This window comes from Phragmites australis, chromosome 19, assembly GCF_958298935.1.
Source record: "Phragmites australis chromosome 19, lpPhrAust1.1, whole genome shotgun sequence".
In the NCBI taxonomy this organism is placed as follows: domain Eukaryota; kingdom Viridiplantae; phylum Streptophyta; class Magnoliopsida; order Poales; family Poaceae; genus Phragmites; species Phragmites australis.
In genome coordinates, this window is record NC_084939.1 from 24,119,217 (window position 1) to 24,190,581 (window position 71,365).

The 71,365-nt window shown below is 43.4% G+C and overlaps 4 protein-coding genes and 1 pseudogene across 10 annotated transcripts; 4 read left to right on the forward strand and 1 right to left on the reverse strand.

Moving 5' to 3' along the window:
• Positions 1-9,027: 9,027 nt before the first annotated feature.
• Positions 9,028-9,759, forward strand: LOC133900492 (uncharacterized). Its single transcript, XM_062341650.1, has one exon. The coding sequence runs from the start codon at positions 9,117-9,119 to the stop codon at positions 9,444-9,446; it is 330 nt and encodes a 109-aa protein (XP_062197634.1). The 5' UTR covers positions 9,028-9,116; the 3' UTR covers positions 9,447-9,759.
• An 8,648-nt stretch (positions 9,760-18,407) lies between these two features.
• On the forward strand, positions 18,408-24,743 carry LOC133900923 (transcription factor TGAL4-like). Of its 4 annotated transcripts, none has more exons than XM_062342215.1 (13): positions 18,408-18,722; positions 18,798-18,989; positions 19,301-19,422; positions 19,939-20,051; positions 20,154-20,297; positions 21,655-21,705; positions 21,837-21,896; positions 21,988-22,065; positions 22,188-22,236; positions 22,370-22,641; positions 22,933-23,169; positions 23,701-23,843; positions 24,321-24,743. In XM_062342215.1, exons 2-13 carry the CDS (start codon positions 18,880-18,882, stop codon positions 24,400-24,402), a joined length of 1,461 nt encoding a protein of 486 aa, XP_062198199.1. In that variant the 5' UTR covers positions 18,408-18,722; positions 18,798-18,879; the 3' UTR covers positions 24,403-24,743. The 4 variants fall into 4 exon arrangements, with proteins under 4 accessions (XP_062198199.1, XP_062198201.1, XP_062198200.1 ...); XM_062342217.1 differs by having other exon boundaries at positions 19,972-20,051; XM_062342216.1 differs by having other exon boundaries at positions 18,410-18,722; positions 19,972-20,051; positions 20,151-20,297.
• A 4,120-nt stretch (positions 24,744-28,863) lies between these two features.
• LOC133900721 (ACT domain-containing protein ACR12-like) lies at positions 28,864-33,413 on the forward strand. Its single transcript, XM_062341945.1, has 10 exons — positions 28,864-29,084; positions 30,048-30,099; positions 30,470-30,583; positions 30,711-30,805; positions 31,339-31,417; positions 31,502-31,561; positions 31,780-31,835; positions 32,584-32,689; positions 32,767-32,835; positions 32,965-33,413. Exons 1-10 carry the CDS (start codon positions 28,969-28,971, stop codon positions 33,025-33,027), a joined length of 810 nt encoding a protein of 269 aa, XP_062197929.1. The 5' UTR covers positions 28,864-28,968; the 3' UTR covers positions 33,028-33,413.
• An 885-nt stretch (positions 33,414-34,298) lies between these two features.
• On the forward strand, positions 34,299-38,888 carry LOC133900456 (pentatricopeptide repeat-containing protein At1g22960, mitochondrial-like; annotated as a pseudogene).
• Positions 38,889-41,378: 2,490 nt separating this feature from the next.
• On the reverse strand, positions 41,379-50,162 carry LOC133899875 (uncharacterized). Of its 4 annotated transcripts, none has more exons than XR_009906460.1 (3): positions 49,671-50,162; positions 42,226-42,330; positions 41,385-42,007 (listed from the first exon to the last, which is right to left on the reverse strand). XR_009906460.1 is itself a non-coding variant. In XM_062340905.1 (3 exons), the coding sequence occupies exons 1-3, from the start codon at positions 50,144-50,146 to the stop codon at positions 41,834-41,836; spliced, it is 759 nt and encodes a 252-aa protein (XP_062196889.1). In that variant the 5' UTR covers positions 50,147-50,162; the 3' UTR covers positions 41,385-41,833. The 4 variants fall into 4 exon arrangements, 3 of the variants coding, with proteins under 3 accessions (XP_062196890.1, XP_062196889.1, XP_062196888.1); XM_062340905.1 differs by having other exon boundaries at positions 42,226-42,334; XM_062340906.1 differs by having other exon boundaries at positions 41,379-42,330.
• Between the last annotated feature and the right edge of the window lie 21,203 nt (positions 50,163-71,365).

Genomic DNA, 71,365 nt, shown 5'->3' on the forward strand with positions numbered 1-71,365 from the left:
CATCATTATGATGACCCAGATCATCACCTCCGTCTTTGATAACGAAGACTTCTCTGGGGTAATCTTCGCTAGAGATGGTGTCTATATTCATCATAGATGCTTCATCAGATGGCTCCGGGTTGGTATCTTGATAATCTATACTGTGAATCGTACATTCATAGTTGTCTTGGCAGCCGGGTGGTTCAAACTTGATACCGTAATCTTTGGCGCATTGATCTATAAACTGACTTACCTCGTCGCTAAAATCCACCTGATCGATCACCGGTTCGTCAGGAAAAGAGGTAAAGTTGTTATAGAACCCCTCGTCAAAAAATAGCTTTGGGCGATGTCGATAGCATATCGTGTGTAGACTCTTCAACTCCTTTTGTCATGATCCCCATGGACGGCACCAGCTGTCGACGATTGGTAAACCATTGATCTAACTAATTTGTTGAAGAATATGATGATGCTTTGAGTAGACGAATCACAAGGGGAACACACATGGGTTTTTAGATAGGTTTAGGTCTCCTTAGGATAATAATCCTATATTTTATTTATCTTGTATTGATCTGAGCCTATTATAAAGGGGTGTAGCTAGCCTAGATTGATCTAAACCTAGTCAGCAATTTCTTCCTTGGCTTCTGTTGGCTTGTAATGGCCTCCTCCTCAGCCTCCGTGGGGCTCCTTGGCTCCATATATATATGGGGGTGGTGTTCGTCCTCTGGACTCCTCTTTCATATCTTTCAAGATAAAGCTTTCTAGTTATGGGACACCTTAGACACTAATAGGTAGTTTTCTTTCTTTCAGAGATCCTCTTCTCAAAGATAAATATATACCCTGAGAATTACGTGAAACCCAGAGGTACCCGGATATGGTAACTATCCATTATTCATCGTCAGGTAAGGTGAGTCTCATATCGGTAACAAGACGGGGATGTTGGAGGATGAAGGTGGATGGCAAAAGGGGTAAATTATTCCAATTTTAGGGATTTTTATTAGATGGGAGGAGAGTATGAGAAGAGGTCGTAGAGATGTGCATAAGCTAACAGGGAACAAGTTGGTTTGCTCATTCAAACTTTGATGAACAAAAAAGCACTGGCAGCTCACGCAACTGAAGCCCCCGAACCCTACGCGTGGATCACTCGGTTAGTTCAACGAAGTGGAGGCACCCTCCTCTGCAACAGACCCAAGAGCGTGCCCTAGCTGTTGTCTAAAAGAAGCACCTCATCTCCCTCACCTTAGAGCAATCTACCAAGTAAATATATCTAAAATAACGTATAGATCATCTCACTAACCTTAGAGTACGTTAACTCCTCCAAATTTTTAATCCTCCAACTACAAGGACGACAAAAAAATAGCGGTCGACACTATTTGCTTGGACTCGCAGTGGCTCTGTTCTGGTCAGGCTGGGGGAGAATGTGGCTTTTATACTTTAGCAAACATCAGTGTTGGTTGGTATATTAAACCGACACTGATAGTCATTATCAATGCTGGTTCTTAGCGTCTCAATCATTGTTTGCGTGTGTAAGTTTAAGAACCGACACTGATGCATCTTCAGACGTGTTTACTGTTGAATCGGCATTGATGGACGCTACTTTTGGCCATTTCTGTAGTGGTGTTTCCACGTTACTTCTTTCTCTACTCTCTTCCCATCTAATAAAAACCCCTTAAATTCGAATAATTTATTCACTTTTGCCATCCACCCTCATCCTCCAGCCTCCCCTCTTCGTTACCGGCTACGGATATGGGACTTATTTTACTAATAAAAATAAATAAAGAAAATAGGACAGAAATTAATGGATATTCTCCTTCTTTTTTAGATCTCATCTAAAATCAAACTATGGCATCGTTCCCGACATATTTGTTCAGCAGCGCTCTTATGGCGCATCCATATTTCTATACCTTGAGTTTATGATTCATATTACCGCATCTAATATTTGTGTTTTCATGCAATGTATAAGCACTTAGCTAGTATATTTTAATGGCCTCTCTTATTCTCTGTGTAAGTGCAACACAAGAGGTTCATGGAGACACCCTTCTCTCTCACCACTTCTCTAGCCATCTTCAAGCGTGGCACCCCCGTTGATGAATGATCATGTCCTTAAGCTTCTCGCGAGGTACGTGGCGACCTCAACTGCAAGTGCAGTTCCTCCAGCCCGTAGTGTTGATGCCATGGCCGCCCATAGACGACTGGTCGACAAGATCAGTACTACGTACGACCCTTAGCAAAAGCTCCTAAAGGGACTGTTTCTCTCCACGAAACAGGTCAATATATATGCCAAGTTAGGTAGTAATTTACGTATAAATCTCGATGGATGGAAGAGATCCATTTGGATTTTGATATAATTCTTGATAGACATTAGATGAGAAAATTTCCATCTCATTGGGATGCATTTTTGTTAATTGTACACCATATTTACCTCAAAATTAATTAAATTAATAATTGGCATGTCTTTTTTACTTAAATTTATAGATGGACAGAAGATGGATATATGATGTGTCACGAGTTGATGACGAGTGCCGCCGAGGAGGACATGCTAAAGAAGGAGAAGTAGCATATACTTTATCCATGCATTTATTGCGATAATAAGAAGATGTGAACCCAAGACTATCAAATCACACTTGATTCGAAGGGGTTTCATGGATAAGTACACATGTTGGAGTGAGCATAGTGAACATCAACAAGGCGGTGACATCTTCGCCAATGTTGAAAATGAATATCCCATTGAAGATGAGATTATGGTGGATGATGACATGCTTTATAATGAGGATCAGATGCTGCGCGATGCGAAAGCTCCGTGCAAAGAGAAAGGGTTCAAAAAATTTGAGGCATTGATCGAGGACTCAAAGACATCTTTGTATCTGGGTTGTGATGAGAAGTATACATTGTTGCATTCGGTGCTTAAACTTATAAGAGAGAAGTCAAGCAATTGTGTATTTGATAAAGGTTCCTCTGATTTGCTACGTCTCTTTCAAGACATGCTTCTGAAAGGAAGCGTGTTACTCAATAGCATATACAAAGCAAAGAAGATTATTTGTCCATTAGAATTCCTCTATTATTTTAAAAAATAGTAATATATAGACACATCACACATGGGCGTAATTTGGGAGTCTGAAATTTGGGAATAACTTGAAGGTAAAACAAATCATCTACAGAAATTTTAGTTATGATTGGTGATAACGGTTTGACCTCATTTATATACATTGCCTCAAGAATTACATCACTAGAGGTGGGAAGCATGGCCCGAGCAAGAAAAAAAAATGACCATTCATGTTGATTTCTCAGTATTTCTACCACTTATATAATTTACTCGTAATTTGTAATGACAAAACTTCACAAATGATAATACTATTACTACATTGTGTGTAGTGCAACAAGCACCCATCAGGCTCCGTGCACTACAGTACTATGTGTGCCACTTTACAGGTAAAGCGAAAGACTTTCATGATCTTAAGGAGGTTTGTCACTGCACTAATACTTATACCAGTTTCAACTTACTATGTGTTTACTTAATGTAGCAAGTATTTTTGTCATTTCTGCAGCATCGGCTCACATCTCAAAGCATGCTTCACGGTTCAGAACTCAACAGAATCCGCAAAGACATGTGTTATGTCATCTTGAGAAACATCGTAAACTCAAATGGCTTGTTTTTATAACAAGGACAAATAATGAATGTGAGTTTCAATCAATTGTATATTGTATCTTGCATTTTAGAATGTGACTTGTAATTTAACTTTACTGTTGTTATTTTTTTGCTTTCTAGGTGTAGCAAAGATAAGGAAATGAGAGAAAATAAGAGGTGAGGTGAACTTCAAAGTGTTGTTCATGCAATCTTTATTTTGAATGCAAACTTTGGATGTGAATGTCAACGTGAATTATATGAACTGTGAATGGAACATTGTCTGTTCATGAACAGTAGTTACCCCCAACCAGTTCATAAATAGAACCAACTAATACTATTATCACAGTCAATATGTTTTAGTCAGTTGAAAAACCGACTGCAATGGCCTTTATGAACTGGCTGCAAAAACAACATTTTTGTGCTAGCGTTTGTATCAGCTTCTCTACAGAAAAATGCAAAAGTTGTGCAAACAAGTCGTATATAAGTATTAAGGATACCAGTTCCATTAGAATATCCTCCAAAACATTATAATATATTATTCCCATTTGATTTTAGAAGTTGACACCTTTTGTAAGATGGAATAATTAAGTGCAAGACGGAACTACTCTAGTGCCCCTAAATCAATTTTCAACAAATAGGACCAATTCTCAATTCGTAGCTCAGAGTAGAGTCCTATATGTTTTATTTGGGTGCAACGGAAGGCTCACACTCACCGGAAGAGATATTCTCAAAAACAAGTTCTTACATAATGTTAATAAAATTTGGTTGGATATATCTCAGAATGTCACTTCTTTTTTAACTTAGTAGAGCAATATATCATAATTCACAACAGGCTACCATGTGTTTTTATAGAAAAAAAAACTTATTCCGACCTCTACATTATAAAATGCACATAATCTGATTCATTATTACATCATAACACCGCAAGCTGAACTCCCCCTCTGTTTAAAATGCTTCAATGTGTCTTCTAGGTTATTTGACTGGCCAATTCGGTGCGTCTCACTTTATTGTCTGTCATGATAACAAAGTAAATTCCTATGTTGCAGCAAAAGAAAAATAACGTTTTTCCATAGTGCGCACTAGTGGACGTGTAAACAAAGAAAAGTGAAGAAATGACAAGGATCATAGTGGGCCTTATAGAATGTGCGAAATGACACTTCTCTGACGGAGATCGACCATAACGCGCTTTTGTTCTCTTGCGCTTCAACCTTTGCTTACGTCATGCCAACGGCAGAAAAGCTCACATTCTCAACATCCTAAATTACACACACACACAAAAAGATTAAAGGTGATAGTCTATTTGAAACAAGATTATCAGTAAATATGTAAATGTCTCATGGGTTTATAATTTTCGTCGTCATCTTAGATATTCTGAACTATTTTGCTAATTGAAGGATAAAGAGATAAAGTTCTCATGTTGGAACTAGGAATAACATGACAGAAACATACAGCCGAAAAGTGATAGTGATGTCGAAAGAAAACGAAGCAATAGCTAGAATAGTTCAACGAATATGCATGGTATAGTGATCTTTTGAACTTTGACACGATCAACAAACTTTATTTTTTATCATCAATTTATGTCATGATATACTCATAAAGTATGGTCGGATAATAACATTATAGTAGTACTCCAGCCAGCTCTGATGAGTTTTTTAAGGTTAGGGTTAGTGTCTTAGGGTTCAGGCTCCAACAAAACTTCATCTAATTCCCGAGCTTAGAGGGATGACCAGGGAGGAAGGTTGGCTCGTGGAGATGACGGTTGGTGGATAGGGCGGCGAGGCAAAAGGGCAACGCCGGTCGGGGTGGCAGAGGACGGCTAGTGGGCAATGTCAAGGCGAGAGTGACTTATCGACTGTCCGTCAGAGATGGGTTAGCTAGCGGAGGAAGTTGATATTGGATCCAACAACGGAAGCCACCGAAGACGTGGAAGAAGAGCGGAGTGGGGGCGATGGCACCATGGAGCTCGTCGGAGTCGAGGAAGGAGGTAGTGGGGAAGGGGTGGGGCTCGGGTTAGCTAAGGTGACATGTTGGCGTCAGGGACTGGCGGGACAGTGGCGTGTGAGGTGGCGGTGAGGGTGAGCTAGAGATGTGTTTGGTTGTGGGTGGGAGGGGGCTAATTACTAATGACGATTTTGATTTGGGGTTCCACAAACCGATATATGACGAAACTATCTAAAACAAAATAATTTAAGTAAAACCCGAGACTAAGTTATGACGGCTACTATATATATAAGAGAGAAATGAGGAGGTCGACCTAGAGTTGTGCGGTCGTGGAATGGGACGCACACAATCTGGACTTGGACCCTGGCACGTTTACAAGGCCTGACATGGTCCAAAACTGTGACACATTAAATTATTTTATCAACTATGATTAATTTCTAAGGAATCTAAGTGTGAGATTAGATCCATTGAAAAGGGCTTATCGTAAGCTTTCTAGCAAGTGCAAGAACATCTCAATTGGACTCTATATGTGAAAGTTATATCCGTTTTATTGACGTGTTGTCCACAGACTCCGAACGAAATTTGGAGTCTGACGTGAGAACGACTTAAAATCCAATTAAACTTGGCCTTCGAGAGGTGACGTCCAGATGATGCTGTGATGCATCTTCCATATTTCTAAGCAATAAAATATAATAAAAAATTAGTAGCATCCTATCATTTACAAAGAAAGTACGAACAACGAGAAACGAGTTCAATTTATGATTTATTATTACACACGTACTCTTGTAATTGATCATTATATATCTTAAGAAGTATTAGTGTTGTACGTATAATGATATCCTCATTATACAGAGAGAATCATGTGCTGATTGTCCCCAAACTACTCGGTTGACGGGGCCCAAGCAATATGGTGCAATGTAGGTTTCATGGTGGAGTTGTTCTTACTCGGTGAGTAACGGAGGGCGATCGTTTTCAGCATTTCCCGATCCACCATGTATATCACATTACAACGCATTGTTGGATTCATTTCATTTTCAGTTGCGAGTTCGACAACATGCACATGATTCTTCCTCCACAAAATTCCAAAAGCTAGCGAGCAGAACAGCGATTAGGCATGCCCACAATGCTGCTGGACCCCACATGCATCCTAATTTCTTTATTTTAGACTATCTCCAGCGGATACTTTAAAAATTCATCCTCTATAATATTATTACAGTATCTCTTAACACTATTATAATATTCTCTATTTTTTTCATCTCCAGTAGCTATCCTATTTCCTACCTTCTATTACTCTCCTCATCCACTCGGACCCACACACATACTCTATGCACAGTGATACAGATCCTCTAAAACGGCGATAAATTTACCGATTCACAGCTGCTACAGTATTGCGACCGCAACACTATAGCACTAAAACCAGTTCTGTTGGAGAAGAAAACGGACGGACAGATGGGCAAAATCAATGCAAACAGGGATACGGCCTCTCTTAGAGATAGCCTTAGCATGTTTTTGTTGTCGACTTTGACCTCACATCAAACCCTTCAAGTACTCCCTGAGTTCAACGATGTAAGATGTATTTTATTTTGAAAAAATTATCTAAAGTAAGTTTTGAACGTTATTTCTCTTAAAATATATTATCAAGCGATAAAATCAAAATCATATTAACAGTATTTTAAAATATAAATCTATTATAATAAATTTATATACTAAGCATATATATATATAATTTAACTAATTATCAGTTAAATTTATAAAGTTTGATTTTTTTAAAACAAAATACGTCTTATATTATTGAACGGAAGGAGTACTTACATAACTCTACCTTAGCATGGCATTTGCGAGTTCGAAAACCAGGAACTTGGTTTGTAGAAATTTTACAAGATATAGGGAAAGTTTGACAGAAATCCAGGACATGTACAAATCCAAGAGGCACCAAATCTAGCACATGTACAAACCTCTCCCATATTATGGCTAGGCTAGATAACGACACGATTGTTCCTGCCCTTATAAGATATTATCGTTTTCTACAGCTTTGCAAATTAGCTATTTTCTAATTTCAAAAGCAAACTGTCAATCACATTATACTCATTTCTAGTGTACTAATCATTATAGCATGCAAGTGCTCCACATGAATTTAGGGTGTGTTTGGTTCTCCAGATCCCCTGTCCTGCTCTAGCAGATGCATAGAATCCTGAAAATAAGCATATTTGGCTATATGTATTCATCGTTGCAGTTTGGTTCAATGGGTATAAATATACAATCTCATCCTGATCCGAGAGTGAAGCTCGACTCGAACATCACTCCGCAGCCTGGCAAGCAAACCCATTTATCAGTGTTATAAAATTATCTTTATACGAGTAAATAATCACAATCTTAATTCTTACATCCACTCATACGGTCTCAGATTCAGTCAACTAAACAGAAACTCAGTCCAGCCTGTTTAGACAGATACAACCAATCAAACACTCTTCTTTTCAACAAATATAATCTTACTCAGCCTATTTTTTCTCAATCTACTTATACGATACAGCTCTACAAAACATTATTAGAGAACCAAACACAACGTTAGCTTTCGCGTACAAGAGGCAACTAGTTGTCGTTCTCACTACTATAGAAATAAGCTTATATGTCGGCCGATCACTGCTGGTTTCTTACGAGCCAGCAGTGATGAAATATCACTGTTAGTTCATATCATGGGCTGACATTAAAAGGCCATTCAAAAAGAACTGACAGTGAAAATCCACTATCACTACCGGCTCTAGCCACGAGCCAACAGTGATAGTGGATGATAGTTTATTTAAAAAAAATTATAATTTTTTCATACAAAGTTGGATGGTGACAAACTTTATATCAAAATTGTAGCTCTTGATGAGATCTACAACTTTGCAGTTGAAAACTTTTTTATTTGATATCATTTAGATATACAAACAATCATTTGAAGTTTCAGACAGAAGATGTCAAAAGGATTACATATGTAATGGTATTACTCCTACTTCTGTAGTAGGATGTTAAGGTCGTATCGCGCGAGCTGAGAGATACCGAGTTCGAATGCCACAAACCGCATGCGCACGAAAAATCGCGTGACTTGTGACTTGCGCAGACATGGGGGTTCCTAAGGTGAAAAAAAAATCAATTTTCTAGCCCAAAAAGATCTATTGGACACCCGACTATCACTGCCAGCTGAAGCATTCAATCGATAGTGATAGTCGTTTATCACTGTTGGTTGAAAACTTCAGCTAGTAGTGATAACCTCTTCACTGTCAGTCCACGGACCGGTAGTGATAGTTAATGAATATTACTGCTTGTTGCCTACTATCAGCTCCAAAATTGACAGTGAAACTATTTTATAGAACAGTAGTGATACAGTATTTTTTAAGTGTCGGTTAGCTAATGGCATTAGTGAAATATGCTCCTAATTATGTGGCCGTTTTCTCAAAGCACTCCTTTAAATACAACACTAGCACAGATACACCACTACTACACGAAGTCACAAATTCTGGTGGATTGTGATATTTCGTTTGCGCCTCAAAAGCTACAACTCATCACATACACTGTAGCTCATCGTAATCCCGTCATGGGAAATTGCCTCGTGATTCAAGACAGGAAGGAGATCAAGCAGCTCCAGGGAGCCCTCGCCGAGCCCCCGCCGGGCCACGGCATCTCTGGCGTGCTTCCGGCGGCGATGGCGCCAACGGCTGTCGACGACCCGGGCGCCGTCAGGGTGAAGCTGGTCGTCAGCAAGCAGGAGCTCAAGAAGATGCTCGACAAGGAGGGCATGTCGCTGGACGACGTGGTGACTCTCATGCGCAAAGAAGCAAATGCTAGAGACAGTGATCAAGGGTGCTGTGGAGGATGGCGGCCTGCACTGGAGAGCATACCGGAAGGCAGCAGCTTTTCTTCTTAACAGCCGGGATCGTTCAGAAATCAATCCTCGAGCTTGCAAGGTTGTCTTTGGAATAAGGTTAGCTTGCTAGCATATACATGTGAATATAGAGATAGAATACGGTAGGAGTTTTGAGACAAGGATTATCTTTATCTTTTCTTGCTGCTGACATGCTTGTAAAGAAGAGGTAAAGATGATCCTGGATATCAAGCGGGTCATTATATAGTTCCATGCTGTGTCCTCATCTCTTTCATCAGTAAACCAGTTTTGGTTGTCAACAATGGAAATCAAAAAGGGTATCTCATACATCCGTCATGTGTTTGATCTTTGTTAATCCTCACCTTTTTCTATTTTCTATGCTCTGGTGATGTCTGTCCCTGAACAACAGACTTAATTGGGCAGTAAAAATAGTGGACATGATCCTGTCATAGTTTAGCCTGTTGCTTGCTGAAGACCAGCACCTCGTATTCTGTAACAGAGGCCCTGTACACCAGAACCTGAAACAACAGAAAGTAGAACTCTAAGCACACTGCAACATTCTTCAGGGTACATAGTACACAGCAATACTTACAATCAAGAGAACTACTAATGACACTAATTTCCAAGGAATTACACACAAAGCAGTTATGATCATCAGATGATGAGACCAAACAAGGATAACTTTGTATTGTTCAGTTAGCTGAACTGCAGGTGAAGCAACAAAAGTTGCAACCAATAATTTGCATTTGCATGACTACATCGACAAGATGATAGTGTTCTAGCAGAACTGAGAACTGAATCGACAAAACAATGATAAACTAGCACTCGAGTAACTTCCAGGGAGGATTGAATGGAGATAATTTTTTCAAGATTGTGATTACATATCCTCTGACCAGTGTTATCTGGTCAAGGACACGGGTGTCAGAATTCGACTCAGATTCAAGTGTCCAATTTGGTAAAGAAAATTTAAACACGTAAAATACAACTCAGGATCTGACTTACATTCAGGATGTCCGATTCGGTAACAAAATTTAGATATTGATATCCACATAACACTACCTCCGACAAAATCTGGGCGTGATCATGTGGATCTAGCCCAGAACATGTCCACTTAGATCAGTGAAAGCGACATCAATTCAGTCATTTTTGTGGTTGGTCCCTACTGCACATCTGAACGAAATATCTGCCTGTATTGGTTCTTTAAAAAAAAATGCCTGTATTTTAAATTTTTTTACGGAAAATATATGTCAGTAAATTAACAAGAAAAGCATAGCTGGTTCCCTTGATATGGGCCCAGAAGAGCACAGGATGGAGGCCCATCTTTCAAACCGACAGATCAAGCCCATTAACTGGGTCCACGAGTCTACGACCATTCGTGGGCCGTACCCTACCGTGGCCCGCAAAGAAACGTGGGCCTGCGGACCATGCTTGGGCTGGGCCGTAGTGGGCAGTTGAGCCCACTGAAGTTCTGTAGCTAGCCCATCTTCCCAACCACGTCCGATTTTCTTATTTTTATATTTCAAAATTTAAAAATTGCAAAATAGATGTTTATTTGAAAAAAATTATAAAATTAAGCTATTGTCGCTCGTTGTAAGGATGTTTTTCAACGGTTGACAGATTTAAAAATAAAAAATATTACGTTCCCTTACTCTAAAAATTCAAAACACTATTAAAATAGCTATAAAAAATTCTAAAAAAATTAATAGGGTAGAGGATGTTATAATCTAACTCTTAAAAAGAATTCAACTCAAAAAATTACATGTACAATAAGAAATAAGGATAAATTTTTAACAGTAGTCTAGTTTTGCAATTTTTTCAAATCAATGTCTATTTTAACATTTTTTATTTTGAAATATTAAATTAAAATTCATCAAGTCTAACGATCACTTCGAAGCCATCTCCATACCCATCGGCCGTGGAAGCGAGGGAGGCATAGCAACAGGCGACGGAGCAGCCAAGTAGGGTCCAAGGAGGCACGAGCAAAGTTGGCGGATGGAGCTAAGGGAGTCAGAGAAGCGCGGCGACGGTGAAGATGGAGAGGATATCCGGAAGGCACAGCGACTAGTGGCGGCGTTGGGGACCGGTGCTGCCACCTCCATGCTTCCGCCACCAAGTGTGAAGCCGGTTTGATGATTAATTGCGCTGGTTCAATTTCCACTTTGCAATTTAGATGATTAATTGCGTGGTTATTGTTTTAACGATGATTATTTTGCGATTGCGATTACACAGTTCTGTGTGCAGATCATTAGAAAAGCCACTTATTATATTTTAGACTAGATCATGTACGGAAGATAACAGAATCATGAAATCAGATCAGAATTTGGTTGCACCAAAATTACATTAGACAGTGCATCCGCGTGGGATGCCGATAGAACAGAGAAGACAAGCTCTCTTAGAGACCGACGTCAATTTCACTCGTGCGTCATCATCTACAAAAAGCTATGTGAAACTTGTAAACGCTGAACAATTTTGAACTTTTAAACTGTGACTGAATTGTTAATTAGATCATGTACATACATATTTTTGAAATGAACAGTCATCAATTTGGGCTGTCTGCATTGATGTGGTCAGTGGTCACTGCATATCTCAGTCATAGTCTATGCATGTGCCCAGGCTTGATTCCTATCCCGCATCTGAAGCATCATCAACAATCTTGTCGCAGTAAAAATAGAAAGTTAACTAAATCACTGTGTAATATGCAACTATATTGGTGTAGAGGAGCACTTAATAATTCCTATTACATCAGCTACTATCTCAATCGAATGCACGCACTTCTCTAATGCGGACGGAAGGAACTGAGTCATAGTCATGGGTGCGGAGGTATGCCTACACCATCCAGGTTCGAATTTTTTCTGACACGAATTTAGGTGCCAACTTCTGCTTTATATATAGCGCATGTAGTTCCTCCTATTTGTGGTTCATTTTTCTTGAATACGGATGGGAGGTACCTGCTTAAGGTGGTCATCTCTGAAGCACGGATACTGCCCGGCTATGGTCCGGATACGTATTTGCGGAGTATCCTTAAAAAATAAATCACAAATTGTTGAATAGGGCATGAATATTTTGTAGACACTTCTTGGATATGGTCCGGCTCAAAGCAATATTCCCGGCCCATTAGCAACCCTATTAGCCACCCGCACAACTTCGATGCAGCCACTACTCCCTCACGCCGCCCGTGCCCCATGTCTCGTCACGCGCGCCCGTGCCCCACACTCCACATCCGCCGCCCCAGCGCCCCACGCCCCGCTGGTCGCTGCTCCCTCGTGCCTGCAGCCGAAGCCACCGTCAACGCCGTGCACGCCACGCTCGCATATCACCTCACATCACCCTCCACCTGTGACACCTAGAGCCGGAGGCACCGATGATGCCTGGAGCTGGAGCCACCATTGACGCCATGCTCGCGCAGCACCTCCACCTCCAGATCTGCATCCGCCTGCTCCTCGACCGTAGCGAGGGCCCCGTCGGCCTCCACTCCGTCAACGCCAATTGTGAGTGCATTCGACACGAGCCGCACCTCTATCTTCTGGCGGTGCTCCTCAGGGGTCTTTGTGGCCTTCTTGATCTTGTTAGTTCGGCACGGAGGGGCCACCGTGGTCGAGCTTCATGTCTATGATCATGTGTGGCGAATAAGACGTCTTCTTGATGTCCTGCTTTGTTGTGCTTTTGAGATTTCTCTATAATCTAAGAATCCTTGTAGGTTTGTGATTGAATTGTAGGACACGTGCATGGTTCACACTTCACATAATCCGGCTGGCTGGATCTGAAATTGCTTTCTTGACAAGTGAATTAAGACAACATGCAACCATATATAGGCTTTCTCTACTGTGTCCTGGTTGAGATCAGGGTACAATCCTTCGAGCTGGTTATGTGGGAATGAACTATACTTGCTACTTGCTACTTTGGTACTACAGTTCTGCTTGTCAAACAATGTTTACATATGTACTTCATTCAAATTAAGTGATTATGTCCAATGTTTACAAAATGCTATTGCAATGTTTCATTGTATGCTAGTCAATTAGTTTATCATCATAGAATCATGCCAAAATAGATATTGCAATTGAGACAAGTCAGCTAGCAACCAAACTTATTAATCCATCATTTACTATATTCAGCCACCTCCTTGTAGCTCTTGATGGCCTCAACAACTTCAAGCAGTGCTGCTGATGCAACATTCACTGACATCAAGGCTCTATTGTGGGATCATGTCACAATCATAGAGAAACATAAACCAGGTGGAGGCAATACTAGATGGAAATGCAATTATTATTCATTTGTTGGATTTAGTATTTACACTAGAGTGGAAAGTCACTTGCTAAAGAAGAAGGGATATAGAGTCAGAATGTGTTCGAAGGTGACCATTGATGATCTTAGCTAGATGACGACAGAGGTTACAAGAGCTAAAGAAGAGGTGGAAAGATCAAAACCAAAAATTGTGCCCTTGTCTATTGCTAGTGGTGTTGTTTCATGCAGTAGCAATAAGAAGAAGAGGAGGGGGCCTCCATTTGCATTAGAGAAAGCTTGGACAATAGAGGAGCGCAATCATTTGGATGCTCTAATTGCAAGATCATTTTATTTCGGAGGTATTCAAGCAATGCAACAAATATTCCATCAATTATAGTTGCAATTTAATTATTCTTTGCTTGTAATATGCAGAAATCTCTTTCAATTTTGCAAGAAATCCATATATTCAAGAAGCATTCACCTATGCTTGCAACCATGACTTTCATGGTTACAAAATGCATGTGTACAACAAGCTTAGGACCAAGTTGCTCAAGCAAGAAAAGTCGCATATTGATAAGTTGTTGGAGAGTACAAAGAGCACATGGCATGAGAAGAGAGTGACAATTTGTGCTGATGGGTGGTCAGATCCGCAGAGACGACCACTCATTAACTTTGTTGCCATATCGGATAAAGCACCAATGTTCTTGAGGGCTGATAATTGTGAAGGTGAGGTGAAGACAAAAGAATACATTGCTGAGAAGCTAAGGTCTGTTATTGAAGAAGTGGGTCAACAAAATGTGGTACAAATTATCACTGACAATGCTGCAAATCGCAAAGGTGCAGGTATGCTTTTGCAAGCTTAGTATAGTAATATATTTTGGACATCGTGTGTTGTGCATACTCTCAATCTTGCTTTGAAGAGTATTTGTGATCCTAAACCACTAAAGAATGATGAAGATGATTTTGTTTGGAGAAAACTTGAATTTATAAGTCATATTAAATCTGATGCACAAATGATTAAGAATTTCATAATGAACCATTGCGTGCGACTTTCAATGTTTAATGAGTTTAGCCATTTGAAGTTACTTGCAATTGTTGAAACCAGGTTTACCTCAGTTGTGTGTATGTTACAATGGTTTGTCGAGGTAAAGAGGCCTCTTCAAACCATGGTAATAAGTGAGCAATGGGATTACTACAAAGATGATGTTCAAGTATCCACTAATATGAAAGGAAAAAAAATACTAAGTGAGGTGTGGTGGAAGAATGTGGAGTATATTCTTAAGATTACTCAATCTATCCATGAGATGATACGTCTAGCGGACACTGATACACCATGTCTTGATATGATTTATGAGACGTGGGATTCAATGATTGAGAAAGTGAAGAAAGAGATATATCTATGAGAAGGGAAGGAACAAAATGAGGAGAGCGAGTTGTTCTCGGTTATTCATGAGATATTGGTTGCTAGGTGGATAAAAGGTAATAATCCACTCTATTGTTTGGCTCATTCACTCAATCCAAGGTTCTCTACTTATCTTTACAGTATTGCTTATGTTCATTTGTTCACTACTCACTGTACAAGTTTTAACCTTTTTCTAAATGTTAATATTGTAGATATTATAGCAAAAAGTGGCTTGAAGGAGGTATTGGCCATGTACCACCACACAAGGATAATGAGGTATCAAAAATAAGGATGACATGCTTCAAGAAGTTGTTTCTCATATAAGTAGAATTGGCAAGAGTGAAAGAAGAGTACTCAAGATTCTTAAGTTGTTCTAAAGAATTCAATGATTATGATTCAACCAATGATAGATGGGTTTATTCTCTAGTGACTTGGTGGAAAAATCATAGACAATCTATTCCTCTTTTGCAGAGTTTGGCTATCAAATTAGTTAGCCAACCATCATCATCTTCTTCTTGTGAGAGGAATTGGAGTACTTATAGCTTCATCCATAACATCAAAAGAAATGCCTTAACTCTAGAGCGTGCTGAAGATTTGGTCCATGTGCACTCAAATCTAAGATATCTCTCAAGAAGAACAGATACATACAAGAAAGGGGAATTAAGGATGTGAGATGTTAGAGGAGATTCTTTTGATGAACCTGAGTTACAAGCTATGTTATTTGGAGATATAGAGGCTGGTATTGTGGAGGATGAAGGAAATGAGGATGATGATGAAGAGCCTACTACAACTAGCTAGTTGTTATATCCTTTAATATATGCTAAATTTGAGACTTTCGTATGTTATGTAATAGAACATGCTACCTCGTAGTTATGTCTTTTAATATGTGACTTTTAAGTATGTTATGTATTTATGTAATAGACCTTAATTAGAACATGTGTGCTTGCACTTATTACTTTTTTATAAAAAAAAATTAAACATATCAGTATATTGAATTTTCTAAAAAATATCATATCCCCTTATCCGTATCAACCTGATATCGATACTCGTATCCGTATCGGTACTACATAGGTGGTCATAGACATGCACCTACGTGAATTACCCGTATTCGGAAGTTTCCAGTAGAAGGAATGACATAATCCTCATGTCATGCATGCATACAGCATAACGCAGCCTAGCTAGGCTACCTAGTAGTGTTTCAGCTCCAACCATAGTACTAATCATTGAAGGTACTAATTAAATCCAATCTAATCCGACCAACACCACTTAGCTCTACAGTTGATAGAGGCTAAACGAGCTACTTCAAATCATTCGTGAGGTTTCAACTACTGTACCAAATGTTAAGCATCCACCAAAAATTGCCAATATTTTATACGATTATGAAATGTGACAGCCGTATAAACAATTTCTTCTGCTAGCAGCCAGGTTTGTGCATCACCTAATCCAATCATATAAATTCTTTGTCGTAATGCCTTGTTCACATTTTTGAGCCAATCATTGGCAGGAAATGGAAAAGGGGTCGACAGGAACAGCATATATTAGTAGAGTAAAATGAAAGGGACATCTGTTCTAATTCGAGCTAGCCCTCTTCAGCATTTAAAAAGTTCTACTCTTTGTTGGTGAAATGGTGATAACTGACAAGGAATCATGGTTGGATAACACTTACGTACAAATTTATATGCTTCTTTGTAAACAGCTGATGTGGAACCACACAATAGTGGATTTCTCTTTCAGCTGATTCAATTACAACTTCATATATTTTTTTCACCACTGTACATAGTGGAAAGTAATAAGTACATCAGTCGAGTCATGTAATCACTAGTTCAGGTGTAACTTTAGGATGCAAGGGTGAAGTTCCGATTTGCACTTTTCAGTATATGTGCAAGACATGCAGTGTTGCTTTCAATTGCTCTCTAGTAGTTCAAGTTTGTGTGCACGGAGACGTTAAAACATATCCAAATTAATAAGAAGTCTCAGTCCAACACATCATTGAGAAGTGAACATATCAGCAAGCAAACCAAGCTCATTGCTTGATTGGACTTGAGAATGGACTAAGCAATTTAATAAGTTAGCTCTCACATTTTGGAAATGGGGTATTATTGGAGAGGTGTTGGTTTAGGTATGGTTTAACAAGGCATGGATGTTGACTCATTAATAGGGGACAGCTACAAGCAAATTTAAATCGGAGATCAAAGACTACTTTGTTGTTACCTTGTCCAGTTGGTTCCTGCATAATTGGGCATTGACATGAACATTGAGCAATGCATCGATGTAAGATTTCCTTAAAAGTAGACTTATTTAATATAGGTTTTCCTTAATATAATACTTTTAGTTAGTTCGGCTATTTTATTTTTGATAGAGTTAGATAAGACGGTACACATTACGGGGCTACGAGTAGACATGAGCATAAAAAGCCCAGCCCGAAAAATGCCGAGCCCGGCCCGAAAAATGCCGAGCCTGGCCCGATTCTAGCCCACCTAGACAGTCCCATTAACTGTAATGGGCAGGCTTGGGAGCAAGTTTTCAGCTCAAAAAAAACGGGCCCCACCTAAGCCCGGCTAGAAACATTAAAATGAATTATTTTCCACCATAAAAATTGTGGTCCGAGCTTGTTCCAGCCACGGCTTGACTTTGCTGTCCAGATGGATTTTCGAGCTAGACCTTTTTTTTTAAAGCCACCATATGGACGATTATATTAGAAGAAGAGAATAGATGCATCAAGAATGCCTACAGTTTACACGCACAAGGCCTTATGCCCGGGCACAAGGCCAAGAAGGAAAAGTTACTCAAGAATTTTCTTGGCTAGACCTAGGCAACCATTTTAGGTACGAAACAAACCGGGCTTTTCTTCGGCCCAGCCCAGCCCATGCTCAGATCGAGCTACGAGATGTGTATAATTCAAGGTAGGACGGAGAGTGAGGAATTGTTGACATATGATTCACAATTTTCTTTTACTACTAAACTGTCTATATTATCCGATAGATAGGTTTAGATGTTAGTTTTTTTCCCTTAATAATAAGGTAGATGATCTTGAGTCGAAATCATCAAAGATCACGGACATGGTCAAAGTCTAAATTAGATAGATAGTTTGGAACTATTGAGTAGAAAACCAGTTTGCTCCCATTAATTATTTTAATTTCAAAATGACCAAGTATATTTCAATGGCCAAAAAGATAATGCCTTCAATAGTGTGGGATGGTAATCCTTTCTACAACTCTTAACAATTGAAAAATAAGTACTTCAGCCATGTCCATGCATCTACAGGTCACCTTTCAATCTTTGGAACAAAAGAAGGGTAAGCATGAAATAAAGAAAGAGAAATTAGAGGCTTGCTGGGGCCAACCAGAGAGAGCAAAGTCAGTTCCAATGTGATAAGAGTGCACCCTGGTATTCCTGTGCCTTCATGACAAAAGCTTTCAAGTGAAGACAAGACCCTAGACCTTCCTTCTCTCTCTCTCTCTCTCTCTCGGCCATGGAAGAATATTAGAACAAAGCTACAAAATCAGCCTATAGAAAGGACACGATTTTCCTCTAAACAGTGGGATTAGCGCCCCTATAGAAGCTGTGAAACTATTGCACTGTCAGATATATCAAGAAGCTGCGGGTGAGCAAGAACAACTAAGAACAGAAACGGTCAAAACTCAAGAACTTCGGTCCCTTTTGGGCTGTTGCTTGTTGCAGAAACCTCAATCCTGGTATGTTCTTTGCCTCAATCTTCTTTATGTAGCAGTGATCATAGCTGATCGATGCTCTTTGCGTTCTGAATGCAGAATTAATCTACAAGAAGTAGAAGGATTTGAGGTTCTGTAAGACACCGGGATCTCTTGTTGGAGTTGAGCTGTGCTTCATAGGATGGGAGAGACTAGTAGTAGCTCAAGTCATTCAAGGCAGGATCCTTGTGTTCTTGGAAGCTATGGCTTCCATGGCGCCATGGCCAACTCCACGCCTCCTGCAAACTTCTTGTAAGAACACCTCTCTCTCTCTCATTATTTTGTATGCGGTCTCTTTTTTAGCGATTATGTTTTATGCAAATGAACAAGACACAAGAACTGCACCTTGCACTTCTTTTCAAGTCCAGGAAAATATGATATGAGATGCTCTTGATTTATCTCTCCGTTTCATTTCATTTGTCATATTGGTCGTCTTCTTTCCCAACGTACGTTCTTCATGCTTCCTGCATGACGTAAAGACGAATCTTTGCGTAGATCATTTTTACAAAATGTTTGTGCTCGACCTCTAATGGTTATTAATTGCCGTTTCGCATGCGTGGCAGCGATCAGGAAGGAGCTACCTATTTTGGAGAGCTAGAAGAGGCTTTCATGCATCAGGTTGCCGCACTCCGGAGGACTCAACAAGCAGCAAACACCTCCACAGCTCATCATGGAGACACCACGCGTACGCAGTTCTCTCTCTCCCTCTCTCTTTTTGGCTCTCTCTCTATTTGGCTCTGACCAAGACCAAAAGACACACAACCTTCTCTCTCTGGCTGGCCAAGCCAAAAACACACAACCTTTGTGAGGCACTTTTACAAGAAGTTAGGGATTGTAGTCCAAAGCAAACATGCAAGAGCAGGCTAGCGGCAGGAGTGGCAGCTGTGCAGCTGTGCTAGTACTTGTGTGTGGTACTGTGGTGTGACTGTGAGTCGTGCGACTACCTTGTGACTCATCTTTCTCCCTCCCTTTCTCCCTCTAGGGTGCAACAAGTCTGCATATATTTTCCGTAGTACAAGTACCACCCTACCAACTCTCTGGCTCCCTGCAAGTGCAAGCACAGCTCAAAGGGAATAAATTCCACTGCAACAATGGCCCCATTCCCCTCCCTTGTGATCTCAATGCAGCCTTTTTCAGTTTCACCTCTGGTACTTTGGATACATGTCGTGATCTCCTCCTCCCCTATGATATCTTCTTGCAGCCGTTCTCATTGCTGCTACTGCTACTGCTACAGCTGCAACGGCTACAGCTAGGCCGCCTCCTACACTGGACATCTTCCCCTCATGGCCTATGAGGTCTCTTCACACACCCAAGGTATGGACTAGCTACAACTCTACAGTTATTTGTACATCTTGCTAGATGAAGTTGCAAGAGCTGAGTTCTGAGAGCTCTTGCTTTTGCTTTGGACGCTAGGAGGGTTCAAATGTGACAGCAGATAGCACGGACTCGGGTAGCAGCAGCAAGAACAACAGCGACCACAAGGCCTCTTCGGATCAGCTCGGAGTAGCGGCAAACATGGCAAGCCAGTTTGATCAAGTTTCAAAGCAGCAGCAACACAAGGTAGGTATTTCTGTGACAGCAATCGCCACATTTTGCAGTTTCTTCATGTGTCTTTTTTGCTTCTGCATCATATGGATCTCTTCTGGCTCTGGTCATCCTTAATTATGGTGCATTTATCATGCAAATGCAGTGTATATATGTTCCCTATCCGGGTGTCATGTTGCTAGCTACTAGCTAGCCCACAAGGTCACAACTTCCAAGATGCTTATGTAGATACATGCTCCGATAGGTTGAAGAATCCATTGGTCCAGGGCATTTAACGATCTTGCTGCTCCCAAGATCGCCAATCCCAACATGTTAGGTGAATCCTTTGGCCCCTATAGAAATAAGAACAGTTTCTACCTGCTCCCTGACGCTTCTTCCATCCAATCCATGAGAGTAGGGACCCGGGTCCTCTGCATTGAAGAGCCAATGCAGAGAACTGTAGCACCGCGCAGTAATCTGTGCCTTGAGCTACAGGTCTCTGCCATAATAGTGTAGTAAGGGTACTGTTGATACAGTAAACTGCGGTACTGTACTGCGTTTTATACTGCATCCATTCATCTTGACTGTCGCTGCACAATCGGACAGTGCAGATTTGGCATTACTGCAGAGAGCTGTTCACTCTCTGCAGTTGCCACTCTACTGTAAACGATCCAAGTCAATGAGAGTAGTGTTTTGCGTACTGATAGTATTAGATGGAGAATATGATCACTTTGAAAACCTTTATTTGAGTGAGCTTACTTGAAGGAGGATGGACGATATCTTCAAAAAGAACTACTCATCCCAGTTGGATGATCTTTTATTGTAGGTATGGATAGGTCTAGTAGAGGATATGTTAGCCTAGTGCATGATAGATCATGTACTGCCATTGGCGATGCAATAAGAGACAAGTTCGCATTCTTACAAAATTATTGTCTCTAGCTTGAAAAAAATGTGCCTTTTGATAGAAATGCACCAACTGATGCTTAAATAATGGCACCTTGGGTCAGTGGTGCTTTAGGTGCTTTCTTGTCAATTGATGAACTGCCAAGATATATTGGATGAAAACAATATATATATCCACTGATTCATTCACACTTAACCGAAAAAGAACTTTGCAAGTTAGGGCGTGACAGCAACATAAACAAAAAGCAAAACCAAGTTTTGTCTGTTGTTATAATGGGTGGCTTCCACCAAATGTACACAAGTGTTTTTTTATCTTTGCTTGATGTAACGTGCATGTAGAGATGCTACTATATATATAATGTCTACGCCATAGAAACACATAGATGACTAGCAATATTGTTATTTCATTTATCTCCTATTGTCTGATTGTACTGATCAGGTGTACTAATTTACATGTTGTGACTTGTTCGTGTGTCCACTTGGCGTGCAGAATATGGCAACAAGTTCTACTCAAAGGACTGGCAAGACACTTGATCCAAAGGTCTCTATTTGGCTCTTCCAATAACCCTTTTACAGTAGTGCAGGGCGATGCAATGCAAGCTAATGACTATGTGTGTACAATATTTAAGAATCCTACATAATGTGTTTTATCTTCTCTCTTGGTGTCAACAGACAATCAGAAGGCTTGCTCAGAACCGAGAAGCTGCACGCAAAAGCCGGCTGCGAAAGAAGGTGAATGTTTTGAGCCTATGTACTTGGAAACTGAAGTTTTCACCCGCGATTTTGCCAAGTTTTTGACACTTAATTTTGTCAATGTGCATAGGCTTACATTCAGCAGCTTGAAAGCAGTAAGCTGAAGCTTTCTCAGATGGAACAGGACATCCAGCGAGCCCGTTCCCAGGTACACATTTTACTCGTATGGTTTTGCCTGCTGACTACTAATTGACCATCTGAATCCAATGCAATCATTCGTTTCAAAAAAAAAAGAATCCAATGCAATCTGAACTCTTGTATTTTGTTTAGGGCATCTTACTTGGAGGAGCTCCAGGTCCAGGTGCAAACAGCAGCTCAGGTACCCAACTTCATCTTCATTCTCAATGTTCTTGTCAGTGCATGCATGCAGTGTAGTTGCAGTTAGGATCTGCATGTAGTATTGGTCACTGGAGGTTCTGGTCCGTTTGTCTGACTCCGACGTTCATGCCCAGGCGCCGCGATGTTCGACATGGAGCACGCTCGGTGGCTGGATGACCAAGGCCGGCGCATGGCCGAGCTGCACGGAGCGCTGCACGCGCACTTGCCGGACGGTGACCTCAGAGCCATCGTCGATGACACCCTGACCCACTACGACCAGATGTTCCGTCTAAAGGCCGTCGTGGCGAAGTCCGACGTGTTCCATCTCATCACCGGGAAGTGGGCGTCCCCTGCCGAACGTTGCTTCCTCTGGATGGGCGGATTCAAGCCCTCTGATCTGCTCAAGGTATGAACTCATGTCTGACATACTAATAAAACATCTGATATCAAACTTTCTGCGGTATGTATACATAGTTACATTCTCCTAGATTGATAATCTGAATCAAGATTGATTTTATTAGAAAATGCACCACACACAGATCAACTACAAAGCTCACTTGACAGTTAGATATGTGAAGAAAACAGTTCACCATGAATTCAGTAGAGTAAAATGAAACTCAAGCTAAATATGATATCATCCTCTAACTACATGTATGGTTTTCTCAATTCCCTTGTATACTTTTTCGTATTTCTGCAGACACTACTGCCCCAGCTTGATCCCCTGACCGAACATCAAGTCCTTGCCATCTGCAACCTTCAACAGTCATCGCAGCAGGCAGAAGAAGCTCTCTCCCAGGGACTGGAGCAGCTGCATCAGTCATTAGCTGACACCATGGCTGGTGGATCTTTGATTGACGACGCCAACATGAGCTTCATGGGTCAAATGGCTCTGGCCCTCGGCAAGCTGTCCAACCTTGAAGGCTTTGTCATACAGGTAAGGTTCCTCATCAAATCTTGAATCTTTGCCATGATGTCAGTGTTATAGAAGCTATTATAGATAGATACTACACAAAGGACAGATATAAAACTCCTCATTTCACTCAACTTTGTCGATGAGCAATAAACCACTTGATAAAACATGGAGTTAAATAATGTAACAGCGATACTGCATCCAGGGCAACTTTATTTGTCTGGTCAGATCTGTATCGTATTAAACTTCATCAGTTCTATCACTAGATGTTCCAAAAATACACAACTGTCCTTTTTAGACAATGTCAAATTTTAATTACTCCAGAGTCTGCAATTCACTCATATCTAATATGTTATGCCATCAACAACTCTGCATTGTAGAAAGAAGTGACTTATCAACTAAGCCTGTGACAACATTCTTTTGGAATGCATCTGAATAATCATAACAGGGGTAGCCAAAACAAGTATATTGTTTAGTAGCAATTGCTTAAATTAATAGAGATGCTAATAATAATGTTCCTGTAATATGTGCTAAAACTACATGAGTGATTTCCAGGCTGATAACTTGAGGCAGCAGACTCTTCATCAGATGCACAGGATTCTGACAGTTAGGCAGGCAGCTCGATGTTTCTTGGCCATTGGCGAGTACCACAACCGCCTTCGTGCCCTAAGCTCCCTCTGGGCTTCTCGACCTCGAGAGTAAGCACCATGCAGCTCCTACCTCAGCCCCTACCTTCAGTTGATTTTAGAAAGATGTACCCAACCTCTAGTTGTTGAAGGTAGTATTCATTTCAATGATTGGACAAATTCAAGTACACATGATTATATGATTAATTGAGGATTCTCTACAAACATGAGGCATCTAAATTAATATACCAAGATGTTCCCTACTAAATCAGCATGGAATGGACCACCCTCCTACCAGCAATCAAAAGTCAGCAAGCATCCATGCCAACAAATAAAGTCCATGCTCCCAAAAAAATGGGGCCATGATATGGCGCCAAAATGAGGACTAAACATGGTTTCTGTCATTCTCTCTAGATATTTCAGTTACTTTGGCCAACTAAATGAAACTCTACAAGGTTCTAAAAGATTAGATGAATAGCGGTAGTATAGTATATTTTTTTCTGAATTCTTTCCTGATCTATTTATTGCTGGTGCATGTATTGCCTGCAGGATACTGGTAGCAGGTGAAGTCAATTGTGGAGAGCTAAGCATCGCTGCACAACCATCCCAAAACCAGTTTACAGCCTTCTGATTCACAAATATGGTGGTACTAACCTTCAGCGTATGAGCAAGAGAAAATGACTGAGAAGTTTTTGAGATGTAATTAGCAGATATCTGAGAGCCACAGAAGAGAGCTGGAAAATCAGGGAAGCTTTAGAACAGGGAGTGTTTCTGTTTTCTGAGCTTGTCTGAGAATTTTCCGGGGATGTCAAATTGTTTAATTCACTGGAGTGAGAATGGTAAGAAAAGAACAGCTAAAATTTGTTGTCCAGTGCTATGTTCTTTTGCTTCTGTCAGGTCTAAATTCTCAAAACAGCTGTTCCTACATAATGAGATAATGCTCTACGAAATTCTACAGATGTTTACTGGTTAGAGTATTACGACAGAACCAACAAAACAGACTATGTTGGATTGAATGCTTGAACTGTCTAGTAAATAGTAATATGTATGACTGTATATCTTTATCCAGTTTCTAGTAACTCGTGCGACTGTAAGTCATTACCTGAACTACATTTGGTTATTACGATGTAATATTTATCACTCTCCACCTACTTTGTTGCTTAAAAGCAAAACGGTAAAAATAACATCCACTCATACTCAATGAACGAGGAATCGACTTCACCGTGGAGTGAAGTCAGGAGTCTTCACTCCACTGTGAGCTGTTGGATCTGAAGTGGATGGCTAGGATTCAATGCTACAGTGATACTACAATAGTTTTATGAACAGTAAGGGTTATTTGTTTGCCTAGTCGCGCCTGCAGTCCACGTGTTTGGTTGCCTGGGTGCGCGAGCGAGCCTATCCCTGCGTGTGCAAAATCGACGAGCGAGCCTAGCCCTGCGGAAACGGATTTTAATTTCGTTTTCCTAGAGCCAGGCCAGTGAGAGCTAGGCAACCAAACACGTCCTAAATCAGCTACAGCATATTGCTATAGTACCCAACTGCAAAATACTGTTCATTCTCTCACAAATTACTGTTCCTATTAACTTCACCGGGGTGAAGTCAAAGGATCTGCATCCATGAATGAGGGGAAGAGTTCCCATCCAAACCCAACTATAAAATTCAAATGAAGTTTGAAGGTAGAAACACCAAGATCTTAGAAAGTTGCTTGCAAAACAATAACAGTGGGTACTGGGTGCCATCCTAAAAACCAGATATGCTGTGAGAAATCACAGCGTTCTAACAGAACCTTCGTGAGAAATCAGGCCTGAACTACTCAAACACTAGAAAGCACTAGTATCACCAAACCAAACTGCACCACAGACAACTAGCGAGTGCACCCAAGAGTGAAGAGCATTCATTTTTATCTGTCTTCTCTCACGGATGATATTCTCGGCATCTTTCCAGTTTTCAGCGATGCATTTGCAGTTAATACATTGTTTAAAGATTAGAAAATATGATTATGTCCATGACAAGATCATCAGAATACAATCATTCTATCAATTATCTGCATAAGTGAAGTGTATAATAAGAGGTACATCGCTACTAACCAAATGTGCACAATGGACATAAACCGGTTTCCCCTAGGATTTCTTTCCGCATGCCCAACGTGCTGCAAGCTCAATTTGGCATGGTGCCGGCGCTCTTGTATCCCGAGCAGCAAGACAAAGATAGTCATCCTCAGGAACAAAGGAACTCCAGGGGGCAAATGCTTCAGCAGAAGCGGCCATCCTCCCAGATATAGGCCTTCCGTGATCTCATCGTACACAGACTCCTTCCTCGTGATTCGTGAATCTCTTCACGATTGCGTATGCCCGAGCAAGCATCAGAAAGAACCAAATAGTGTAATTGATCAAATAGGAAATCGTGAAGAGTTCTTCCCCAAATAGGGAACTCCTTCTTCGGCGGGTCCCCACCGCTCCTTCTCCCTCAACTCTGGCAAGCTTTTCACCTCTGCCTTGCCCTCCTCCTTCGTCTCGGCCGCCGGATCTGCGCCCACCAACTGCCGCCGCACTATCTATTAGCACTGTCAAACGGCTATCCTCCGTCACCCGCCGTCCCGCCCACCACCCACTACCACCACCACTGGTCAGCCATTGCTCAAGGGCCTCCCTCAAAGCCTAAAGGTCATCCAATCCTCAAACCCTAACCTCGGCAACCCCAAAACCTTAGATCTCCTTTGGAACTAATTCCTATTCATATACATTTTCTATGAAATTCCTACGTTCCAAATGAGCCCTTAATCTTAGTTGGTCAACAAGCTCAAGGACAATGGAGATGCGATGGCAGAGAGGGTGTGGGAATAGGGGCTAACGAGCCCCTTAGGAAGTCTCCAATGTGCAGGAAAACCTGATCCTAAGTATTTAATGCAGTCTTAGGACCAAGTCTCATGCACTGTTAGAAGTTGGTTCCATGTAGAACCCACTCCCATACATAAGACCTGGTTTCAAGGAATAAAAAAAATGGCACACTCTCTCTTCCCCTCTCACACTACGGCAGCAATAGGGATATTTTTTATCTTTTAATCGAAATATGAGGTACAGTGTAGAACCAAAGTAAGTTCTCTATATTGTAGCATTTTTGGCAAGTAAAATTGAATCATTATGGATCACATATTAGCACCAGGTTGGGTTTCATACATTGGAGATGCCCTTTTACGACGTATATGGTGTGTTTAGTTGCCTGGATAAGGTTTTGTAGTGTTGCATCGTATAAGCAGGCTAAACGGAGTTATATTTGTTTAAAATAAATGTTTGGTTGGTTGTATATGTCTGGACAGGCTGTGTTAAGTTTATATTTGGTTGACTGAATCTGAGGCTGCATAAGCGGATGCAAGAGTTAAGATTGTAATTAGTTACTCACATAAAAATGATTTTGTAATACCGATAAGTGAGCGTATCTGTATGAGTGGATGCGGAGCCTGCATCTGTTATGCTAGGCTTCGATTCCGAACTAGAATGAGATTATATATCAGAACTCATCAGATCAGATTATATCAGTAGATATAGAAAATCAAACGAATTTCTTTTTGAATTCTAATCATCCACTAGATTAAAATAGGAGGTCTCAAGAACCAAAATCGGGCACGCAGACACGAGACATGCTACTTCCTTTTTTCTTTTTGAGAGAGAGAGGAGGAGACGTGGTACGTATTGACTGCCGATTGGGCTCGGCCCAATTTTATAGGAACCTGGATAAGCACGGCCCATTCCGGCATTAGACCAGCATCAACTCTTGAGGTAATATAAAAACTGCATTTCGGTATCTCCAGCGTCATCATCCATCCCCATGGCATCATCCAGGGAAAACGGGTCATGATCTCACGGTCTCTCTAAAAAATTGTTCATCTCGAAGAAGAAAATAATAGATAATTCAATAGAAAACCATAGGGGGATAAATAGTCGTGATGGGGGCGAACCAAAGTCCAAAAGGCCTCGATGAACGTTTGCAAATTGCATTGCTAATAAAAACCAGATGTAGAGGAGTTCAAGTTGTGTTTTGCCGTAGGAATTTTAATTCTGTGTCCTCTCGTTGTTCGAAAAAAAAAAGCATGTTCCTCCAAATTTTAAAAAGAAATAGCCCGTCCCCGTCCAGACCCAATAATGCAATTCAAGTGGTACGTACAAAATGCATACTTCGCGCTCAGGCAGAGCCTCCTTCTAGACTAGACCGATAGGCGACAACGAGCCCACCAGCGAACAGTAATCTATGAGCGGTGACGTCGAACACTCTAGTATCTAATTATTCCTATCTAGGATCAAATGGTTTATAGTGAAGTCTTCACCGTAAAATTAGAGGATCTAATCCATCTGCCACGGAGTCTGAGGAGATTAGGATCTATTTGTTTGGGCTTTTGTTTTTGAACTTTTTAAAAAACTATGTTTTTAGTTTGTCTGAAGAGTTACTTTTAAAAATAGGCTGCTGACTTCTACAATAAATTTTTAGTTTCTTAGCATATAGCTTCTCAGAAAAATATCTTTCAGCGAGCTTTTTAGCTTTAGTTTATTCTCCAAAAGCTAATTCTCTAGAACCCCGTTTGTTCTAACTTCTGACTTCTGGTAGCAGCAGAAGCAGAAAACAAACAGCGCATAAGACTCTCACTGATAAGTGATTTTACGTGGAAAACAATTTTATGGTTGAAAGTGATTTTTTGATAAATTTTATGGAAGAATTGATTATGTAAGGGAAGTAAATCAAAAAAAGTTGATTTTTCAGCTCGCAGTATCTATTTTTTTTTAAGATAATCACTACCACAAAATTACTTTAAAAATTAAAAACTGCAAACCGCTGTTTAACATAGCTCTAACTGTACCATTCTAAGAGCTCATCTGTAAGCTCTAACAAACAAGTCTCAACTCCAACTCCACTCGATTGAGGTATATACAATGGATTAGACATCTATTGTCTATAAGATTCATCCATACTATTTCTAAACATTAATGAAAATAACTTATAAAATATATTATCTATAAACATTGTAAAACTTATTAAACACCAATAACTATCAATACAATAGACCGGCTCTTAAATCTAGATGAAGGTATTTCTCCCTCACTCTCTCATCCTCGTGATCCAAAATCCCACTTGACATCTTTTATAGACAGCTAGGCGACGGTGGCAGAACGACACGATTCCACTCGGCTCCATTCCACTTCCACCCATGGCTCTCGCCACCTCACACCACCGCCTCCTCATCGCCCCCTCCGCCGCCTCTAGCCATCCGCGATGGTTCCTCCGCTTCCGCGCCTCCGCTTCCCCGCTCGCGACCGCCCGGAGGTGAGCGATCTGGTCCGCGCGGAACCCGGTTTTGTTTGCGCTTTGCCTCTCTGTTTGGACTCGATTGGGGGGGGGGGGGGGTTCGTGATCGGATGGCGCCTGCGAATTCGCGAGTTGAGATCATCGGGTCCCGCGCCCACTTGCGTGGTTCGTAACAGGGATGATCTCTACCTCTTTCGGTGGCTGGTAGAGTTTCCTTCTATTACAGAGGAATTGTCGCTTACAGTAAGGATCGTTTGACTCGGCTGGTTCAGATTGGGTTTTGTAGTTGTAGCCGAACAATATCGTGAGTTGGTTGATGATTTGTTAGAAGATTGGTATAGACGATTGTACCTGCGCCTATGCTAAGTTGGGATTCGGTAGTGGAGTGGTCATTTGGATCGTTGATTGGTATGCGCTGATACCATTTTGTTTAGTCGACTTTTTATGGGATGAATAAGGAATTTTGGAGAGGGGACTAATCTTCTCTTGTTTGGTAAGATGCTGGTGAAAATGGATAATAAAGGCAAATTGAACAGAAAGGGGGAAAAATATTAGTGTATTACACACAGCTTATGGACGGTAGCCTTCTCAAATTACATTTTTCTAGTTAGCTCATTGACATGTGAATATTACACAACCTCACGTTTAGATTTAATATTTTAAATTGAGGAAATATGTGTATTTAGTAATCGGGAAACATGCCAAAATGGGGTTTGTGCATTCTTAATTACGAAAAGACCATCCAACTGCACACACTCTTGTCGTTTAATTTTATTTCTATTTTATGCATGTATTTGTTCAACTCTCAACTTAGTGCGCATTTTCAGATCAGATACAGGCATACAGCATCTTTCCTTCTGTGTTATAACTTCTTAGCTCCTCAATTATATCGATTGCGCTTAGTAGATCTTTAATTTGCAGTAGCAACCTGTCCTATACTTTATATACCCTAATCATTTTTTACTGCTATCATCTTTCTAGAATTTGCTGCCAATCTATCAACTCAGCTAATGCGGTGGGAGCTTCTTCAATGGTATGTTCATGTGACTTTTGTTGATACATCAATAACTTTATGGAATATATAGATCTCTACATGGAGCTTCTAGTAAACCCTCATAGTTTCAATTATAGCTATTTACTTGCCTATTAGACTACCATTAGGTCTCAAAGTGCTTACATTCGACGCATAAAGTGCTGCTTCACGTCTAAATGTTTTATACAAACTGTGGGTCTGCTACTATTATGTTATGCTCAAATGATCAAATTTTGGCTTTAGGAAGTTTTTTTTCAGTTCTTATGTTCTATTTCTTTTACATACTGCTGTTTTAATACTACTTTTTGTTATTCAATGTTCTGTTGATTGATGCTTTTTATATGTATTCTTGTGAAATTTCGCATCCCAGACATCTGATGAGGCAGTTCCAGTGCCAGTTGTCCTGATAGATCAAGATTCAGACCGTGATGCAACCATTGTGCAGCTGAGTTTTGGAGACCGTTTAGGATCACTACTTGATACAGTATAAATTTTATATACGCCCCTGATGTTGTCTTTAGATTGGTGCTGCTTAAAAAGCATTTTTTTGCGATTCCTAAACATTTTGTTGTATCTGTCAATTATTTTGCCCTGGTATTCACTGTTTGCAGATGAAGGCACTCAAGGACCTGGGCCTTGATGTAATGAAAGGAAGTGTGGCAACTGATTCAGCTGTCACACAAACAAAGTTCCACATCATGCGATTGTGTGTGCTTGTCACTTTCTAATTACTGTTTTTTCTTATACACTATCTAGTTGTGTCGCTATGTAAGAAACTAAAAGGGGTATTCATGTACGTGTGTGATTGTGGTCACATTTTGATTGCTTCACTTTGCTTAAGTGCATAATTTCAACACATTATTACTCATACCTATATCTAGCTTTCGTGTGATCAGTTTTCCCCACTGTACCCTGCCCCTATGCACACATGCATTTACCCAAATACTGCTCCACTACCTTTCAGCTAGCGTAATGTTATCCAAAATATCAGATTGTTAATCACACAATCCTGATAGAAATGCTATAGTGAATCTCATCGATTATAAGTAGTATTGACATTCCTTTCTTGGAATCCCTTCTTCAATCTTAGATGGCAAAAAGTGGATTGCCTCTTAGGGACCGTTGGACCAAGATTTCATTTAAATGCTATACTGCATTATATTAAGCATAAGCGAATGTTGATTTTCAAATATTTCATACTGTAATATGTTTTCCTTTTCCTCTTTTCTTTGTATCTAGGGGACGCAAGATTGAGGATCCTGACATGTTAGAAAAGATTCGGCTCACCATCATTAACAACCTTCTGCAGTACCATCCTGTATGTGATACTTGCATATGGGTTTACTTTGTCTGTTTTTGCTATTTCATTGAATGCAGCTAACACAGTAGTCATGGTCGATAGGAATCAAGCGAGAAGTTAGCAATGGGTGAATTTTTTGGAATAAAACCTCCTGAGAAGAAGGCAAGTATATTGATGCTTTCATTCAAGTTCAGCTGCTGTGCTGATCAGCACCTTTTTTGGGGGTTCTAGACATTTTAATTACAGTCTGTAATTTTTTTCAGTTTTATGGCATGGCACATTTTAAACAGTCAGACATCAATTTTATATTGTTATGCTGTTGATTTTGTGCTTCAATACCTTCAGCCTGAATTTGCTTTCTTTGATCTTTGAACTGGCAGGTTGATATCGATATTGCCACACATGTACATGTTGAAGACGATGGACCAAAAAGAAGGTTTGGTTCTGCTAGCTTCTAATGATATTATACTGTTTGTTTGGCATGATTCAAGTTCAAGCATGTATGATAACTTCGCGAATAATAGTTATGTTGCATGTTTGATGATATGGTGGCAAGTCTGGTATGCTAGTCCTATTGTTTGCATGCTATGTGTTGAATGTATCCTATCAATTGTCCCACACGCCGGAAAAATTGAAATATGACACTATTGATGCCAAAATGGTGTCTCCAGAATCATTAGGAACATAATATGCATTGTCAATTGGTGTATGGCAAGGCATAAGCAAGAGCTTCTTAGGTTTGGGCCTTGTGCAGTACAGCCTGTGAAGTGTCTTATGGACTTGTGGCCAGACTCAGGAAGAGCTATGCGTCAATTCTCGTTTTTTTTTGCAAAAGTTAAAAAATATTGGACAGGTTAGAGAACAGAAAATCTAGGTATCACGTGCCATGGACATGATGGGCACAGGCAACACTGGGCTGGGCCTTCAGAAGCAGCTTGTTTCCTGCTCCAGCCTATTTATACTCTGTAGTCTGTATCACTCTTGGAGTCAGGACTCTATTTGCCTACGTATTAGTTTTTCTCTGTTTGAATTTTGATTCATCTTAAAATATTTGAAATGCATATTTGCCTTCTCCAAGAATCACTTTCCCCAGAATTAGGATCTGAATTCTCTTTGTATCTCCTTTTGTTCATATAATGCTACACCATTTGTTTTCCTCATTGGCGTTTGCTGAATATGCGCAGCTTGCTTTACATAGAGACAGCTGACCGCCCTGGCCTTCTTCTAGAAATAATCAAAATCATCGCCGACACAAACATTGATGTAGAATCAGCTGAGATTGATACTGAGGTATGCTATATTTCCATCTCCTTGTCCTTCTAGCCGGCCATTAAAGCCCCTTGGCTCGTAACTGATATCTTATATAGGGTTTGGTTGCCAAGGACAAGTTCCATGTGAGTTACGGTGGCGCAAAACTAAACAGCTCCTTATCTCAGGTGTTGTCACGTCTTAATTAGAAGAAGATACTTGTTTTGCCATCTGAGCAACATCATCCTCATATCTCTTCACATGATTTTCTTTTTTGCGCCTGTTCACTTGGGACTCTTTAATGCGCTTTTGTATAGGTGTTGATCAATTGTCTGCGTTATTACCTCCGAAGGCCTGAGACGGATGAAGACAGCTATTGATTGTTCTGTTGTCCAGCCTTCCGAGTGCTTTAAAAGATAAAATCAGAAACAACAAACTCAGGCTTGAGTTCCTTTTCTATGAGCCCCATGCGCTGTTGCATGTGAAATTTCAATTGTAGTGGACAAAATGCGGCTTGTGGATGGTATTGAAATTGTGCTCATTGAAGCAGTTTGGTATTTTGTAGTCGGACAGCTGGGAGATTCAGGCTCAGGTTTCAATAGCCTATATCCCATTTGATTCCGATTGTCAGGGATCACATTGGAAGGTCCTCGCATGTTGCCAGTTGTCTGTAAGTTGGTATAATCCATTTGCATGTAAAACTCAGCTATGATGTAAAACTCCTGCTTCCATTCCCTAGAATTTGAAAGGATCCAAAAGTATTTTATTTCTTTGGAGTTAGTCATGCTTATATTTCCTCGCCAAGAAAATCATGCTTCGATTTGTGGTTTTGGAAACCTGGATATCTTTCGTTAAAACTTTTGTGATTTTTTTCTATGTCCTAAATCATTTTTCAAATTCAACACTTTTCAAAAATACTTGATCTAAGATTTGAATCAATTGAATATCACCGCCTCTGAAGTCTGAACCCGGGTTCATATCCGAGATGAACCGTCAGGATTAAAAATCCGTCTGATGTGTGTACCAGAGGCAGATGTTTACTTGGAAGTTGTCGCTTATGTGCTGGTAGAGTGATGAACCGCTGAGATCAGGTTAACTGAAAATTTGTAATTTTCAGTTTTCAGGTAACTTTTTGAAATGAACTAGTCGATAAGAGTTGAAAAAAATCTAAAATAAATTCTATGTAGTGGTACTACATAAGTCTTGTCCTGCAGTACTATATGAATGGTCATCATCTCAATGTAAATTTCACCTAAATAGAAAATTATCATACATATATTATTAGTATTGAGTAGATCTCATCATCGTTGCGTAGAATTTATTTTTAAAAAAACTAGCTTCTCTTTATTGACTTTCTCCATAAAATTTTTATAAAATTTACTCTTAAAATTCACTTTTAATCGTAAAATCACTTATCCGGATAATTTAGATAATTTGGATGAGTAGCTCTACCAAGCAGCATGGAAGTAGCTAACACATCATCTTAATGCACAGTCGAAGGTACAGATTGCGAATCTTAATGCACAGTCGAAGGTACAGATTGCGACTGCCATGGCTTTTCTGGTTAACGTGGCATATGTTTCGTCTGATCTCTCCCTCCCACTGAACCGCCTTCTCTCTTACCAGCAGCCGCCGCCTCCTCCCGCCGTCCATCTCAGTCCAGCCCTATCCGTACGCCCTCCACGCCAGGTCGGGGGCCGCCGCCTGCGCGCGCCCTCGACCCCATACGGCAGCCGGAATCTGGTGGGGGCGCTCCCATTGCCGCAGCTTCCTCCTCGCCGCCGCCGCGCCGTCATTCATGGCGAGGCGTCGCTGGGTATCACTAGAAACTTAATCCATGCTATTCAACATCCCATACTGCAAATCACAAGCTCATGTAGCCGCCGCAGCTATCTCTAGCCTCCGCTTCTCCTCCTCCTCGCCTGCGCTGATCCCGCCGCCGCCGCCGCTGCCCGAAGAGAACCCATTCGCACTATTACGCACCTCTGATCCCCCACCACCGGAGCCTCTCCGCCAGGTGCTTACCACGGGCGACGTCCACGCCGCGCTCCGCCGCTTCCCGGGCCTCGCACGCCAGCTGTTCCGGTGGGCGGAGACCACCCTGCGCGGCTTCCCCCGTTCAGCCTCCGCGTTCGCCAACGTCCTCGTCCCGCTCGCCCAAGCCAACCACATCCGCGCCGCCTACCCCGTCTCCCTCCGCGCCCTCCACCTCGGCCTCCTCCTCCCACTCGTGTCCCTCATCCTCTCCTCTCCCTTCTCTCCCGCCAATCCCTACTGAGCCTCCTCTTGCGCTTGCCCACCAAGTTCTCGACAGAATGCGAAGTTCACCACCCTACGCTCACCACCTGTTCGACGCTGTGCCTTTCTGCCTTCCGCAAGATGGCACGCCACGGCGTGGCCCCTGACGTCAAGGACTGCAACCGTGTGCTGCGCGTGCTGCGTGATGAGGCCAGGTGGGAGGACATTCGTGCTGTGCTTGCGGATATGCACCAGCTGAGAATTGAGCCAAGCATTGTCACGTACAATACATTGCTGGATTCTTTCTTCAAGGAGGGAAGGAGGGATGAGGCTGCCATGCTGCTGAGGGTGATGGAGACCCAGGGGAGTGGTTGCTTGCCGAACGATATCACATACAATGTGGTAATTAGTGAGTTGGCCAGGAAAGGTGAGCTGGAGAAGGCAGCAGAGCTGGTTGATATAACGCGGTTGTCCAAGAAAGCGTCATTCTTCACTTATAACCCACTTATCACTGGGTTGTTTGCAAAGGGTTTTGTCGAAAAGGTTGAAGCTTTGCAGTTGGAGATGGAGAATGAAGGTATTCTTCCTACAGTGATTACATACAATGCAATGATTCATGGATTGCTTAAAAGTGGGCAGGTAGAGGCTGCGCAGGTGAAATTTGTGGAAATGAGGGCAATGGGCTTGCTGCCAGACGTGATCACGTACAATTTGTTGATAAATGGATATTGTAAGGCAGGTAATTTGAAGGAGGCACTTTGGTTACTTGATGATTTGAGGTGTGCAGGGTTACCACCAACAATTTTGACATATAACAGTCTTATAGATGGTTGTTGTAGATTAGGTGATTTACAGGAAGCTGAGAGATTCAGAGAGGAAATAGTAGAGCAGGGCTGTTTGCCCGATGTTTGTACATATACAATTCTCATGAATGGTTCATGTAAGGTGAGGAACCTTGATATGGCAAGAGAGTTCTTTGATGAGATGCTGAGCAAAGGTTTGCAGCCAGATTGCTTTGCCTATAATACAAGGATTTGCGCGGAGGTAACCCTAGGGGCTACTTCCAAGGCTTTCCAGTTGAGGGAGGTGATGGAGTTGAAAGGAATATCTTCTGCTACAGTCACATACAATATTCTTATTGATGTACTGTCCAAGGCTGGTAACCTGAAAGATGCCTATGTGCTGTGCATGAAGATGGTCAGTGATGGTGTACAGCCTGACTGTATCACATACACCTGCTTGATTCATGCGCATTGTGAGAGAGGACTTCTAAGAGAAGCAAGGGTTATTTTTTATCACATTATCTCAAGTGGTTTGCCACCCTCAGCTGTGACCTAAACTGTTTTTATTCACATGTATTGTAGAAGAGGAAATTTTTATTCAGCATATGGTTGGTTTCGGAAGATGCTGGAGAAAGGAGTTGAACCTAATGAAGTAACATATAATGTGCTCATACATGCACTATGCAGGTTGGGCAGAACTCACTTGGCTTATCATCATTTTTATGAGATGCTGGAAAGGGGATTAACGCCAAACAAATACACATATACTTTGTTGATAGATGGGAACTGTAAAGTAGGCAACTGGGCAGATGCAATAAGGCTGTATTTTGAAATGCATCAGAATGGTATTCATCCAGATTGTTGCACACACTATGCCTTGTTTAAGGGATTTGATGAAGGCCACATGCATCATGCAATTGAGTACTTGGAGAATGTTGTTTTGGGTGAATATATTGCTCTCTGTAAAAGATTATCCCATTAGCCTTGCTTGGCGGGTATGTCCCTGTAAGAACTTTCTCCTATATGCATATTTCTCTTCATCAGTGGTTTGTAGCTTTGCTCATTTCTTCAAGCGTATTTTGATTTTGTGTTCAGTCCGAAGATGACAGATGTAGTTGGGGACAATTCCTTTCAAATGAGGGAGAAAAAATGAGAGTTTGAGACAATGTTCTCTGAGTTAAGCAGCTGGGTGCTTTCCAAACGAATAGTTGAGCACAAACAGGTCTTACTCTTGCTGCTCAGGAGGGGATACATGGAGTTTGGGGGCAATTCCGTTCAAAAGAAGAAAAAAAGACAGTTTGGGAAAACGTTCTGAGTTAAGCTGCTGCGTGTTTCCCAAACGGATATTTGAGCACAGACAGGTCTTCCTCTTGCTGGTTAAACCTCGTCACAATTCTTTACTTGGTATTATACTCATGGAGATAATGTTTTCTAATGAAAACTGGGAGGTGGGGATGTTCTCCAGTTTCTAAAAAAAAAATTCATGATACTATTTTGCTCCCTTTGTTCTTTACTTCTGATAAGGTGTATTGGAAACCCGCCAGCCATGCATTCCATACACCTACTTTCTCAAATGGTAGGAGATTGAATTAGGACTGCTTAGAGATAAGTTTGGTAGGAGATAAGTTAGGAATTGGAATTGATTTAGGATTGCAATTTTCCCTCTCTATATAAAGGGGCAGTCGCACATCATTGTAATCAAGCAAAGAAGAATTAATCTAAGTCTCTCCGATCTATAGTCTATTCCCTCCCATAGCAGCCGACACCGTCCGGCTATCCTCTCGGCGGTTTTTATCCTAACATCCTTCATGCAGCCTTGTCAGTTACATCCACAGCATACCCAACAAAAACACACACACATGCCATTCTCTTTTGAGCTTCCGCTTGACAGCAGGCTCCTTGGCCCTTGCAGCTATAAATAGAGGTTCATACTCTACCAATGCCCAGTAAGCAGCCCACAGCACACAGCACATCGTTGAGTGCATTAGCTTGCGGCATTTGATCAGAGCATTCATTGCGAAAAATAAAGATACCTGTCCCTCCAACCATGTCTAGGTCTGTGGAGCCTCTTATTGTCCGGCGGGTGATCAGTGAAGTTCTCGATTCCTTTAACCCAAGTGTGAAGATGATAGTGACCTACAACTCAAACAAGCTTGTCTTCAATGGCCATGAGCTCTACCCATCAGCAGTTGTATCTAAACCAAAAGTAGAGGTCCAAGGGGATGACTTGCGGTCTTTATTCACATTGGTAGAGAACAGTTAGCTCAATACTGGCAGTTTCATAGTTAACTTCAAATACTTTATACTTACTATTTCGTCCCTAATGGCTATAAAAAATTTCAGGTTATGATAGACCCATATGTCCCAGGATCGGGTGATCCATCTAAGGGAGCACCTTCACTGGTAATCTTCAGCATTTCTTATATAAGGATGTAAAGTTATTTTTAATCATTGGTTACTGATTAACTAGGCAATAGCATATCTTTCTGAGTATGATAGCACCACATTTTGCATATATACAAAACAAAATATTTTCTGAACACTTACAATGGGAATGGTGTGGCTATATGTCACCTTTTACATTCGCAGGATTGCGACTGATATACCTGGGACAACAGATGCTTTCTTTGATATGTTCTTCTGATTTGTGCTTAGTCTATTCCATGTTCCACTTGTTCTTTTGAATGAACAACCATGCATCTTTCAAATTGCAGGGAGAGAGGTCATAAGCTACGAGAGCTCAAAGCCCAATATTGGTATCCACAGGTTCATTTTCGTGCTCTCCAAGCAGAAGCGCTGGCAAACTGTAACTGTGTTATCCTTCAGGGATCATTTCAACACCCGGCAGTTTGCTGAGGAAAATGACCTAGGCCTCCCTGTAGCTGCTGTCTATTTCAATGCTCAGAGAGGAACTGCTGCCAGGAGGCGTTGAAAACTCCAGCTCTCATTGTCCAAATTATGATAAATAAGGGCCTTCTGATCTTCTTTCTACAAAGTCGACGCTCTTATTCTACATCACACGCTCCTAAGTCCTGATCTTCTTTCTACGAAGTACTAAGTCAATACTTCTATCTGATGGAATCCTCAGCTAGTTTGGCTTGTTATCTGCAGAATCTTAGAGATCTGGCTATTAGGAGTCATCTTTTGCTGTTAGTATAGAATGTTCCTGGGGTGTCTAATGGTATGTTCTGTCTTTTGGTACTGTTTGGTGTCCGATTTTATCCTGTCTTAGTATTCCTGTCTATGAACTTCTGGATTCTGTACTGTTGGCTCCGTTACTCCGTTAATGGAAATGGGTAATTCCCGCATTAAAAAAAAAACATGCTCCTAAGTCCTACAGTACAAATAAACCAGATGCATTTTGCAGATTGTATTAGTATTACTAGCTTGTTTCGTAAGTGGCAAGATTGAGAATAATTTTGTGTATAAGCCAATCTATCACTCAAAATCTGAGACCAGGGTTGGTGGACATCCCCCACAAGCAAAAAAGTTCATCTACATTTTGCAGTATGCCGCTTGCCAGCTTCACTGTTATTGGCGAGAGTTAAATATTAGATAAATTAGGAAGAAAATAAATTAGAGTTCAGCTGAGATAAGTTAGGAAATAAATTAATTTAGATTGGAAAGAGATGGATTCAATCTAGAAATTAGGAAGGAGATAAATTAGAGTTTGATTTGGTTTAATAGTTACTTGGATTAGGATCGGGAATCTGTTAATTGGCTGGCTATATATAGTTGACAATAGTTGTGTCTTAGGAATCAAGCAAAGAAAAATTAATCAAGTCTCCCCTAATTCTAAATCTCTCTTATCTATAGTCTAATCTCTCATCTATAGCAACTAACACTATCTGGTTATCCTTCCAGTGGATGTTTACCTCCTTTATGGTCAAGCTCCGTTTGGCAATCTGGTATGACGTGTACGGATCATAATAAATTAGTATCAGATTCCATGTCTCCAAACCCTGAACAGAAGCAATTCAAGGTATTGCTCACTGCTCAGGAAGACATGCTACGTAAAGAGTATCAGGAGGGGTTAAAACACCCATCAACAGCACCCAGGCCGACATGAAGCAACAGCTCGGCCTCCTAGGCGACATCCAAAACTCCATGTCCACCCTCACGCGCGCAATGACCAGCCTCATGGGTCGTGTCATAGTAACGGAGAAGTCTATCGGCATAGATCAAGCTCCGATCACGGGTGATTTTTCTCATAAGTTGTTGACCCCTCCAAACAAACATATATGCTCTACTGCGCTAGTGATAGGATAACTTGGTGATAACTCTACTATGATTGTGACGAGCATGGAGACAATCGCCGGCACAGACCTGCCCGCTAGGTGTTTGACGATATGCTCGAGTAGCAGCAATGGTGTCGCCATCGCTGCTACTAGGGATGGTAATTGATCTTGATTACCCGTTTACCCACGGGTAAATACCCGAATAGGGTAGGATATTGCTAGCATTTGGTATCCACGGGTGCACTCGTGAGTAGAAAATACTACCCGACGGGTAGACCGGTATAGGTATAGGTAAGACGTGTCTATACCCGTGAAACCCGTATACACGTATAGTTCTTTGATGATGTCCTTGTTCAGTGTTCACATGTTCATTTGAGCCTTTGAAGTGCTCGTCTTTTCAAATGTTCATTTGAGTGGAAATTGCAATGTGCTTGGGAGATGATCATACTGAAGTTCAGTATATATCTTGCTGAAATCATACTAAAATAATACCACTTGCTGAAATTATTTGAGCTGAAATCATACTGAAATAATTTATTTATTTCTGGCTAAAATTATTTATATGTCTCGTTGCAACCATTACAATATTTTTACATAGAATGAACGAATGGTGTATGAAACTTGTGATAGTGTTTGGTACATCTATTGTGATAAGCGGGTAAATACGTATACCTGCGGACGATAGGTTTGGAACCGCTCTTCGCTCGTGAGCGTTCGCGGGTATACCTATGGACGAATAAAAATTGATAGGTATGGGTGCAGGTGAGTACCCGTCGGATAAGATTGCCATCCATATCTTTTACTGCATCGTCACTGGTGATTATCATCATCGCCAACCACATGCTGCTGCTACTTCAAGCTCGGACCAAACAAGAATAAAAACAAGAGTTTTTTTTTATCTCACAGGATTCTTTCTCAAATCAAACCCACGAAATGGTTAAGGGCAATTGTTTCAATGATCATCACAAAATACTTTGAGGTTAAAAAGAAGCATTTGCATACCATCTGGACAAGAAAGAATGGGTCTCAAATTTTGATTCAAAATGAGCGGGTATTGCAGTACTTGTATGAGCATGGTATTCGATTAAGTTTTGTATTCGAAATCAAAACAGGGGAACAAAGTCTCTTGAGTTAACTAGGCAATTGCCCCAAGTTTTACCCACTGCATCCATGACACTATGATACTGAGTATTGGTTGCAGATAAAAGTTAATCTACATATTATCATAGGCTGATGGTTTTTGTGATTCGAAAACATGTTTACATGCTTTTTTTTTATGAAATCCATGATTCGATGATAACAAGTTTTGATTGATGCAAGCTAACGCTCATGATGCGCCACGTTTAGCAGCAGATTTCATCAATTAGGTGCATGGAAATTTTCCTCATATAGGCCATATCCTACGAGTTTGTTTCTTTTCTCTTGCTCTTTCATTATCAAGTATCCAAATTCTAAGGAAAAATCACTTAGTGCACAAATATCGCACAGCTATATAACGTTCACTTAATGATAGTAGGCCTTTTTGTTCTTTCTGAACTCTAGATTCCTTTCAGATGTCAGCTTTCAAATGCCTAATTCTGCTCGGTGAAACGTGGAACACACCACATCTACAGTAGCCCAGTTTACTGACGGATATGCACAGTAGTAGCTGACGGCATTTCACGAAATCTTATCAAACAAAAGCACAACGTATTTGTTGGATTAGGCGACAATCAAGTAAAGATAGCACAGGGCCAAGGAAGACAGCATCGTTTGTAACACTCCAATTTTTTTACGCTACTTGAAACGCGCAAGAGTGAAATTATTGAACAGGCAGCGCCAGACAGGTGCATGCAGTTCGCGCCGGCAATCAGAGGGGGGAGGCGGCGGGCAGTGCGACGCTGCTTCGGGCGGTGCTCATGGCGATCCCAGTCTACTATCTCATCATGCTAGACCTTTCCAAGTGGGCGCTGAAGGCGATCTACAAGCTCCGGTGTGCATTCCTGTGGAAGGGGCGATCCCAGGTCCAGGGTGGCTACTGTATCGTCTCCCAGCACCGTGTGTGTCGGCCGATCGAGCTGGGTGGCCTCGGAAATCATGATCCAGAGGCCTTGAGTTGGTAGCTGCGTATGTTTAGCAATGGCAATAGAGGATACAGTAAAAAATAGTCATATTAGGTTATAATTGTAATTTTAATGATTAATGATAATATAGCTATTGAGACTAATATGTTTATCAAAAATATATGTTAGTATGACTTATGGATGTAATACATCAAAAAATTACCGTAGCCGGAACAAAATTTGATTGAATTAGAAAAATCACAGGAGAATTATCCCACCAGATAGTCCAGTGCAGTAGAGTTTGCACTCACCGGAGTATTGTGCATAGAGGCTGATAGCCTCACCGGATAATCCGGTGCTCTGTGTGTTGAACTCACCGGTGCCTTTCTGATAAAAGGGGAGAAGACTGAGAATCTCATTGTATAGTCCTGTTATCTGCGTAGGGTAACATTGAAGCATTTCTTGCAGAGAAGAATGTAAATGCAGAAGATTGAAGAGCAACCCACCAGTCCAGTGCTTGGTTTATGCTCATCGAATTATAGCACCGGAGTATTTCTTGCAGAGTTGACTGCAAGTGTTGAAGAATTAAGAACAACCCACTGGAGCGGTGAGCTGTCGTTCTAGGGAGGAGTATAAGAGGTTTCTTGACTCGTTCAGAGGTAGGTAGAGATGAGAGTCCAACAGACTCTTTCTGTCAACTTCGCGTTAGTTACTTGAGCCAGGGAGGATAGGGCAGGCATGTGCCAGGATAGTTTGTCCGATTGGATGTAACTAGTTGGCTTGTAATCCTTTCTTTTTATGAATGGAAAATGTTTGAGGTTTTATGATGTCCGTCTTTGTCCCATCCCGCTTGCTAGTCAGGTTCTTGGGGCGTAGAACGGATCATAGCTCGACAAACACATTGGTGGCGACCAGCTCTCGGCCCGAGTGAGGGTGTGTGGCCTTGTTTGTTGCTTCCGACCGTTCGTACCCACGTTACCATGTGGGATGGGGCTTTGTACTGTACCAGGGTGCCTTGTTGTTGGCGGATCTCGTAATGGCCGTTAAGTGTGTTCGCATGTTGTGGTCGAAGAATTAACCTGTCGGGAGCTCGTTGCTGGTCGAGGAGTCCTGCAAAACAGGGAGTCTAGTTTTTTTAATTTTAGAACTTACAGGTCGTATTTCACGCTCGTCTGAAAGACCCTGCAAAAATAGAGAAACATGCCCGTTTTTGAGTGACCCTACATATAGAACTTGCACGATAGGGTGATGTTTCAGGAGTTGTGTAATTCCCGGTCGTCCTCCATGGACAACCTGACCGCACCAGACCGGATGACATCGACCACCTTGTAGGGCCATTCCCACTTAGGGGAGAGCTTGTTCTGACCTGCCTTATTCTAAATTTGCCTAAGTATGAGGTCACTTACAACCAGTGTTCATTCTCGTACCTTTCGGTGGTGGTAGCGTCTGAGGCTCTGCTGATATCGGACGGCTCGAATTAGAGCACAATCGTGGAACTCTTCGATCAGGTTTATGTCATTCTCTCATCACGCCACCTGGTCATCATCCGAGTAATTGCTGACTCGAGGCGACTGGAGGGCGATTTCTAAGGGGAGCATGGCCTCCGCGCCGAAGATCAAGAAGAAAGGGGTCTCGGCCGTAGCCCAGTTAGGGATTACCCGTAGCGACCAGTACTGTGGGGAGTTCGTCCGCCCAACGCCTTGAATAGCTTTTAAGCTAGTCAAAGACCTGGGTTTTAATCCCTTGTAGTACCATCTCGTTCGCCCTTTCAACATGTCTGTTGCTTTGGGGTGTGCCACAGACGCATAGCAAACCTTGGTCCCGATTTCATCGCAATAGTCCTGGAAAGCACTACTGGTGAACTGAGTTCCGTTGTCCATGATTATGCGGTTTGGACTACCAAACCGCACTACCAATCCTTGTATGAACTTAATTGCTGTTGCGGCGGTGATCTTCTTGACGGTTTCAGCCTCGATCCACTTAGTGAATTTGTCGATGGTCACGAATAGGAATTCAAAACTGCATGGAGCTTTGGGGAATGGTTTTACGATATCGAGCCCCCAGACAACGAAAGGCTAAGAGAGTGGTATGGTTTGCAATGCCTGGGCTGGTAGGTTGGTATTTTAGCCATGGTACTGACACAACTCGCACCATTTCACCAGCTCGCATGCATCCTAAAGGGCAGTGAGCCAATAAAATCCTTGCCGGAACGCTTTTTTGACCAGGGTGCGGTACGAAACGTGGCTACCACATATACCTCCGTGGATATCAGAGAGCATTGTGCTCCCCTCTTTCTGAGTGATGCATTTCAATAAAAGGTCATTGCTCCCTCGGTGGTAGAGGTGTCCCTCTACCGGGGAGTATCTGTAGGCTTACCACGAGACCTTTTCTGTTGATGCATCATCGTCAGGGGCTGCTCGATTCTGAAGGTAGTCCGCAATCTAATCCATCCTGGTCGTACCCAAATTGAGCAGGGCGACCACATGATGGCCGCCCGAGACCAATGGCACCGAGGGAGGCGTTGCCTCTAAAGGTGTTGCCTTGGGTGCTCCATTTTCGAGCGGAGCATCCCCTTTACCTTGGCCTGAGATCGCGGTGGATGTTTGTGAGAGTCTTTCTTCAAAGACTCTGATCGGGACAGGTTGACGAGAAGAAGCTAGACGGGCTTGCTCATCAGCTAGGAAGTTGTCCTTGAGAGGGATGTGCTTGACCTCAAAGCCGATGAAGCATCACTCTAGTTTTCTCACTTCGGCGAGGTATGCTGCCATCATCGGGTCAGAGCACTGAAACTCCTTTTGCACCTGGTTCACAACTAGAAGCGGGTCCCCTATCGCCAATAGTTGTTTAATCCCAAGTGTGGCGGTTGCTCGCATTTCGAAAAAGAGGCCCTCATATTCAACAGTGTTATTAGTTGTTGGAAAATATAATTGAACTACGTACTTGAGGATGTCACCGGTGGGTGAGGTTAGAATCACTCCTGCCCTGGCTCTCTACAGTGTGAATGACCCGTCAAAGTGCATGGTCCAGTGCTTGTTTGCCTTTGATCGTGGTACCTGCTCGGACTCGAAGGACGACCACTCGGCTACAAAATCCGCAAGCGCTTGGGACTTGATAGAAGTTTGGGGGGGGGGGTGAACTGGAGGTCGAATCCCCCGAGCTCTACTGCTCATTTTGCCGAGGAGCCTAGAGTGATCCCGAAGAAAGGCAGGGATGGCCTCAACGAGTTTCTCGAAATCTGCAGGGTGTCTAGTGCGTCAGCAAAGAGGAGGTTGATCGAGCTTCTGCCGTTGACGAGCACGCGGCCCAGGTGAATGTTCGGCACTGTGGGTTCGACCACGATAGGGTAGCGACCCAGGCGTTGGACGCACGCGAGGTTGTCAACCTGGCTGAAAGTGAGTGGGACCTCCGACTACTTCAGGCGCGGGCTTGTGTCTGATGTGGTTGCCGACACCTCCTGGACAACCGACTTGTATTTCCTATTAGATGAATATGTTACGGTGCCTCCGAAGATGTGATAGACCATATGATCAGCCTACTGGTACCCCAATGCCGACTGATCGAGGGCGGCCCTGTCCTTATCGACATCACCATGCTTGTACTTGCGCTCTCCAAGCTCCTGGTCGATGGTGACGTGCACGACCTTGCATTCGGTCAGGTCATGTGTAGCCCTGACCCTTTTTCCCATCTTTCTTTTTGAAGCGCCAGCGTGTCAGGCCGGTTTGCTCGACCGCCAAGACTTCAGGAGGTCCGGCCTTGCGCTTGCTCTTCTTGTCCTTCCGGTCGACCCCTTTGGCAGGGGCGGGCCATTTGGATGCAGGTCGCGGCCTAGTGTCGACTTGTCATTCCCAAGCCTTGGCGGCCTGCGCGCACTTATCCACGAATTCGAAGAGCTTAGTTGTGCGTCGGATTACCCGGGTGCCCAGCATCTATACCATTTTCTGGTCTTTGACCCCCCCCCCCCCATTCAAACGCTATGATAACGGATTCTCCCGTGACCCTTGGAATGGTATTTCGGCATTCAGTGAAACACCGGATGAAGTCTCGCAACGACTCTCCTTGTCGCTGTCGGATCTGATATAGATCGTTCTTGACCCCTAGTCGGGCGTAGGTTCCTTAGAAGTTAACGACGAACTGGTCGCATAGATCCTCCCAGGAGTGAACCGAACCATGGGGGAGGTTCATTAGCCAAGACTGGGTGGAACCGGTCAGGGCAGTAGGGAAATAGTTGGCCATGACCTTCCCATGGCCTCCTGCAGCTTGCACCATGGTGGTGTAGATCTGTAAGAAATCTTCCGGGTTGGTCGAGCCGTCATACTTCTCGGCTAGGACCGGCTGGAACTTGTCCGGCCAGCGCACTTCACGTAACCTAACGGATAGGGTGTTACACCCTGTCCCATAACAGGGAGCCACTCGTTGTTGGGCGGCAGCGCGCGCCTGGGGAGAGAGACGGCGGTCTCAAAGTCCCGACGAAGGGGTGGAGCAGTCCGATGCCTCGCTGCAAGGGGAAGGCGTCTGGCAGGGCGTCTTGCCCTTTTCCTGCTCGCGCCGAGCCCTGTCCTCCTACTCTCTAGTGGCCACCTGGCTCTGGATCATGCCCCAGAGGTCACGTTAGCGCAAAGAGTTACGCATGCCGGAGGGTTGGCTATCCTGACGTGGGGGTGGTCCGCAAGTACTCTCCATGTTGGGGGAGCACGGGACCTATTCCGACGTAGGCCCTGTTGTGACCCCTGGCGACTGAGACCCTCATCGGCCCTTACAATAGACGCGGTGCATGTTGACGTGGTCTGGCGTCGGGCGGTCTTGATTAGGAGGGCAAGATCACGCAGCCATGGTGCCACAGGCGAGCTCTCCGGTATAGGTACCGGTGGGTGGTGAGGAGGATCCAGAGGGTCTGTAGGTTCTGTGCCGGCGTCATGGTCTCGTAATCGAGACGTTGGGCGTGGGGCGGCGAGAAGTCGCGTTGTAGGGAGCCCCAGCGTTTAGACGGTACGATGGCCTAGGTGACGATGTCATCGTGGAATGTGCTCTTTGTAGGGGCTCCTCAGGGCGATGCTGGGGATGTGGGGGTTGTCTTGAATCACCTGCTTGTCTGGCACCAAGCTGGTTTCCCTCTGGGAGTAAAGCTAGAGGGTTTGCCACCGGTGTTTGAGGCGTTTGGGCCTTCAGCAGCTCCCGTTGTATGGTTCGCCATATAGACCTCACGTTGGGTCTCAGAGCTCTCGGACTCCGGCTTGGTGTCCTATGCCTGGAGCACTCCAGGTTCATCCGGGTGGTATCCCATGACGAACACCTCGCGGCGGCCGGGGTCCTTGGAATGGGACTCAATGGTTGCTGTGGATTCGACAATGGGTGACCTAGTCAAGTTTTTTTCCAAACTTGTTGAAACGACGAAATGCACCCCCTACCTGGCGCTCCAAATGCTGAGGGTAAATCCCTGACAGTGATTCCAGAGTATGCTGGACAGTGGACGTGTGGACGGTGTTTCAGGAAACGGGTGTGTGTTCGGTGAACTAGGGGACATAAGAAGTTATACAGGTTCGGGCCTCCCAGAGGATAATAGTCCTACATCATGTGTGTGTTATGAAGGATCTCAGTTGATTACAGATGATCTTTCTTGCTAGTTCCCCCTTCCCCCTCTTAGGAACGAGATCCTCGTGCCTTTATATAATAGGGAGGAGGAGAACTTACATGTGGGTCTAAACAGAAAATCTCTGCTCATCCTAAAATCTAACCCAAACCATCATTACAGAGTACCAGGCATGCCCACTTGCTCTGAGAACACAATGCATCTAGTTGTCATGCGTTTAATGCTAAGGGACGAGACAAAGTACTTTTGTGCCGACTCCATCCACTTGCCTGGTCGAGCTGCTGATGACGTCCCATGCGTCGTGCGTTGCCATGCCAGCCTGCAAAGTTCTATCCCGCAACATTTAATACTACGGGACGGGATAGTGCCCTTCTGCGCTGACCCCGTCCACTTGCCTGGTCGGGCTGCTGAGGTCATCCCATCCGTCGTGCGCCGCCATACCGACCTGTAAAGTTCTATCCCGCAACATTTAATGCTACGGGACGGGACAGTGCCCTTCTGCGCTGACCCCGTCCACTTGCCTGGTCGGGCTGCTGAGGACATCCCATCCGTCGTGCGCCGCCATACCGGCCTGTAAAGTTCTATCCCGCAACATTTAATGCTACGGGACGGGACAGTGCTCTTCTGCGCTAACCCCGTCCACTTGCCTGGTCGGGCTGCTGACAACGTCCCATCCGCCGTACGCCGTCGTGCTGGCCTGCAAAATTCTATCCCGTCGCATTTAATGCTACAGGATGGGACGATACCCAACTGCGCCGTCCATGACTTCGTCCTCTGGTGCTGGCACCTGGGGAAAGAAAACACTTGAGTGGATATTAGCAACTGCGCTCTGGACAAGTTGCGTCAAATCTGGCCATGCGACCAGTGGAGCTGATCGCGAGTGTAAGCGATGGTATAGGGAGATTGGTCGGGTGGGCGTTAGACTGGTCGCTGTGGTCGCACGATCGACCATACTTCAGGGAGAATGCTGCTCTAGTTGTTAGGTCCGCTGCTGAGCCCGTTAGCCAGGGTACCCCTTTACGTAATACACTGACATACATCTTTGTCTTTTTCTATGTATAATACAATAATGCGTAGTTTTTCTGCGTGTTCGAGAAAAAGAGGAAGGGGGAGGAGGAGGGCTGAGCGATTCAACCGTTACCGGTCACTGCCGATCTCATATTAGTAGAAGCAATCACCGGCGACCGGACGCTCCCCCGTAGAAGCCGACGCCCGAGGCTTGGCGGCGTCACCAGGGATTCTACCGCGGCCGAGGTCGCCGGAGTGGGTCCGCTTGACCGCAAAGCCAATCTGCCTCCACCTGAGTTGTGTAGGAATGGTGCGGGCGCAGCCACGCGAGCCGTATTCGACACGTAGTTGTACGAGTACCCCCACGTCTTAGCGCACCAGCTCGAATACGTACGCCATACATTCTCTTGTGATGGTTCGTGAACTGGGCCGCACGTTAGTGGGCCCTCCAACTACGACCGAGCCATAAATGTGTGCAGACTAAGACATGAGTCTTCTCGGGTCGGACAAAATTCAAAGGCTCTTTGGGCCTTAGGCAACTGGACATACACTCTCATAGCTCCACACCAGATCAACTTACACGCTTCATCAACTAGCAAAGTGTTGGTGTATTGTAATGAAAACACAAATATCGGATATTATAATATTAATTATAAATTCAAGATATGGATATGTAGATGTATCATAGGAGTACTGTCGAACGAACACGTCAGGAGCAATGTTGTAGTTTGATTTCAGATATGATAAAAAAAGAGGAAGAGATTATCTACTAATTTACCGTTAAAATATTTTTATTTATTTATATTAGTAAAATAGGTAACATATTCGTAGACAGTAACGAGATTGGGAGGATGGAGGAAGAAGGTGGATGGTAAAAATAAGTAAATTATTTGAAATTTAGATGTTTTTATTAAATGGAAGAAGAGTGGAGAGAAGATATGACGTAAATATCAACTTATGCTTTATAAAGTAGATATGAGCATTTTTGCTATTTTTAGAAGGTACAAGAATTATAAATAGGAAAATACCAAATTTGTTATCTCGGAAGGTATAATTTGATGGTTCATCATAGTACATTCCAAGGACCGTAAAAATGCTCTGGATTGATCGATCAGTGCAGTTCAGTACCTCTGAAAGTAGTTCCCCATTGTTTCGAAGCCTCTGCTGGAGAAGCAAAACCTGGCCGAATTCCCTGGCCGTCCAAGGAACCTCCTGCTGCTGCCGGTGAAGAGCCTCCTCGAGCTGTAGTAACCGGAGTAGGGGTACGACGAGATGATACTGCTCGCCGCGACTGGCACCGCGTTGCTGACCGAGCTCACCGGCAGCAGGCAGTTCGCCAGCAGGGCATGGCCATGGTCTCCGGCAACCACGGCAGCGCAATGGCCGCTGTGGCGGAGGCGATCGTCGCTGGCCACGAAGTCGTCGTGGGGGTTGAGGAGGGTGATGTCGAGCTCGAACAACTCGTCGTCGTCGGTGATCATTGTTGTCGTCATCCGCTGGTCGCCGCCGTTGCCGGACGGCGTCGCCGCGTTCTTGCGGCTGCCATCGTTGGCCGTGGTGCTGCCCTTCGATTCCAAGCCTGCCATGTTGCGATTGTGTTGCATCGACTCGTGACTTCGATATATAGACATGATGCTTTGCTTGCACGTACATGTGCTGATGCGCACGCGTCTGATATCGTATCAGGGTGGTTGAGTTTGTTCTACTGTCTTGGTAAAGATTGTTGGGAAATGTCGCAATGGCTACGGTAGGTGACTTGTGACATGATAGAGTGGGCTGCCCACTTCCTAATTGTACTCCATTTAGTTATAAATACTTGACATTTTGGATAAGATCTAGTTAAATTTTTAAGAATAGATATATGCCATTATAAATCTGCCATTTTCGAAATATACCATTACAATTCGTGAAATTGTATTGGTGTCATTACTATTTTGTGGATATTAGAAGCAAACCATTTTGTATGTCTGGAGACCGTATGAATGCCATCCCCGAGTATTGTATTACAGTATGGACCAAATAGCCCCTGTGAACGGCACACTCATATCTGGATGCGGTCCGACTGGACCACACCGTCCTCATTCTCTCGAACCCGACGAACCTTAGCCCCAATCCCCTTCGTCTCGGTGGTGGCAGAGGCGATTGGAGTGAGAGCCTGTCAGGGCACCATGTCCCAGAGTCCGACGCTAGGAGAGAGGTCAAATGTGAACAACAATGACGTGAATCAGCTCCCCCTGGTTGAATGCCCGGGTTGTCGGATTCCTATGGTGAGGCTGCGGAGCAATCAAAATGACACTTACGGGAAGGTGTTCTTCAAATGCGAGAACAATATCCCGGTGAGTTGGTCAAAATATGTGTTTTTGGTTGGTTAAAGTGATGTTTCTGACACCGATCGTTTGGATTTTGTTCGCCATTCTTTTAATTTTGTTGGCCTCGCAGAATGACAAGAGTTGTGGATTCTACAAGTGGGAGGAGGACTATGTTTGAAATCTACGACGATTGGAGCAGCGGCAGTGGAGCGGCGGCGATTGGAGAACCTGGAGCAAGCTACTACCACTGATAATGAGAAGAGGGTGCCACAGATGAAGATGGATGTCCCTGCTGAAACTGAAGCTCAAAAGCAGCTGAGCTATGAGCTACAATAAGTGACTTGGGAGCTAAAACAAGTGACATGTGAACTAAAGTAAGTGACAATAAAATTGAAGTATCATATGTCATTGAAGATGGATCTTGTATTGGATAGTGCGTGTGTTGTTGCTGCATGTGTGGGTTGTTTGGTTGGTGTCATTGTTGCAGTTGTGTGCAAGATGTGAAATTCCAGTGTAATATGGGACTCTATGAATGGAAGCAAGCCCTTGTAGTTTCAATGATTCTGTAGTTTCAAACTCACAAGATTGTCAAAGCATGATTTCCTACATCAGTCGACTCAAAATGACTAAATCCTACATCGTATGCTAGATTGTCAAAGAATTTCCATCAACATCAGTTCAAAATGAGCAAGCACCTGATATAGATTCAGAATGACCAAGCATCTAGATTCAAAATGAGCAAGCATCTAGATTCTAGGGTTAATTAGATATATGCTTTGGCATCAATTTAAAATAAGTAAGCACCTAATGGGGCAAAATGATTCTGATGCTTTGACAATCTAGCAGGTTCAAAATGTTTAGGACATCACAAGTTCACATGATTGTAAACATGTTCAAAATGTTCACAGGTTCACATAACATCACAAGTTCGCTGGACACAAACTCACAAGATTGTCAACAGGTTCAAAATGATCACATGTTCACAGGACATCATAAGTTCGCAGGACGCAAACTCACAAGATTGTCCACAGGTTCACAACCACACATAACACAAGTTCACAGCTTCAGAACATCACAAGTTCACACATGCCAATACAGAATGGTAGCCATCACATGCCGAGCCAGTGTGACAGGCTCCTCACTACTCTAGTAGGTAGTACACTTGAGAGGGCTTGAACCTTTGTTTTTTTAAAGATCTTTTCTTCTTCGGAGTCTTTTTCTTCTTGGGCATCCTCTTGTTCTTTCTGCTTGTGAGTGCTCCTTCTTGTCTCTTCCTGCAAACAGGTTGATCATTCATCAAAGGAAAGAAAAAAAGTTGATTAGTTAAATAGTTGACAACATACAAGTACCACTTCCTTTGTGTCGACTGAGTAGGAGTATCTTCCTTATCAGGTGCTTCTGCCCTCTTTCAAGTCTTCTCAAAGTGACCAAATCCTCCACATCTCTTGCATTTCACCTTTTTTGTTGGCTCCAGGTTCAAGAACTCATCTAATTCTCCGCACTCTAGGTCTGCCTGTAGCTCTTCTAAGCTTAAGTGGAAATACCTTGAAGCCAAGATCCACAACAGGCCAGAGAGACCTATATATCATTGGCGCAATTCTTCCAGCATATGCAGCCATAAACTTATGGATAGAGTAGTATTCATGTACATAGTTAGAGATCTTAATACCTATGTTGGCACAGATCCAAGCCAAGGCATAATTGCATGGTTTCCCTGTAATTTGTCACTGTCTGCATGAGCATCTGTGGTCTTGGAAGTCCATTATGTGCTTTCTAGTAATATTGTTAGCTTCAACTAGGGTGATTTCAGCAAAGTCATTATCACTCGTAGCAACCTTCACAACTCTCAGGTTGTTGCTTGACTAATTCAGTTCCTTCTCCACACTTAGCAATATGCCATCTTGCATATGTCTTCCTATTTCCCTTCTAGCACATATTTTCTCTATGATTAGTTGCCTAATACTATCAGCCAGTTCATGAAGAAGTAGGCCCTTGTATTGCTTTATCTGGTTGTTGAAACTCTCATAAACATTATTTGTAAGGTAATCACACTTGCTTAATTCAGTAAATCCACACTTGTACCAAATCCTTGAGTGATAAGTCTCCAGATATTGGATGACATCTGGAGCATGGTCATAAATCTGTTGCAAATGCCACATAAATCTTTCTTCTATGTAACTTCTTGCAGTTGGATATAAGTGTTGAATGAATGTAGACCCCCGATACCTTTTCATGAAATTCTGATAAAGACGCTTCATGCACTCTCTATGCTCTGCTTGAGGGAAAACAACAATAACAACCTTCTCCAATCCCTTACAAGCATCGGTTGATATCACCAATTCTGTAGGACTACCTATAGTTCTATTCAATTGTTGCATGAACCGTAGCCAGTTGACATCTATCTCAGCATAAAAATAGCAAATGCTACATAAAACAAATAGTTATGCCCATCTACAGAAGTGGCTGAGGCTAATTGTCTAGTGTATGCCCATCCACTCCTATATATGGTCTACATCCAGCTGTGAAGCCATCTACACAAGGCTTCAAAGCAACAAAAAATATCTTGAAACAAATTTTCTTACCTATTTTCTCCAACTCAATTTTAACAATTGAACCTAGTGACTTCATCTCAATATCCGCTTTCCAGTTAAACAACAATTGAAAGCTCTCTTCATATTTGCCATGCATCCGGTCAAGTGCTAGCCTCATACCAGCCCAGGCTTTGGAGTACTTCAACTTGATCTTATACTGTTCTTCCAACTTATCTTTTGCATCCTTTGCCCCTTGTGTGGATTCTTCTTTATCCAGTCTCCCAACTTATCTGCAATCCATTCCTGGCTAGCCATCTTGCCTTCCTTTAGCTTGTAGTTGGACAATTGAGTTAAAAAAAGAAGAACCTTTATCTATATTGTACAAACATAAGTAAATTAGAACATGTATACATGGATGTTCAAAGAAAATAGACTACTAAACTGAAATCACATGTATTGTGCGCCCATCCTGCAGCCTAGATGCATGAATACGCCATGAACAACCCTCATGTGAATAACTTGCAATGAATCTTTTCTTATCTGTCTTCAAATTAGCAAACTGAAAACCTCTAGTTATAGCATATTACCTCATGACTTTTTGGGATGTTACAATGTCAGTAAATAAGGCCAACTTCTCAATAACTAGGTTCTCAAGATCATGCAACACATTAATCTCATCTGGGTCTGAATCATTATCTGTGCCTTAGGAAAATTCACTCCTTTGGCAACAGGCTCAGAAGCATGTGCAATGGCAACACGTGTAGGTGGCTTAGCTGGTTTTGCATTGACAGTAGGTGCAGCTGGCTCAGCTGGTGGTGCATTGCTAACAGGTGCAGTTGTTGCCTAACCATAGATATGTTCATCATTGACACCAACATACTCCTCTATATTGTCAAATATATCAGACCCTGAATCATCTGCTTCATGGGCTAGAGGGCATGCTTGAGTAGAGTCAACTTCTAATGGCACAATCTCAATTGGTTCTAGGCAAGCAAGATCGAATTCCTCACTCCTATTATTGTCTGCAACACCTACAAGAAGCTGGACATACATCTCTGCCTTGTACATTTCACACATCTACCAGTTGTGTGTCATCAACTAGTCTAATATCCCCAGCTATCCTTTCGTCAAAGAACCACTGTAGCTTTCTAGCTCAAGTCCCATTCCACAGTAGTGCATAAGCTCTTCATAAGCAAATATATGGAGAAACTTTGAAACTCCACAACCCATTTCAAAGTCTTCCCCTTAGTATAGATTTCCTACCTTCAAAGTCTATGCTAAAAAAACTTTGGACCTGAAGCTCTATCGTGAACAGGTGCCTAACGAGCAATGGAATACATGAAGTCGCTCCTAACAAAATCCTAAACACCATATGGTAAAACAGACTAGAGTAACCTAATTCTTACACCTATGGCAATGCAATGTGCCGAACTCATATGGATCTAAGAGGGAGGGTTACTCACGATTCTGGAGATCCCGTTGCAGATGCACTAGATCCACCTTGATCCATCATGCGCACTAGTGCAGATGGGGTTGAGGATGAGCGCCACCACGGATCTTAGATCACCTCCATCGCCGGTCGCCTCCGCCGTCGAGAGAGAAAGGGGATTGGGGCTAGTGTTCGTTGGGTTCGAGAGAATGCGGACAACGTGGTCCAGTCGGACCACATCCGAATATGCAAATGCCGTTCACGGGGGCTATTTGGTCCATATCGAAATACAATACTCGAGGATGGCATTCATACAGACTCCAGGCGTACAAAATGGTTTGCTTCCAATATCCAGGAAATAGTAATGACACCAATACAATTTCACGAATTGTAATGGCATATTTTGAAAAGGACAGATTTATAATGGCATATATCTAATTAACCTAATTTTTAACTATCAATAACTTTAACATATTTCGTTTGGAAATATAAAAATCATATGCATTTGTAGATTTATTTTAAAAAATACTTTCATATTTTTATAAGTTCGTTGAATTGTATAAATATATCTTAGTAAAAAGTAGTGATCAAAGGTACATGTTGTAGACGGTGTCAAATCTTAAATGTCAAGTATTTTTTTTCAGAGGAAGTACTATTTTAGGTAAAAGATGTAATGTGGAGTAGTATATTCAAACCCCATATTTGAGGGCAAAAATTCAAAATTAGACAACATACATGAGTGTATTTACCGAAATAGACAATATGTAGTCGTATTTACTAATTTAGCATTCGTATTCAGCACACTGTATGGACCGTATATCGTGTACCAAAAAGCCATATTCGACACACCGTGTGCTGAATATGTCTTTTTCCTACCGAAATATGAACCGTGACGTGACTGCACAGGAAAAGGTATTTTCGGCACACCGTTTGCCGAATACGGCACTGTAGCCCGTATTCAGTACACGATGTACCGAATATAGTCCATATTCGGCACACGGTGTGCCGAATATGGGCTACAGTGTCATATTCAGCACACCGTGTGCCGAATACAGCACTGTAGCCTATATTCGGCACACCGTGTGCCGAATATGGACCGTATTCGGTACATCGTGTTGAATATGACACGATGTGCTGAATATGACACTGTAGCCTATATTCGGCACACCGTGTGCCGAATATGGACCGTATTCGGTACATCGTGTGCCGAATATAGGCTACAGTGTCATATTCAGCACATCATGTGTCGAATATAGCTTTTTGGGTACACGGTGTACCAAAAATTTTGGTACACGGTGTGCCAAATATAGATGCTAAATTAGTAAATACGACTACATGTTGTCCATTTCGGTAAATACGCTCATATATGCTGTCTAATTTCGGATTTTCGCCCATGTTTTAGCTAGCTTAACTACTTGGTACATGCCCGTAACCAAGAGGAACTGGACGTCAAGACTTCGAAGATGAAGGCTTGGCCGGCGAATTTCCTTCAGGATTTTTTTTTTGTATTTTTTTCCGTTCTCATTCCTGCCGCTTGCCTAGTGCGGCTTGACAGTCCCTAGATCGGTGCAAAATCTCTCTTATCCTTCAATGAATGGCAGAGCTCATGTCCCGTTTTCGAAAAAAAAAATCATGGAGAAGAACACTTTATATAGTTTTGTTTAGATGTCGCGCGTGATTGGTGTCTTTTGTCTTTTGGTTCTAGACTTTCTTTGTTCAGGTTAGTTGGGTGACCTGCGATGAAGTACGTAAGGAAGCTAGCTTGAGGCTATTTTGTTTCTCTCGAGTGCGGATGACGTCGCCTGCAGCTGCAAGGCTCGTGGTCACCCGCGGTCGCCTCCATTCATGGGCTAGCTTGGCTTATCGATTGCGCTTCATTATTTCAGTTTATATATATATTGGCGAATCAGTTTCGGTTTATAGTTTGCAGTGTGAATTTCCGTCGAGTTCAGAAATTTTCCATTGAGTACTTGCATTCAACACTGTTCCACAAAGCTGGAATTAATGAACGAGAAATATGAACACCCAGGGTCGGATCTTCAGGATCCTTTTGGTTCTCCGTTGAAAAGGAGAGATAGGAGAGAGATGAAGAAAAAGAGGAGAAAGAAGGAGATGAACCCTAGCCGGCCATCCTGCGTCACGGTTAGAGGAGAAAGAAGAACTGCATCGAACCATAAGCTAAGTCCTTCGTAGCATGCCCCACAAAACACTGCTAACTGACATGGCCCAAAATGCTGCTACTGGCTCATCATCAGTCGTTCCTACTTCCTAGCTTCCTACTGCTGCTAGCACAAGTTAACTAACCCAGCTCCTGACAGTGACAAACGGTGCACACGCGCACGGCCTCCACGTCATCTTCATGCATGCACGCACGAGCAGCGGTCACTTCTTCAGTTGGGCTGCTTGCCGTTGCCGGCTGCCTTGAGGTCGCCTGAAGGGGCGCCCTGCAGCTGGGACGCCGACGCTGATGAGGCTGGAGAAGAAGCCGGCATGGCGTGCGGCTGCTGCTGCTGCTTGCGCTTGAGCTGGGCGAGGAGGGCCTTGTTCTCCTGGTCCAGCTGCAGTGCCTTCCGGCGCAGCCGCTCGTTCTCCTGCATGATGCACAGGTTCTCCAGGTACAGGTTCAGATCCATTGCGCTACTCCACTAGACGAGCTTCGTACCTGCACCATGCGTCGAGAATCCATTCGTAAGTTCACAAACAGTTAGCACTCGATTCCGAAAATCATATGTACAAGTGTTCCGATTACTAGAGACAGAGACATACATACATACATACATATCTGTGAAAATGCATATATACTGTATATATATAGTTCAGGCCTTGAGAAAAGAAACAGGAGAAATTAAGCACAAAACGCATGCATTTCCATCTCAAGTTTGAATGAAACGAGAAAGGGGAAGCTAAGGCATGCACCAGAGATGAACATACGTTCAGCTTGAATCAAGAAACGAAGATAAGAAAAATAAAAATATTATCTTCAACCATCTAAATTTCTGTCACCTCCTTCTGCAGCGGTTGGCCTTCAAAGGCAGATGATGTATGCGTGGAAGAATGCTAGCTTGGAGAGCTCTGTTTACCTGTGAAGCGCCGGAGTATGCTTGGGCTTCTATTTATAGGCAGCCCTCAAGCTCAAGGAGCAACGGGTGTGTTCACGTACTGGAGTACAACTTCGCTGCTGCAGACACGAGCAGGTAGCTAGCTGCATGTACTGTCAAGCAAGAAAGTGTGATGATGGTGTAGAATTGATGACGCAGTTCAGGAAAGGTCCAAAGATACGCAATCATCCCTCGTCCTCCTCGCTCGGTCTTGGTCTTCTTGCCATGCGCTTCTTCCGCTCATAGTTCTCTCTAAAGCTGTCCAAATAACGGTACCCAATGGGTCGCCATATGACCTGTACTGTAAGCACGACCTGAGAGCTAGGTAGGTCGGGCTCGCACCTACAGCATGACGAGCTGGACCGTCCTTAGGCCAAGGCCTCGCCACAGCGTGCCGACACGATCCGGCCTTGTTACTCTGTCGGTGCCACCCCACCACCCCCACGCCACCGCATCGCCCGTCACCTGACCAACTTGTCCTGCCCGTGTGCCGCCACCCCACATGTTGCAACCGTGCCCGCCTTGGCATGGCAAGGTCGCTCACAAGTAGTGTCATGGATCGCGCCACCCACACGTGAGCCGGTACGGCACGATCAATTTAATTATTTGTGTTTCATAAACCATACCTTAAAAGACCGGTTCTATCAGACACTCTCTCTAATAAACAATGTGGTTTGAACAATGGTGCAAGCTGGATTTTATTTTATCGTATGCTTTGATCCACATGTATGCATAGTATTGGGTCATTACTAAGTTTAATTATCAACTCTGTGATTAATGACCTAATTATGCCGGTGCTACATTTCATTAGCAAGTTGATCGGCTATTCTATACTATAGTACTTCCTCCCATCCAAAATAAGTATAATTTTAGATATCAACATAGTTATCAAAATACAACTTTAACTATATACTTATTGTTATAATATATTGCTAAAAAATAGCAAAAAATATATTATTATATAAATATTTTTATGACAAATATACTTATATCATTTTTAAGTATCTAAACTCAATACATAAAAATAATTGATAGATAAAATTTTAAATAATTAACTACATATAACACAAAACGACATTTATTTGGAATTGAATAAAATACTATACAGAGAAATGATGGTTATAAGGCCAACTTCAGCAAAGTCAGTATCCAGTGCTACAGTACTCCGCAAAGTACTGACATTGGGCCGGAGGCAGAAAATACTGTAGCAACACTGTTCACAGAGGCTGACAGACAGGCCCAGGGAGAGAAAAAGAGGGGTAGAAGATAGGAAATAGGGTAGCTGCTGGAGATGAAAAAATAAGGAATATTGTAATAGTGATAGAGGATACTGTAATAGTATTTTTGAAGATAAAAAATTTAAGGTAACTGCTGGAGATAGCCTAACCCTCTCATTTGCGGGCATGAGGGCATCAGCTGATGAAATCAGAGACCTACTGTCTCAGCGGCAAAAAGTCAATGGAAATTTAACCATTGTGCTCGATGATCCCTTGCAAGTACTCCAGGAGTAGACTGCAGAGTGTAGCGCGCGTAGAGTCTTGTAAAGTCTTGGCGTCATCTGAAATGTATGTTTTTGGGGAGAATTCCTTAAATACATTAAAAAAATTCTAATTCTCTATATGCCACTAAATTTTTTAAAGTTCCTTATATGCTATCTATTTTAACTTTGTTTACTTCCCTACCATTGTTTATGGTCACAACAGCTCTACGTTTTTTCAAAAATCAGTAGTTTTTTGTTTCTCTAAAAATCCTATAATTTTTTTTACATGTTCTATAATTTATGTGAAATTTATTTTAATTAGATTCACTCAAAAATTCTATGTATAATTTAAACTAGAATTCTCCAAAAAAAGACTACTTTTATAATTTTTAATAATTGTTAGGGACTCAAATAAAATCCCAAAAATTTGTAAATTCACTAATATTTTATTATATAATATACTAATTTTTAAAAGTATTTATAGTTCTAGGTTATATGGTAAAAAAAATGAGTTCATTTGTAATGTTTCATTTTTATATGCAATGATAAAAATATATATAAATAGAGCATTACAAAGGAACTCACTTTTTCACCATATTACCTACGTCTAGAAATAATTTTAAAAATTCTTATATAACATATTAAGAATATTAGTGATTTTTTCTAGATTTTTAGGATTTTATTTGAGGTCCTAATAATTATTAGAATTATAAAAGTAGATTTGTTTTTGGAGAATTTTAGTTTAAATTATACATATGATTTTTGAGTGAATCTAATTAAAATGGGTTGTACATCAATTATAGAACGTGTAAAAAAAGTTCTAAATTTATTGAAAAAATAAAAGACTACTAATTTTTGAAGAAACATAGAGCTGATGTGTCTTTGAACTGTGAACAATATCCGTAAACAGTTTTTTCAGACTGGAGATCGGAATGTCAGTGAAGTAAATAAAGTTAAAATGGATGGCACACAAGGAACTTCAAAAAATTTAGAAGTATACAGGAATTGGAATTTTTTTTTGAGGATTTTTACAGTACACCTAAATGAGTGCATGCCGTCCATTTTTCTCATCCGGTGGTTTAGATTGGTCCAATAATACTCTATCGCTCATCAGTATCATGGATATCATTAAAGAGTATCATGGGTATCATAAGGGTAGGATTGGAAAAAAAACCCATGATAAACTTGTAAATTATATATTTAATTAGGAAAGGTCAAAATATTAGTTTATTCTTCGGATAAGCTTTCACTTATTCTGTTAATTTTATTTATTAGGGTTTTCACCTTCCGTCGATCGATCTTGATAGGTGGTGAAGGTCCGAAGTCCGGTCAGTCAATGACGTAATTACCCCTAAGTGTATCAAGATAATTACAATAATATCTATTAAAATGGACGGTTGGATCACAATAATAATACTCTCCACCATCTAGTATCATGGTGTACTGTAAATGTTTTTTTTTTATGGCATTCAAAGAATTCTCTCATGTTCTTGCTCATCTTGAACAGATATCTCTTCTTACAGTCCCGAGACTTGAACTGATGATAACTAGCATTCATGTGCATGCATGCCTTCGATCAGTTCTCCACTATCTTCAGTTACTACTACTAAAAGCAGCCATCTACCACCTCCTTCAATTCTTCATGATCGCGCCATATCACTTCAGGGCTCAAATTTGATTTGAACATGCATACATTCTTGTGTTTCTCTTTTTTAATAAAGGAAAAGTTTTAGCCTCAGTATCGTACATGCATGTAGCCTTGTTCGTTATTTTGATTGTTCAGAATCTCAAATAAAATAGTAAGACCACATGATGCAATTGTTTCGGCTCTTGTGTTTCTCTTGTTTAAGACTGGAAATTTAGTGCTATCTGCCACTCAAGAACCAGTTACTTCTAGGATTGCCCAGACTATCTATCCGAAGTTCTATAACGTGAACTGTTTCGGATGAGTCTTGAGTAAACTGACTATTGGTTACAGATTATCATGACTGAAAATTGACATTCATAGGCCAAAAATAAAGTACTCGAGTTTGATTTCTCCAGACGGTATCACATCTTGTTCTTCACTTCTTTCTTCTGTCATGAATCTTGGACTCTATTTGAAAAGAGGACGTAAAATCAGCGGCAGACAACCTGCAGAATAATATCTTGGGCCCAAGACTTGTTTTCTTTGTCTGATTTGACATGTTGACCTTAGAAACTGAGCTTTATCTGCATGCATGGGTTTGGTTGCAGATGAACAACCATGATGACGGGGCGAATTCAAGTTGCGGTCAGGCTGCCTGTCCTTCCTAGTTTCCTTCCTCTGAACTGATGGCATATGCATTTGGTGATGGCGATCCTGTCGGGATTCTCATCACCCTGTTTTCGTGATGGAGAAAACTGTTGCTGGAGCTGCACAGAAAAAGTCTTGGAACTCGTTGAGCATATCGATCTCTGACTGTACACTGTATAAGTGCTAGTGCTAGCAGTTAGATGCCAATTTTGACCATTACTACAGGACATCGGAAGCAGGGAATGTGAGCTCAGCACCTGGCTTCCTGCAACTAGACTAGACCAAAGTATGTGACAGGCACAGGAAGCCAGACTGGAATCAGTTAAGAAGCCAGGTCAAAAATTTAATCATATTTAGGAAATTTGGTCATATTTAGGAAATTTAGATTTTGTATGGTTCGAGGCTTAAATTTGGTCGTGTTTTGAAAAATTTGATCGGCTAAATTTTTTCATAGCAAAACTAAACAAGATTTTAACATCTAAAATAACCTTTCAATTTTTTACTGGCTAAAATTTTAACTTGTTCTTAAACCAAATACTATTTAACATGAACAAATTTTAGTATGATCTTAGTTTTAAAATGACTAAATTTTAACTTCATAGGAACAAGAATCAAACCGCCTCTAAAAGCCTTGAGAGATGGCCGATGATGTGCACTCCTAGATTCTCTCCAAGATTTGGTTTGAACAATGGCTCATGGAATATGGAGTACTACAATTGCCAAGTTACGACGGATATGGAATTTTTGTGCTAGCACATGTTCAATTTAGTAAACTGCCAAGAATGTCATGGAAATATTCCTATAGATTTTGCAGACATTTCAACATCCGGACTAATCAGTACAAGTCCTCGAGTGCAAGTTTTTTTGATCAGCAGAATGAAATTTGATAACATTGTTCTCGGCATTGTCTTATTCTTTAGTCAAATTTCCGAGATCGGACCCGGATGCAACCTCCTTGTTCTGTGTTTGATACTCATCCGAGATAGGGAACAGAGCAAGTTGTACGGGCAGCAACTTGCAGAATAATCTTGGATCCAAGATTTCAGATTTGGATTCTTGGTCCGATTGGACATGTTGACCTTAGAAACTGAAGTATAGTACTCCTACTGAACAGTAAATGTGCTAGCTGCAGCAATCATGATTTGCTAGCTGAACAGTAACTGAAGTGAAGTTCCCGTCCGTCCGTCCGTCCGTCCGTCCGTCAGGCCTGTCTCGCTCACAAGGAAGATGATCACGGGGCTACATACGAACAGCCTATTTTTGTGATGGAGTAGCTGGACCACTGGAGAAGGAGCAGAGCGAGCAGCACGTACAGATAACATGAGCTGGGAAAAGCCCAGAGTTGTAGTGCACCGTGTATGCAGCAAAGGAAGTGAGCGAGTGTGACATGGGGCAGTTTGGATGTCAATCTTGGCCATTACTGAGGGGACATTGGAACCAGGTAATGTGAGCTCAGCTCTGCCTCACAGCCTGCCAACATCCTCTGGTGAGACTGTGAGAGTGACTCTTCAGTTCTGTGCAAGGAGTTCAGGTGGAGGGATTTATGATATGAGCATGTAAAACGTCCAAATATACCGTGTTTACTGTATCAGCATGTGGTCTGATATGTAGGCACGATCTAAGATATGATTTAGCCCGAGACAAGTTGGGCTAGGTCGGCAAGACATGAGGCCACGAGTCGTGCCTAGCCTAAGTAAGCGGAACAACATGGCCTAGTTGAGATGGATCGGTACGGGCACGGTCTAACCCGAGCCAGCATGGGCATGGCATGGCCCGATACGTCTCGACCTGGCTAGGCATAGCCCGGCTCAGTTACTCAGTTAGGCATAGCACGCCTCGGTCCGGCTAGGCACGACACGACATGGCCCGCTTGGGCTAGCCGGGAGCCGTTTCGTGTAGGGCCGGCCTGGCTAGGCACGGGCGGCACGAGAGAGCACATACAGGTTAATGGGTTAAACGAGTCATGCCCGACCTGTTTAACCTATTAATTCGTTATTTTTTTTAATTTTTTAGTCATTTTGTTACCGTTTGAACTTTAAAAAAATTATTTTTTTACAAAAATCATCATTTTTCACCTATAAATAGAGGATCATCCTGTTTTTCTATTCGACATCAACAACAATATTTGCTCTTTTGTTTCCTGCTCTTATTCGTGTCTCAAAGTTCTTTAGAATTTACGACAATTTGGTTTTATAAATTAGTTTGAATTGTTGCTAAAAATCCGAGAAAATTCAAAACCGGCATCATGCTGTCTTGAAGAAATCTTGATGCTTTTTTGCATCATTAATCTATCTTGTTTTATTATTTGATTATTTCTAACTCTGGATATTTGTATTTTTTATGCCATTCGATATTAATCATGGACACCGATGATCATGATAATATGTCCATCGATCATAATCTTTTCCTTCAAAGACTCACAGGGGACTACGGCCCCTTTGATAGCAGTGTTGCCGGTGAAGGACCCGAAAGTGAACCTCTGGTTAGTTCACATACAACAACACCTCCATCGTCAAGCTCTATAAGTGCGCACATATTAGCAAGCATCGACTCTAAAAGATTAAGAGTCGATACTTTCGAAGTTTGACAAGACTTCGAAAGGTTCTAAAAAAAGAAGCTAGGGTAAGTGTCAGGTATGCTAGATGTTATATTTGTAAACATGAACTATCTGCAAAACCCTCGGGTAGAACATAACACTTAAAGAGGCACGCCACAAGTTACAAGTGAAAGAGTGGAGTAGCCATGAAACAGACGATGTTGCAGTACAACTCCGACAACTCTGTTCGTCATTAGGAGTATGACTCTGTCAATGCTCCAAAAGAGTTATGTCGTTTCATTGCAGGAGCGGATCTACCACTCAACATCGGTGAATCTGATGCATTTAAAAATTTCATTAAGCAAGCTCATAATCCTAGGTTCACGCATGTTTTTAGATAAACAACTAGTAGAGATGTGGTAAAATACTACAATGCGTGTCGTAGCAAGTTTAAAGAAATGTTGCAAACATGTATATTTTTAGTTACTTTGATCTTACACATATGGCAGGTGGGGCTATAGAGTATTATCTTAATGTGGTTGCTCATGTTGTTAATAATGATTGGAAATTAGAAAAAAGAATAATAGGTTTTCGGTTGATTGACAACGAATGTACCGATAAAAATATTGTTGAAAAAAAATCTCAAGTAGTTAAAGATTTTGGTCTCACGAATATAATATTTTCTATCACTTTAGATAATGCGCATGCAAATTCTAGAGCAATGTATATTCTTAATCCATTGTTTAGTACCTATGCTGAATTTTTCTTATTACATCAACGTTGTGCTTATCATATTATTAATTTTATAGTAAAATTCGGTTTGAAAAGGTTGTCGCAATACCTAGACGATTTTCGTACTACAATATCTTTTGTAAACTACTCTAACCAACGAATTGCAGCATATAAATAGTATTGTATTGCAATGGGTGTGCGTCCACGTAAGTTTGTTGTGGTCATAGCGATAAGATGTAACTCTACTTTCTTATTGTCAAAAATATTATACCATATAAGATCACATTTGGTATGTTTATTCATACATATTATCATCAGTATGGGGGGTTCAAACTTTACTCACAGAAGCGTATTGGTATGTTGCCGAAAGGATACTAGAGTTTTTTGAATTTTTTTATGATTCAACTGTGAGTTTATCAGGAGTTTATTATCCAATATCTTGTCTAGTGGCGCATAATATTATTGAAATTGCTACTCATTTAAATAGCTATCAAAATGATAATCTTCTAAGAGATTGTGTAATTCCTATGAAATTTAAATTCTTAAAGTATTGGAAAGAAATTTCTTTGTTGTACGTCTTTGCCTTTATTTTAGATCTTAGAGTTAAAATTACAACTTTATGCAGAGTTCTCGTAATTCTAGGTGATGCTCTTGGCCATAATTATTCTAATTATTATACTAATGTTTGTTCTAAGTTATTCAAAGTTTATAATAAATATGAAACAAAGTATGATGGAGTTCGACTGCAACGAGATCCACTAGCACCTACAATAAGTAAGAAGACGATAACGTGGGGGGAAAATATTTGGTGCATGTTCTTCGTCAAGAAGTTCAGACTCTTCGTCACGATTGTCTATGAGCGTCGAAATTCTAACATCTGGAGGGGAGCTAACTACCTTCATCGACATCGATGTTATCAGCTATGAACAAGAAAACTTCAACATATTGCAATAGTGGCATAAGCATAAGACAAATTATCCAGTGCTTTCATTATTAGCACGAGATTTATTAATGGTTCATGTATCTACAGTTCTTCTGAGGCTGCCTTCAGTCTTACTGGAAGAATAATCGAAGAGAAAAGAACAAATCTGTCGAGTGAGATGGTTGAAATACTCACCATAATAAAAGATTGAGAACAAGCTAAAGCACGAATATAACATACTGTAGAGAATACTAAGCTTGAAGATTCATTCTAAAATTTGTATCTAGATATTGATGAGAACGTGTAATTTCTAATTTTCTGAGTTAAGTTATACTTTTTTTCCTTTGCTAGAAAGGTTTTTAATGAGATAACCTATCAATAAAGCTCATTTTTAGAATTAATTATGTATCCCTATTATTTCCAAGTTTTTTTATTTTATTAATGATTTTTCTTTATTTTTTTGAAAACGCCACCACCTATGTTTCGTCTTGGCCTATAAATACCATCTCAAACACCATGTGATCCCATCGGCCACCTGTCGGAGGGTGAACTCCTCAAGCAGGGATCCGGAGGGACCCCCTTTGAGATTCGGCCGGGGGGATGATTCTGAATCTGTTTTGCGGATGAAATAAATGGATGTAAATGCGATGCAAGTGGAATGAAATGATCGGATGCAGAAAGGAGTAAATGCTCGGGAGGTAGCGGAGTGGCGGCCCCAGGGGACAAAGGAAAATGCCCCCGGATGTTTGTGCCCCAGCCGTCGTCCTCGTCGTCGCCGTCGCCTCCACGGCAACGGCCGTCGGCGGGCGGTGCGAAGGAGGGAGGCCGGGGTGGCCAGTCGTCTGGCGCGGAATCCGCGACGGAGGCAAGGTCCAGGGCGCGGGAGCCCGAAGACCAAGGTCGACGCGGTGGCGCTACAGCGGTCGCCCAGGCCAACCCGCCGCTGGAGGCAGGCTCCACGGCGGCCCCTCAATGGCCCGAGGGACAGAGCCCCCCTCCAAACAGGAGGAAGGCGGACCCCGGGTCGAAGCCGCAGGGCCCGGAGTTCAAGATCCCAGAGTCCCGGTGGCAATACCACGGACTGAAGTCTACGTGAGTCTTCTTCTTTCCGAGCGCGCTTTGCCCATATGTAAGTTAGGGGACTAACATTTCTTTGTTTTCTGGCTGCCCAAGAACCCCGCCGGAGACCAAAGGCGACCAGAGGCGCCAAGGCTGACTCCCGCCCCCTACCCTGAGCTGAGGGCAGCGGCTGCGCCCGAGCAACCGGCGTCGGCCGAGCCCGCCCCGAGCACTTCGAGGGTGGGGCAAGTGGCCACGGCGAGGGCGGTGCCGACGCGGCAACAATCGGGGACCCCGAGCGCCTTTGCTGAGAGGGCTCGCAGGGGACCCAGCGCCCGGCCGTCATCCAGCCAGGCCGCAGAACCCCTCCCGGACGTGCTAGGAAGCGCCCGGGAGGTGATCGAGCGGCTGGAGGCGGCTGTGGCGGGGGAGCGAGCACAGCTCGAGATGGACCGCGCCACCCTCGTCGAGGAGAGGGGGCACTTAGAGGAGGTCGGCCGGCTCCTGGAGGCCCGCATCGCCTCGGCCCGCGCAACCCATGAGAGGGCGATGCGTCCGGTGGCCGAGGAGCAGGAGGCCCTGGAGGAGGTGCGCAAGGAGGCCGTCGCCTTGCAGGAGGAGGCCAACCGCCTGGAGCAGAGGTCGCGGTGGCGTGCCGCGGAGGTCCTTGCGCGGGAGCGGCTGGTCTGTGCTCGGGAGGAGGCCGTCGCGTAGCGCGAGAAGACTGTAGAGACCGCCCGGGCAGACTTAGCCCGCCGGAACGACGAACTCAAGCGGGATCGCGCCGAAGTCCACCATCGGGAGGAAGAGGTCGCGATTCACGAGACTGACGTCGAAATCACGGCGAAGGCTCAAGACGCCCGGGAGGAGCAGATCACCCCACGCAAAGCGGAGGCTGCCACGGCGTCGGCGGCCCTAACTGCTCGGGAGGAGCAGGCCGCCAAATGGGAGGCCGAGCTGGCTGCCCGGGAGTAGGCCCTTACTGCCCTTGCCGAGCAGGTAAAGCGGGGATAGGCCGAGGCCCCGGCGACCAGCGGCGTCCCGACTGGCGCGGCCGAGGGGATTAGCCTCGAGGAGCGGCTGCAAATCGCGAAGGACGAGCTCGAGACCATCGTCGCCGAGCGGGCCAACGTGAAGCTGATGATGCGAGACTTCCTTCGGCAAGCACGGAGGTCCGTGAGGGTGGCCGGGCTCAGACGAGTCAACATGGGCGAGAAGGGGATGGATCAAGAGACCATCGGCCACATCGCCCTCGGCTTCGAGGAGATCAGCCAGTGCCTGAAGGCTCTTCCCCGGGCTGTGTAGGAGTTGGCCTCCCAGGAGGGGCGCGCTCTGGCCCAAGCGGTGGCCGAGCACGTCCTGGCCTGCTACCGAAGCCGGGACCCCAACTTCTCGCTGGAGCCAGCCCGGCAGGGGGTGGTCGAGGCCGAGGAAAGGGCCGCCCGGGAGGCTGTTCGGGGCGTCGCCGCCGAGGTGGCGGCGTGCTTCACACAGGAGCCACCGCCGGTACCGAGCAGTGGCAGCAGCAACGAAGACTCCTCGCCGCCTTCAGAGCCCGCCGACCTAGATTAGGCTTTTGTTTTTGTTTCTTGACTTGTTGTAAATATGGGAGTGATCCCTCCGAATGGTTCTTTTTTAATATAATAGAAGCCCTTCTTCGGGATCGCAACTCCAATGTTTTGTCTTCATGCTTGATGATATCTTTTCGCTTTTCATTTGATGTCCCGAGGAGTACTTAGCCGGAGTGAGCCCGACATTCCTCCCCCGAGAGCGAAGTCGCCCCGACCACTTGTTGTCGGAGGGTGAACTCGTAAAGTAGGGATCCGGAGGGACCCCCTTTGAGATTCGGCCGGTGGGATGATTCTGAATCTGTTTTGCGGGTGAAGTAAATGGGCATAAATGCGATGGCAGGTGGAATGGAATGATCAGATGCAGAATGCAGTAAATGCACTGGAGGTTTTTAGACAGGTTCGGGCCGCACTGAGCATAATACCCTACTCCTGTGTGGATGCTATAAATGCACTGAGAATGTCTCTCAGGGATGTCGCTGGTTACAAGAATGTTTGTCTATCCTAGAGCTTCGGGCTACTTGTTCTTCGTTGATCTCAGCTTCTGTGCTTGTACTGAACCTCTGTCTTGTTCCTCGGCTCCGAGTGTTCGAATCCAGAAGAAGCTTTCCGTGCCCACCGGCTCCTCTTAAATACTCGCCGGCGGTAGCGTGCCCCGAAAGGGAGGGCACGAGTTTCAAGGCACCATAAATGGAAAAGCAACCATCATGGGCTGCTGCGCGAAGTGACGGGGGGTTGAAAATGCGCCCCCGCCCGGTCTCGGTCGTCATGATGGCGTTCTGCAATGGGCGCCGCGGAGAGGGCCCACCGGGCAGCCACTGAGCAGCCCGGCGTGCCCGCCCGGTCTTGTACGCCTGACACAGCAGGGCGGCAGGCGGGGAGCCTTGGTCCTCGCGATGCTATCCCGAGGCACGCCAGATGATGCGGGATGGGATCCGTGCATTAAATGTCCCCACGCCCTCCTGCCAGAATATGGCAGGGACTGCCACCGAGCGTGGCAGGAGCAGTTGGAAGTGACAGGCCATGCGCCCTCTTAAATGCGGCATCGGGCCTTTTACTGGTTGACACCTCACCGCTGGACCTCTGTGGGGGCCACCGGCGAAGGATTTCTTAGGCCGTCGGGGAACCGAGTGCTCGGGGGACTGTTCACATCCCCGAGCACTCTCTCCCGGATATGTCCTTTCTCGGTCCTCGGGGAACCGAGTGCTCGGGGGCCACTGTTCACGGCCCCGAGCACTCTCTCCCGGAATTGACTGTTCAGGTCCTCGGAGAACCGAGTGCTCGGGGACCGCTGTTCACGGCCCCGAGCACTCTCTCCCGGAACTAACTCCCTTGGGTCTTCGGGGTACTCGGGTGCTCAGGGGCCGCTGTTCGCAGCCCCGAGCGCGCTTTCCTATTTGTCGCCCAGGTCACCGCCGATTCGGACGACCTGGGAAATGTCTTCGCCCACCACAACCTCCTTCGTAGGAACGGAGGCGTCGGCAGCGAGTCGGGGTTTGGATGAAGCGGGTACCGAGCCCCTTGGGTGTCCTTCGACCTCGACCCGAGCAGAGACCAAGGCCGAGTAAAGCTGCTCGGCGCAGGAGACGGCGCTGCCGGTCTCGGCGGGCACGGAGATGGGGCCTGCAGGGCCCGGCATCTTGACCGTGAGGTATGTATAGTGTGTGACCACTATGAACCGAGCGAGCGCTAGGCGCCCGAGAATGGCGTTGTGGGGAAGGGGGACTTCCGCGACATCGAAGATGACGTTCTCCGTCCGGAAGTTATCCCGGCTCCCGAATGTCACAAGCAGCTCGACCTGCCCGAGTGGCAGTGTGTGCCCGGGTGTCACCCCATAGAAGGGGAGCGATGGCTTTAGGCACCTGGAAGACACCTGCAGCTTCTCAAAGGTCTCCCGGGAGAGGGGGTTCAGGCCTGTGCCCCCGTCGATCAACACTCTGCTGACCTTTACGTTGCAGATGGTGGGGGATACTACCAAGGGTAGTCGCCCCACGCCTGCAGTACTTGCGGGGTGGTTGGCCAGGCTGAACGTGATCGGGGAGTCCGCCCACTTCAAGGGCCTTGCGGCCTCTGTGCTCGGGGTCGCCGAGCACACCTCGCGCCGCATGGTCTTAACACAGCGGCGGGAGGAGGGCGTGTACGCGCCTCCGTCGATGAAGGCGACGGTGTGCTCAGGCTCCTGAAAGTCGAGCTCTTGGTTGTCGGGGGTGGCTCTGTCGCCGTCGTCCCTTCAGCGCTTCTCGCGGTCCTTCTGGCGCCGCTCGATGAGGCCTTTGACTGTGCGGCACTCCGTGAGGTCATGCCACTCGGTCTGGTGGATCTAGCACCACTTCCCTAGCTCGGGCCTCGCAGGAGCGGGGGCCCTTGCGGGCGCGGGCCTTCTGTCGGCGGCCGTCCGGCGCGTCGGCCGGCGGTCATGCTCCTCGGCCAGCGTACGGGCAGGGCCCTGAGCCGGCACGACAGGGACAGCCTCACGCCTTCTTCTCCTTTTCTTTTCCCGCCTGTCGGAGTGGGGAGAACCTGGTTGATCGGCAGCGGGTTGCTCAGGGCGCGAAACGTGCCACGCCTGAGCCTCCGCCGCCTTGGCGCATTTGTCGGCCAACGCGAAGAGTTCCACGGTGGTTTCGACTTCATGCGTGCCCAGCTTCTCGAGCATCCGCTCGTCGCGGACACCCTGCCGGAATGCGACGATAATGGCGTGGGGGGTTATCCGCGGGATGGCGTTGCGGACCTGGCTGAAGCTTTGTATGAAGTGCCGCAGCGTCTCCCCCTCCTGCTGTTTGACGGCGTAGAGGTCGCACTCCAGGCCGGAGCACGTGAATGTGCCCTGAAAGTTTGCCACAAACTGGTGGCAGAGGTCGTCCCAGGAGCCGATGGATCCTGA

Excerpts from the sequence above, each read along its gene's own strand:
- LOC133900923 (XM_062342213.1), top strand. The coding sequence starts at position 18,880 with ATGGGAGAGACTAGTAGTAGCTCAAGTCATTCAAGGCAGGATCCTTGT. Across the intron at positions 18,990-19,300 it reads ACGCCTCCTGCAAACTTCTT|CGATCAGGAAGGAGCTACCT; the intron begins GTAAGAACACCT and ends CATGCGTGGCAG. Across the intron at positions 23,170-23,700 it reads TTGAAGGCTTTGTCATACAG|GCTGATAACTTGAGGCAGCA; the intron begins GTAAGGTTCCTC and ends AGTGATTTCCAG.
- LOC133899875 (XM_062340904.1), bottom strand. The coding sequence starts at position 50,146 with ATGCAACACAATCGCAACATGGCAGGCTTGGAATCGAAGGGCAGCACC. Across the intron at positions 48,322-49,670 it reads ATGGGGAACTACTTTCAGAG|GTGCCAGCACCAGAGGACGA; the intron begins GTACTGAACTGC and ends TTCTTTCCCCAG.
- LOC133900492 (XM_062341650.1), top strand. The coding sequence starts at position 9,117 with ATGGGAAATTGCCTCGTGATTCAAGACAGGAAGGAGATCAAGCAGCTC.
- LOC133900721 (XM_062341945.1), top strand. The coding sequence starts at position 28,969 with ATGGCTCTCGCCACCTCACACCACCGCCTCCTCATCGCCCCCTCCGCC. Across the intron at positions 32,690-32,766 it reads CAGCTGAGATTGATACTGAG|GGTTTGGTTGCCAAGGACAA; the intron begins GTATGCTATATT and ends TATCTTATATAG. Across the intron at positions 32,836-32,964 it reads TAAACAGCTCCTTATCTCAG|GTGTTGATCAATTGTCTGCG; the intron begins GTGTTGTCACGT and ends GCTTTTGTATAG.